The sequence below is a fragment of the Arvicola amphibius genome, chromosome 2 (genome assembly GCF_903992535.2).
Source record: "Arvicola amphibius chromosome 2, mArvAmp1.2, whole genome shotgun sequence".
Lineage (NCBI taxonomy): Eukaryota > Metazoa > Chordata > Mammalia > Rodentia > Cricetidae > Arvicola > Arvicola amphibius.
The window spans coordinates 35,780,213-35,841,160 of NC_052048.2; the positions used below are offsets into that span (position 1 = coordinate 35,780,213).

The following is a 60,948-nucleotide window of genomic DNA, read 5'->3' on the forward strand; positions in this document are numbered from 1 at the left end:
AGTTTGGAAGTACAGGTGCTAAAGAGACACGTACTTTCTGGGCAGGTGAGGAAAAGGGAGGTTCCAAGTTTGGCTTGCAGATGCACGAGGCTTTGAAGGATGGGAGCTTAGGCAAAGGAGGCCTGGAGAGAGGGAACAAAGTGCAGGCTCAAAGTGCAAAGGTGAAGGGTAAATTAAGTGATTAGTTCAGGAACACCGAAGCCAGGGACTCACGGCTAGCTGGTCTGGACAGTGTGTTCTGCCCCTTCTTGAAACACCCTTCATCCTCCCTGCCCTGCTCATTGGCCTGTTTCCATTGCTATCAGTGGGATGTTCAGTTAGAGAAGCTCTTGGGAAGGCTGGAAGAAGGGGATGTCAGGGTATTGACGGGTCAGAGCTGAGCTGTTTGTCATAGGACAGAAAGTTCCTGCTCCCTCCAGGGCCTGTTCTCCTGCTTTGTAATACATTCTTTTTCACCATTCAGAGCCAACAGCTCCATTGTAACTAGAAAGATAACCACACTGTGTTATGTTCCTTCACTCCCTGTGGATGACTGGCCCTATGAAAGCAGATACTTTCAAAAGATAATTAAGTTTTATTTATTTATTTGTGTGCGTGTATGCCCACACACACATAGGTGTTCCTATGCACACAGAGGCTAGAATAGGGAGTGGGATCCCTGAAAGCCAGACTTATAGTCAGTAGTTTTGGGTTGCCCAGTGTGGGTGCTGGGAAGCAGACTTCAGCCCACTGTTAAAGCAGTAAACACCCCTGAAACACTTCGTGACCCTGACTGGATGGCAGCTTTACTTGCAGCAGACACCTGACTGGCCGAGACCTGATGGAGATGAGGAGGAAAGGGAGTAAGCCAGACGTTCCGGGGCTGTCTTCAAGCCTGAAGACTGTTTCCTACTGTCACCTGTTAGCCTCCACTCTGCCATTAAAACCAAGTGCCACTGTCACCTCTCCTGGGATGATACCTATGACCCCAGTACCTTTTTCTTCCATATGGTTTATTGACGGTTGTAAAAATCACCCCCTTTTTTCTTGCCTCTCATGACATGAATCTGCTTTTTATATGACTCTTTTCTCTGGACACAATGTGATAATCCCATTGACCCCTTGAGGTAGAAATAACCTTGACTCAGTAGCCATGGTAACAAAATAAAAAGGGCAGTGGAGTGATAGCTAGGTCTATGGCAATGATAATGGGGCTGTCAAGACTCTCTAGAAAGAAGGAAGGAGAGAGTCACTGAACCCTCACTTGGGATTCCAGCTATGACTCCCTTGTACCTGACAGCCGCAAGTTATCTTGGGAGATTCTGGAGTATATAGGAAGGTGGAAAACTCACTAAAGATGAAGGGGTAGGCTTCGTGTTGCAGCTTCCATGAGGTCCATAGAGATCGAGGTTTGCAGTAATCCTTTAGGCTCACCCACCTTGCTCTAAGTAACCCCCCATCTGTGCTCTACAAGCAAGTCCAGTAAACTCATTGTTTTATCAGGTTGGACTTGGTCCATCATTGATGCCCCATTTGGAGTAAAGAGTTGTTTGTTCAAGTCTCCACAGGAAAAGTAGATGCAGCTTTTTGATCAACTTCTGTATCTCTTCACTGCAGAGAACTTGTGTGACAATGCAATATGCTGATGCATGTGTGCATAGCTCATGAGTAGAGAGATGTATCCTATGCCCAGGGTACGTGGAGCAGGAAAGCGCTATGAATGGACACACAGGAGCCTGAGCGCAGCCATTGTCTCAGGAAGCATCAGAACATCAAACTGAGGTGATACAGCACAGACATCCACATCTTTGTCCCACAGGGTCTCCTGTGTTAAGGTGTCCCATGTTCATGGACTCTGGATATGAAGGGAGGTTGGATAGGAGAGAACTACTCTACTTTGGACAAGGGGATATTGAGGAAAACTTGCTGAAGGAGGGATGTTGTTGGGGACCAGCCTCAACAAAAACACCTCCTGCCAGGGTAGGGGCATGGGGAACAGAAATAAGAGTATGAAGATGTGAAAATCATAAAACAGAAAACATAGAATAGTACTAGGAGAGAGTTCCAGTGAATACTGAAATCTCCCACATTTAATTTTCCTTATGCTTTTATACCGCAATACAAAAAGGGGAAGAAGGCAACAAAAGACTTGTTTAACCTGATACAAAAGATGACTTGAATTGCTTTAGCTTTGAGACATCAAGCCATTAGCATTCTGTTGTTTAGGCGGTGAAGCCACTTTAGACCAAATATCCTGAAGGCAGCCATTCCCAAGGTTACCTCATATTACAAAAGAAGGAGCAGAAATATGCTTGCATAGCCTGACCATCTGTCAGGGTGGAATGGATCTACTTGTATGAACCATCTTAATGTCAAAAAAACTAAGTAACCACATCCTGAGTCAGGATGTGTAGCTACACTTGTTGTCAACAATTCTGAGCATCCTCAAAACTCTCTGACTATCAGACAAGGTGGAAATAGGCTCACAGTTTTGGGCCTTCACAGGATGTATGGGTAGGGAGAGTTAGATGGGTAGAGAGGAGGTGGAAATGAAGGCTGAGGGGCCAATGGACCAGAGTAAGACCAGATAGAGAAGCCCAGCATGATGTACGGTATAAGGAGTTTGTCAGAGAGGAGTGATGAGCCTCTGAGGTAGGAATAGGGGCAGCAGGATGCCAGTGAAAATTTCTCAGAACAATTTGTTATTGTTATTGTTACTATGACGACCATGGCCTTTGTGTGTTTTGTTTTACTTGCAGGAATATGACATTTGAGTGTCGCGTTGTGGGCATTGTCATCAGGGATTGTGGGGGACGCGAGGACTGGTCAGCGTCAGATCTCTGTTCCCTTTCTTTTCTTTCTGGCCAGAGAGAATGAGATAGTGGGTTATTAATACCACCCTTTGGGGGCCTGAGGTTGGGGCTTGGCAGAGGCTTGTTTTTGCAGCCTAAAATAGCCCACCGTTTGCCTGTCCATTGGGCATGCTGCCAGTCCAGTGGGTGTGTATCCAAGACGAACAAAGAAAAGCTATTTTTACCCCAGGGAGCCCAAGAATGCGTCACAGAGTCTCAGAGCCTGCCCTACCCACTCCACACCCAGACTAGTGACTAGTCCCAGTGGACATGGGTCGCCTAGAGGCTTCAGTGGGTAGAGAGGCCACATATCCTCCTCCTTGTCTCCCAGCTGGAGACTCAGAGTGCATATAAACTGCTCAAGCAAGAAACAGTTTCGTTTGATTCCCTCATATAACAAGGATAAAAGCTAGCCTGTAATAGCGGTGGCTCCTGCTCATAGATTCCAAGCTCTGTGTTAACCAACTACTTTCTGTTCATTGCTTCTTATCCTGAAACGTCTCTATGTGGGACAATCCCAGTTTCCATTTGTGAAGCTAAAGCTCGGTGAGGTTAAGCGACTTATCCAGGGTTACTCAGCTAGGGAGTGGTTTGACCACTTACTGAAGAGTTCATACCCTTCTTGCTACTTGCAGTGCCTGCCCTGAAGGGGGATGGAAGCAAGGAGTAATTAGGAAGTCTCATAGCAAAGGCCTTGACCCTGGCTCTGACCTTGCCTCTTGAGGTTTCAGTGTGGCTAACTCATTATGGGGATATCTAGGTTCCTGGCCACCTCCTGTTGACAGCTGAGAAGAGACAAGTAGAGCCTCCACAGTGTGATGGTAACTGTAGGTAGTGTCAGTGTGCTCCAGGGTCAAGGGGTCACTGAACCCACTCTTTATGAGAAAGAGGAGCATAGGGTGCCAGGAACCTGCAGAGCAGAAGCATGGAGCCTGCCCGTCCCTTGGTGGGATACACCAGGAAGACCACGGTCTTTGCAGTTAATCTTTGACTTGCCACCCCCTGCTATGATTCAGTGCCTGCCCTAGACATAGCCCCTCTAGGCTGTCTCCCTACCTCTTCCCACCTATCACACAGGGCCATCCTTCCATCTGGCCTTTGTCATGACCTGTCTGGTACAAGTGATATTTCAGGGCTAGAGGTATTTGTATGCCCATGAAGTAACTTTCTGATTGGGTTGAGAGCTTCTTGAGGGTTGGTCTTAGTCTGTGCTTCTCTGTGCCACTCTGGGTCAGTCTCATCAGTGTCTTCTTACTGCCCATAGGGGTAATTATCCACCCATAGATTTGCCCACCCATCTGTCTGTCCATCTGTTCATCCATATATTCATTCATTCACCCACCCACTCACCCATCTATTCATCCTCCTAACTGTCTGTCCATTTGCCCATTGGTCTATCTATCCATCCACCTTTCCATTTGTCCATCTACATATATACATCTATCCAGCTATCTGTCTTCCTGGAAGTCCATTCATACATCCTCCCATGCACCCATATTACACAGACATTGAGAGTAGTGTGAGAGACGCAGAGGACCATTAGATACTTTCTTGGAGAATAGAGTCAAGCAAGGAAGAGATACTTTAAAAAGGATGTTGCTACGACTTGAAGATGGGGAATTCTGTAAAAGATGAACTGGAGAAGTTTGGGATGCCAAGAGGACACGTATTTTAATCATGGCTCTACCATGGTCCTACTGGAAGACCTGGGTATGGTCATTTCCCTCCTGTGCCTATGTCCTGACCTTTGAACTGAGCATGGTTTAAAGTCTCACCTCAGGATGTAATAGGAGTTGAGTGAGCTTTGTGTGAAGCTTGTGGCCCCTTCTCCTTCCTAACACAGTAAGGGCCACATCTTACTTGTTCTTCATGGCATCTCCCATTCTCAAGGACTATTGTAACAGGAATGGAATGGCCACCTCTCATCCTTCTTCAGCTAACCATGGCTTGGAGTCACCAAGGGGACCAAGAATGGAGAGACAGACTGCTGGACCAATGATCCCTGGCTCAAGCTTAGTAAGAACCAGAGTTGCATCTGTCTCCAGGCTCATTGTTTTTGGATTTTGGAAAGGGAGTTTCCAGAGGTCTCCCTTCCCTGTCCTGGCCTCAGCCTCATCGTATAAACAGGCAAACTGAAGCCTGGACAGAGTTTGAAATATCTGGAGCCATGCTTAAAGTTTAGATCCAAATGGTTCACTAGTTGCTTTCACCCCAACCCAGTTTCCCAAAGGATATTGAACCCCACCAGTGTCTGAACACAGTAGCTTATGGATCTCATTCCTATTCCTTGGGCAATTTGAAATTATGCTTGGCAAATAAAGGGAAGGGAAATAAATGCCTGTGGTCCTGGGGTCTAGGGGACATAGAGGACTCAGCTCAGGCCAGCAAGGAGACAGAGGGAACACTCAGGGGAAGTCTGCAGGTTGACTTTGGAAGGTCACGGGTCCTGGACAGCCCTCTTCTCAGGCTATCTTATTCCTGGGGAGACCAGATGGTTACAAATAAATGCAGCAGGGAGTGGGGACTGTGGGGCCACCCATCTCTAGAGGTTGAAGTCTTTTCATGTGAACTCAAGCCTGAGTCATTTTGTGGTGTGTGTTCTGGTTGAATATCGCACTAGCCTGCTAGTTCCCTCTTTCCTTGACTATTGTTAAAGTGGAGCACGTGGTGTTAAAAACCAGAACAATGCAGGTCCTTGTTTTCTAGCAGCACAGTCCTATGTTTAATTGGAATAATATTCTTCTGAAACACAATTTCCCCTGTGCCAAGGTGGCACATGGGAAAAGGAGAAAGAGCATGGGGTGGGGATGTTCTTGAAAATTCCCCAGCACCCTGTGCTCGGAAAAGAACGGTGTACAATTGTGAAATCATAGTCTGTGTCTGTCTGCCTAGGCAGTCCCTGTGAACCAGAGCTGGGGCCTCCTGCTTCAAACCCAGTGAGAGCTGTCTGGGGACTGAAGCTGAATGGTGAGGAGACCCAGTGATTAGGCGGCCTGGTTTTCTGTAAACAAGTGGAATGGAGTGGCCTTCGCAGAAGCCTGCAACTCCAAAGCCTGTTAGAAACCATCTGCATACATGCTTGGGGTCCCAAATGAAGACGTGCATTTAATTCTCGCATTTTCAACAGGATAGAACAGAGAAGGGTGTGTGCACCAGCCTGGCAGGGATGGAAATCAGGGTCCTGTCCTGCCAGTCCTGTGTGCTTGGTGTCTTTGAGGAGTCTGCCCACTTAGCTAATCATACCCCACCTCCTTGCTCCCCAGGCACCAGCATCTGTCTGTAAAATAAGCCAGTTGTTTCTAACTTGTCTGCCCTAAGGAAAGACATATATATGTTCACGGTTTATTAAAAATCATAACACCAATCAGAAATAATAGGAAACAAGGTGAATATCAATCAAGAAGGGAAGAGCTAAATACATCATGGCATGTTTCTAAGATAGGATACTATGGAGTCTTCAGAGGGAGTGGAAGCTGGGCATGGCTGCTCATGACTCCAATCTCAACACTTGGAAGGGTGGGTAGGAAGATGATCATGAATTCCATGTCAGTCAGGGCTACAGAGAGCACCAACTAACTAACTAGTGAAATCAACCAGCCAGCCATCCAGTCAACCAAGCAGCTAACCAACCAACCAACCAACCAACCAAATATACAACTAACTTGCCAGTAAGCCAACCAGCCAGTTAGCCAACCAACCAACCAACCAACCAACCAAATAATCAATTAATGAACCAACCAACTAACCAACCAACCAACTAACCAACCAACCAACTAACCAACCAACCAACCAACCAAACATACAACTAACTTGCCAGTAAGCCAACCAGCCAGTTAGCCAACCAACCAACCAACCAACCAAATAATCAATTAATGAACCAACCAACTAACCAACCAACCAACTAACCAACCAACCAACCAACCAACCAACCAAACATACAACTAACTTGCCAGTAAGCCAACCAGCCAGTTAGCCAACCAACCAACCAACCAAATAATCAATTAATGAACCAACCAACTAACCAACCAACCAACCAACCAACCAACCAACCAAACAAACAAACAAACAAACAAACAAGTAACCTACTCACCAACTAGCAAATCAACTAACCAACTAACCAAAACACGGAACAACAAAATGAAACAAATAAAAAGAAAATGAGGTAGAGACACGATGGAAGATTCTCACATCATATTAGGCCAAGGGAGTCCATCCAGAGCATCCTGTTAGAGCTGAGTCTGTCTCCCAGTTCAAGCAGTAAAGCCCTAACCCTCAAGGTATTTGGAAATAGAGTCTGTGGTAAAGGATCTTGGTGAGAAGAGGCCGTGAGGATGCTGCTTTTCTGCAGCTGTTTCTCTCTGTGTTTCTGACTTTGTCTCGGTGTGTTTCTATCTCTGCTTGACTGGCACACACAGCAGAAAGTTTCCTGCATGCCAGAACTTTGGTTCATACTCGGTCCATACTAGACCCCACCCACACTGGGCCTTAACTTCCACTGATTTTCAGAGTTATGAGAAAATCAGTTTCTATCTTAAAACTCCTGGTCTGAGGCCTGAGTAGACTGTGTGGATCTCTGCCCTGTGCCATCAACAGCATGAAAGTCAACAGCAGCCAGATGTGTGCTGTGCACTGGAGTCAGCTGAAAATGTCCTTGGGTAGGTTGCAAGGCAGGCTTTGGGAAGAGGCTGGAGCCTGACCATGTCCTTTTCTGCATCTAAGTATGAGTGTGAAGAGTCATCAAGTTGTATTCTTAGGGCATATGTTGTTTTCAGAGCCTGTATTATATTACAATAAAATTTTTAAAAATAAAAAGTCCCTTTATTTTAGGAAATGATACATGTAAGAACTTTTATTGGGATCTAACCCAGGACTTTATGGAAGTATGGGCTAAAGGTAATAACTCTACTACAAAACCAACAATAAAATCAACAGACCTGTATATAATGTAATACAATATGTATATTATTATATATTATTCACATTGACATAGAAACATGTTCATAATATATTTTGATCTTTCAACAAATGATTCTGAGCAATATTTCTTATATGGCCTCATTTGTGCTTTATAGAATTCTAATTTACATGCAAATCTGCACATGGATTTACATATGCATTGGAAGTGGGACCTCCAGAAGTAGTGAGAAGCAGATTTGAGTTGCAGGTCACTAACTCTTCATTGTGGCTCTTTGGTATGTGTTACACATGCATGTGGGTGTGTGTATGTGGAGGTTGAGCTAAAGGAATTCCTTAGTCCCTTCTCCACCTATTGTGTTTGAGGCACTGAATTTGAATTTGGAGCTACTCTTTGCTATTGTTTGAGGCAGAGTCTCACAAGGTAGCCTAGATCCTCCTGCTCCTGCTCCTGAGTGCTGTGATTGTAGAAGCTGAATATTGAGCTAGTTCCCGAAGTGAGGTGTCATAGACCAGCATAGCCATGCAAGTAGCTGGTCCTCAGGAGGAGGAGAAGGAGTTTTCATCATAACCAGAGCAGGGATATCCCCTCCTCTATCCCCAGGGGCATCAATCAGCCATATGCTCACATCTAAGGCTGCTTCACAGCCTTGTGAAGAGGAGCCCACAGACAAAGGATTCACTTGCATTGCTCATGGACATCAAAGAAAGCTTCTTAGAGAGGAGGGAACATTGAGAAGGTCCTGGGAAGATGAGTCTGACAGGGAGTGAACAAAGGAGACTGACACTCCAGGTGGGGAGACTGTATACTCAGGGCTTGGCTTGTGACTGAGACATGTCCGGGGCATGCAGGAGTGGAGTGTGACCAAGTACTTGGGGGTTGAGGAAAGTATAAAGGGTAAGGCTAGGAAAGATGACAGGAAGCCATCGAGGATTTGCAATTTACAATTTGAACTATTCAGATTCTAGTGCAGAAAGATGAAGACTTTGATCTTTATTATTTTCTTCTCTCTACTTTTCCTTTGTGTGTATGTGTATGTGTGTGTGTGCGTGTGCATACGTGTACATGGACATTTGTGTATGCATGTGCATTTGTTTGTGCACCCACACGCACATGCACATGCGTGCACACACACAGGTCTGTAGGAATAAAAGACAGAGTCTTGGAAGGTGAGTAGGCATTACAATCATCAGTGTTAGGCTGTGAGAAAAGTAGCTCATAAACGATCTGTGGTTGGCTCTGAAAGTTGGCAAATCATGTCCATTCTAGGTTCAGTGGGTTCCCTGACTCCCATAAAGTTTCTGATGCCCTGGAGTGCCAAGGTACCTTTATGGTGTCTGGCCTGGGACTCAGGACAGGAAGGAGAAATGGCTTTGAGGTATTCTCTGGTCTCTGAGTACAACTGTGATGGTTCAGTTGCTCGGATTCTCCTCTGGGATGGGCCACTTTTCTCCACCCTTTCCCGGCTTCTCCCTCACCAGGGAGTTTGGAGTGGCCCCTGCTGCTTAGAGAAACAGAGTGGTGGGATAAGGAGGGTGAGACCAAGGTGCAGTTGGCCATCTCCATGGAGACTGAGGATGCTGAAATGGTGTAGGGATCGCTGGAAATGTCTGGTTCTTGGTGAGCTCTGTCTCATTCTCTGACAAGATGGTAGGAAGATTCCTTTATGCCCCTTGTAGACTCCTGGGTTTGGGGTACCTTCATGGAACCCTAGCTGATGTTAGCTTACAGTTCCTGTCCCCACCAAGGTCCCTGAAAAGAAGAAATTCTTGTAACAATGAATGGAAACACATCCAACGCCTAGTCCCCAGGACCTTCTCACCTCTCCTGGTGGTCTTGAGTCCTTAACGTCTGGGACAACATGCTCAGGGCCAGGCATCTATGTCATGGAAGAAACTGAACTTCAGCTGGCTTCTCTCTGCCAGGTGACCAGGTAAAGTCCCTCCCTTTTCTTAATGCACAATAAGAAGGTAGGCTAGAGTTTTCTGATGTCCTCAGAGGCCATGGTGAGTTACTTTCACACGACCAATATAGTGATTTTGAGACAGGAGATTTATTTTAGCCCATGGCGACAGAGATTAAAGTCCATGATCTTTGGCTCTAGTGATTTGGGTCCCCATGGTGAGGAGAAAAAAAAGCGCAGTGGCAGGAGCATGTGGAGTGTGTGTTCATCCCATGGCAGACAGGAAGCACACAGAGGAAATACAAGAAGGTGCCAGGCAGGATGCAGTCCTCAAGGATGAACCCAGCCATTTGAGGCCCTCTTCCCAAAGATTCTACCATCATACAAAAATAGTGTCACCTTCTATGAGTGGGCAGACGTTCAGCCAAGCTTGTGGGAAGACACTTTATATTTCAACCATCCTGGTCCACAGCAGCAATGGTTCCCCAGGACAGACTTGAAGCTTTTATGCTGGAACCCTCCTGTGCAGACGCAAGACTGACGGGTGATGTCTGGGAAGGCTGATGGTGCCTTGCAAAGCAAATTGAATTTGAGTTTGGAAATTTCAGCAATCAAATAGACTGGCCTTTTAAAATTCTGAATTGGTTTTGGGGAAAAAATGGATCTGATTAGTAGGAAGGGAGAGAGAAATGGAGGGACAGGGAGACGTGGGTGGAATGACAGCCAGGCAGCCTTCTGCCTTATGTGATCAGCCATTCTGGCTTGCTGGTGACGAGCACTCTGTCCTCTTTGCCAGCCATGAACCTCCACACGAGACCCTGTCCCATTTTCTAGCCTAGAGAAAACAGGAGCCAGAGCTCTAGAAACTGGACTCAGTGGGTTTGGCCTGAAGTGCTCATGCTGGGCTTCTGCAGCGACCTGCTGGAAAGCGCCGTGAGAAATGGCTGTGAATGGAACCAGAGCCACCATGGCTGTGAATGGAACCAGAGCCACCATGGTTAGTTTCCAGACCACACAGGGCAGAGCTTGCACTATTCCCAGGTGAGCACTGGCCAAGCCTCACTTCCCCTGCCTCTCTGCACACAGTAACCCTGAGACCCCACTGCAGTGTTGAAAATGATAGTCTCTAGAGACAGCAACTTAGGGATGCTTAGCACGACTGGAGGTTTTTCTTCTTTACTTTGTTTATTGGAGGCACAAAGCTTGTCTTTGCAGAAGACAGCTCAGAAGTCCAGGATGCTGAGAAGATACGACCTCTGTATTATTATATTGAATATGTTCTTTGTTTGTTCACCAACGGATGTGTAGAGTGGCTGATGTTTGCTGGGTCCTGTTCAGGTTGCTGAATGTGCAGGAGGAAGCTAAGCGGATACGTACAAAATCTGGTTCCCTTTTATTGTTTGTTTTTGTAGTTGCATTCAGATCATAGGGTATGGAGAGGTACTAGACAAAACAGCAGAGAGATAGATAATCGTGTTCTGTGAACAAAGGAGAGATGAAAAGGGATGAGAGCTGGGGTACTGGATGTTCGATTTTAAACATGATGGAGGTTGAGGGCCTTCTGTGATGTGAAATAAGCTAGAAACGGAAATACTGCAAATGCTGTCATTATGCAGATGCTAAACACATCGACTTTCTCCCCCCCCCTCTCTCTTTGTGTGTGTGTGTGTGTGTGTGTGTGTGTGTGTGTGAATGGGGAGGGAAGGAGGGAAGGAGGAAGGGAGGGAGGGAAGGAGAGAAGTTCACGTAGTTGAGCTACGACTGGGACAGCAAGTACTGAAATACTATTAAATGGGGGAGGGGATATTCTGTCTCTATAGTTCACAATGATATGTGTATTTAATGGTGATCTAGAAGAGAGCAGTTCAAAGGCTTGAAACACAAAGATATAAATGAAGGGACACACTAGGATACAGCAGCTACATACAGGATACTGGACTGCACATACTGCACTGCACACATGTATAGAAATGTGTATACCATAAATAGCCCGTACCATATACACCTGTATATGTTGTATGCACTTCATAAATATGTACAAATGCTACCTATTGAGGTAAAATGAAACCACCGGGCTAAATGAAATTTCAGGGAAGGTAGGGACAGCCACACTGGGCAGGTGACATCTGAATAATGATTTGCCTGAGGTGAGGGAGTACATTCTGGGTAGAGGGGCTAGCGTATACTAAGGCCTGTGACTGCAGTGTGCTTGCTGTGGCCCAGGAGCAGGGTGGAGGCAATCAGGACTGAAGTAAAAAGTGGGAGAGAGATGAGGGCAGGGTTGCTGTAGGGGAAGATGCAGCTTGTCCTTGAGGCCCAGGACAAAAGATTGACTTCCTTTTCCCAGAGGTGGCAGTCAGGCTGGGAGCGGGGCAGAACACAGTCGCTGTGCCATTTCTAGTGCTAAAGTGCTCAGTGCGGGACTGTGTGGAGAATGCAGAGCGTGGGAGAACAGCGAGAAGACACCCCAGGGATCCAGGGGAGATGGGACACTGTTCCATTGTTACGAAGGGACACCCTGACCATGGCAATTATTATATAAGAAAGTATTTTGCCTACAGTTTCAGAAGGTCAGTCTATTGCCATCATGGCAGGGAACGAGGTAGCATGTACGGAACTGCAACGGGAGCTGAGAGCTACATCCTGATCTTCATCTCTAGAGAAAGCAATGTCTTCCTCACAGGTTGTTGTGAACGCTTAGATTAGAGCCACCTCTGGGGGACATCGCCCTTTAACTCTGTCCTGTGAGGGACATGGAGAGATCTCTGTCTCTTTTCCTCCTGTGTACTTAGGAGCCTACAACCTGGGCCTGCAGGATGTGCCCGGCTCCCTGGATCCAGACAGGAGGGTGTTTAGGTGCAGTGTGGCAGGAATACCCCACTTAGTCCCATTTCTTATTTGCGTCAAAATCATTTTCCTGCATGCCAGCCTTGGGTCTGCCCTGGGCACCATGGTCTCCATGCGCCAGCCTGCAGATAAGCCAACAACAATGTTATCGTGGATTCCAGGCCCAAGCAGAAATCATTTTCTGGGCATTGTTGGCTTCTGCCAGGCTCTGGGTGGATCTAGGTTTAGATATTTGCTGAAAGGGCATGGGGCAGTGCCTAGCACCGAGTAGGCACTCGGTGAATGCCCCTGGAATAAAACAGTGTGTGGAGAGATGAGAAGGGAGTGGCCCAGTTACACCAAATCCCGGTGGTTCCAGCTGGGCTTTTTGCTGTGTGATTGTTGGTAAGCCACCTGACCTCTCTGAACCTTTTATATGCCAAGAGGACTGAATGGGAATTTGTAAATTGCGAAGTACTATATAGACAGAAGGTAGTGAGGGATGGTGACCATGCAGAAGAGCTACTGTGCACTGATGGTGAGAGAGGGCAGTGTTGCAGCTGTTGGAGAAGATGGCATATGCAGAAAACTGACATGCTGTTAGCACGTGACCCCAGTTTCACTCCTGGGTACCTACCCCGCGGTATGGAAAGCAAGATCTTAGAGAGCTGTGCTGTGCTCATGAGCCTAGTAGATCGTTACAGTAGCCCAAAGACAGAAGCAATGGAAGTGTCCATCTGTAAGCAAAGGGGCAAATCACACAGCCCGTGCTCTCAGTGGAATATTACTTGGGCTTCAAAACAAAGAAGTTCTGATACATGGATGAACTTTGAGACACACACTAAGTGAACTAAGCCAGGCATAGAAGTTTAAATAGCAGACGATCCTATGCATGTGAGGTCCTCATAGTTCTCAAACGCATAGAGTCAGAAAGTGGGGCCAGAATGGTTAGGGTTGGGGTAGCGGGAGTTAGGGCTCATGGTTTATAATCTCTCTCTTTCTCTCTCTCTCTCTCTCTCTCTCTCTCTCTCTCTCTCTCTCTCTCTCTCTCTCTCTCTCTCTCTCTCTCTCTCTGTGTGTGTGTGTGTGTGTGTGTGTGTACCAGAGTTCTCAAACTCATAGAGTCAGAAAGTCGGGCCAGAATGGTTAGGGTTGGGGTAGCAGGAGTTAGATCTCATGGTCCATAATCTCAGTTGTGTGTGTGTGTGTACCCATGTGCATGCGTGTGTATGCATGCATGCGTGTATGTGTGTGAGCTCCCTGGTTGGCTAGACTGGCTGCTCATCAAGCTCTTCCTCTCTTTACTTCCCCAATGCTGGAATTAAAGGCATGCTCTGCCACGCACAACTTTCCCTTGGGTGTTGGGGACTTGAACTCAGCTCCTCAGGCTTGCACAGCATGCACTTTGCCTTCTGAGCCATCTCCCTACGCCCAGAGCATCAGTGTGATATTAGATTGTACTCTTAAAAAATGCCAAAGCGGGTTTTTTAATGACACTTTTAAGTCCACAGCCACTATCTTCCTGTATAGTTTATGGTTAACAAGAATTGAGCCCTTCCCCTGTCACAGCTGAACCCTGAATAATGGAAATTCTGGGTAAATCCTCAAGTAGTGATGGGGGTCACGATGGGGTCAGAAGAGGCGAGGCAGAAAACCACCTATCTTTGTTTGAAAAGTCCTGGAATTGCTCAGATTTCACCTGTCCCTGACTGACACAGCTCTGGGATTCTCCATGATTGCAAAATGACCCATTCTCAGCCCTGCTGTAAAGATGATTACATCTTGTTAGATCTGTGCCTTGGGGGTGGAAAGCGAGGCTGGGCCCTGGAGCTGGAAGCAGGGGACCTCATTAAGCTCCTAGCTTTCTGTGAGTTTTCATCTGAGCCAAAGAAAGTCCCACTCAGAGGGAGCAAACTTCAGGAAAAAGCTCGATTTCACTGACTCACTTTGTTTGTTTTGAGGCGAGGTTTTTGCTTTGAAGCCCTGACCTGTATAGAACTGTCCTCAGACTTGTAGTGATCCTCCTACTTCAGTTTCTGGAGCAGTTAGAGACACGTGTTTATTGATTATTGGTGCAATCCTTTTAAGGAGTGAAAGATCAGTGAGTGTATTATACCAGTCCGGCTGTCTGCATCTAGTAGTTTTTAGTATACACTGCTCAAGCTGGAATCAGTGGTGTCTTGTAAAACCATCTACACTCAGGGTTCTGCCTCATGTGGGCTTGGCCAGGACTCCCCAGGAGCCTGGATTCACATATCTGACACCTGTTTACCTACAGAGAAATAAGAGCCTGGAACCACCCCCAAGGAAGTGGATTAAGTGGGAATTCCAGGCAAATGTGATGGCCACCCTTTAAATGGAGAAAGACCAGTGCTACCTGGAGAGGTTTTAGTTTCAGGGAGGAAATGGACAGTCAGGGGGTGGGTGGGGTGGGGGCAACTGGCTAGCAAGCTCAGGCAGTAAGCAAAGTTGAATAGGCAAACCAGTGTTCACAATTGGGCTCTGAGCATGGTCTACGTGACCCTGAAGCCACATGCTGTGTTCTGCTACTGGATTAAGCCTTAAGCCTTAGTCAGCTGCTTTGCCATCACCCAAAAGCCTGGGGGGAGGAGACAACAGCCCCCTTCAGATTCTCTTCCACCAGCTTGTCTTGAGATTACTCTACTGCCTCTATCCCAGGATGGTCTTTAAAATACACAAAGACACCTTTAGATGCACACCCCCGTGCTTCTAGGCATCCCCCTTCCCATCGTATTAAAAATAGCCACATGAGATCTGCCATTCTAGAGCTCAGGCTGATCCTAATACTCCCTGCCACCATGGCATCCCATGAGATCCGTGGTCTGAGCAGAGGATAGATAGTACACAGAGTTGATTTCTGGGAGCAAGGTACGCAGATACCAGCCTGTGGGAGCAGGCAGCTCTTGAGGTTTGTTTCTCAGCGGCTCAGTGTGAGATGTCAGGAAGAGCTCAGCAGGGTCTGGGTACTTGACAACTGTGGTGCTGGACCAGTGGCGGGGCCTGGGTCGTGTGGAGGAGCTGCCTTAAACCGCAAGGGTGCAGAAGGATGCAGATTGCCTGGTATTATGCTGGAAGTGATCTCCCCACCCTGCCCACTCGGAGATGGTGGCAGGAGGTGGTACACCTTTAACCTTACACTGGTCTGAGTTCTCAAATGGGAAGTACTTGCCCTTGCTTGCAGCAGAAAGCAACTTGATAACAGATGTGATTGATCCCAGCTCACTCAGACATGCACACAGTATCTTCTGTTAACGCCTAAGCAAGATTAGAAGGTTCTATAGGCTCCCCCACCCATGGATGGTAGGCAAGAGCTCTACCACTGAGATATATTCCCATTTGTCCATGTATTTTAAGAGTTATTATGAATTCTTAAACTTGGTGGGGGTGGGGGATAGCAAAGGGCTTTCGCTGTCCAGTGCTTCCTGGTTCCCAAGAGACGGCAGCTGCCATCAGTTTTGCAGCCTTGAGATTTCTGTCACTCCTAATACTCAGCTCTACTTAATATTCTGTTCCTTCCTGCTTGCTGCTGAAACCACTCCCTATGGCTGCTTCTTTCAAATGCCAAAGGAGTTGCCGAATGAAACACCCCAGGTAAAACGGTGGGGCACTGTAACTGTGCTAGGGCTGTGCTCTCATTGATCTGTCTGTCATCTGCATTCTTGTCTGTTGATCTACCATTCGTCGGGTTTAAACTCAGATGTGCTTACACACATACACAGAGATATAAGCACACATAGCTCTGGTCATTATGTAGCCATTGATGGCACTTCCTCTGGCTTGGAATCATGCTCACTGGGTACCAAATCTGTATTCCTTCCGCAGGGAGCTGTTCTTACTCCTATATCTGCAGAGATACAACATTTAAAATTCCCACAGCGAGGAACTTCAACTCTCCTACCCATTAAAAACTGATCTATGAGGATTGAGTTGTCTGTATTTTTGTTCATTTGTTTTTGTTTTTCAAGACAGGGTTTCTCTTTGCAGCCCTTGTTGTCCTGGAACTAGCTCTATAGATCACGCCGGCCTTGAACTCAGAGATCTGCCTGCCTCTGCCTCCCCAGTACTGGGATTAAAGGTATATGCCACTACTGTCAGGTGAGTTGTCTGTTTTTTATGTAAAGTTTGTGTGGCATTTCTGCTGTGGATCCCTGGCATCCTCCCAAGGGTGCCAGTGAGTAAGGAGGGGAGGGCAGCAGAGAGAGTGAAGGCAGCTCACACAGCACAGGAGCTGCCTCTTATACACTGTGGCCACCCAAGGCAGGCTTTCCAGTGTGACCATGACCCTGGTAAGGAGTGGCATGGTACATCCCGTCTAGTACTGGTGGGCAAATCAGGTCCAACCAGAGCAGCATGACCTTGGTTAGGGACACTCCCAGGCCCAGAGGAAGCCTTGCCAAGACCACAGGGGAGAATGGGACCAACTTTCAAGCCCTCTACATTTATCAGTGGGAGACTAACTTTGGTGGTCAATATTTAGACACATCTGGAGGAGGGATGGCCTTCCACCAGTGAGCGATGAAAAAGTTTTGGGACTCACCTCCCTGCCAAAGACTTGTAAAGACCTTTCCAAGTCTACAGATGGCGCTAGAGAGATGGCGTACTCAGTAAAGCACTTTTGTGTAAAAAATGAAGTTTGATCCCCAGATGTTGTGGTGTGACCTTGTAACTCTAGTGATGGTGAGAGGGGAGGCAGAGAGAGCATCCCTGGGCAGCCAGCCTGGCCTGCATGGTGACATTCTAGGCCCATGACAGACTGTCTCAAAGAAAAAGTGGACAGTGTCTGAGGCTGTCTACCAGAGATGGTCCTTAGCCTTCACCACATTTGTGTATACGTGCACATACATACATACATACATACACCCACTCACCCACCCACAAACTTAAACAGACATATACAATTCAGACAGACCTGAGGCTCAGTTCAGTGGTAGGCTTTGCCTCAAATGCTTGTTGTCCTGGCATCTAACCACAGAACACCTCCCCAAACAACCCCACAGAGGGGGGTAGGTAAAGTGGTATCAGGATGACCCACACACCCTAGGTGGGAACCCGACTTTGACTGTGATGTGCTGTGTGTTCTCCTGCTCCAAGCTTTCAAGGACACAAGAGACTGCTGCCCAGACTTCAGGGATCCCAGCCAGTACACCTATGTGATCTCTCTGGTGATCGGTAGTCTCCTGTGGTTGCTAGCCAGCTCCCTGTGCTTTCTGGGAGGTAGAAGCCTGCCCCTGACAGGTGCATGGAGTGACCTACTTGGGTTTGTGTCAGGCAGAAGAGGGTTTGAATCCTATCTGGGAACAATGGCAGGATGTAAACTTCCTGCACAGAGTGCAGCAGGGACCCAGGTCTCTAACTTGGCAAATTAAATTGTGGGACACTCATGGAGCTGGGACATAGGGTGGGGCTCTGCTCTGACGGATGCGTGGCAGCTTTGCCTCTGCTGTGTGTAGAATGGTAACAATGGGCTGGGAGGGGCCAAGGGTAGTCCCTCAGATTGGAACTTCAGCCCTCAGGAATGCAGATTCTCACTTGGCTGGACGCTTTGACCATGGACAGGGATCTGAATGAGGATGACAGTGAGTAGAACCTTGGGTGGAATGGGTCACCTCTGCAGCCAGTACTGAACGAGATCTGGCTCCACATCACTTGCCTTCCCTTAGCATCTCGGTCTTGATATCTCTTCCTTCCTTTCTTCTTTGCTCGGGAAAGACAGCTGGTGGCAGCCAACAGCCTCTCTATTATAACCTCTAGAGCAATGGGCAGAATGCCACAGTTACCTCAAGGGCATCTCCCTTCCTACTATATGGCCTGTCTGTGTTTGTCTCTCTTTTCTCCAAGTGACAGTGACCCTCCCTCTCCCCCTAATCCATCCAAATAGAAGCCTGACCCTCAGGATCCTTCTGTCTCATTCCTAGATGCAGCTAACGTACAACATCACTGCCCAAATCTTCACACACACCCTCTTGCCTGTCACGGTCCTGGTCACCCCAGTCTGTCATTATCAGGATAGAAATACAATGGGACCGAAGGGCCGCTTAAAACCCAAGAAAGGAAACAGGTTTCAGAGGAAATAGACTATGTTTACATGAAAGAACGTTTGCTTCCAGACTTGGTAAGGCAATGCAGTGGTGGTTGTGGCAGCAGCATGTGGAGAATTAGGGCTATTGTTCAAATCCTGGCTCTGAGTTAGATTGACTGTGTGGTCTTGGGCCAAGACACCTAATGTCTCCAAACCTCCATTTCTCCATGTGTAAAAGGAAATTGGATCAGGAGGTCTGAGTGTGGGGACCACAGGGGTATGGGTACAGTGTCATTGAATTGCTTTCTAGGTAGGCAAGGAGGGGCTTGCCGCTTTTCTGGGAATCCTAGAGAGGTCTGTAAACCAAGCATATCTCCATGGACCCTGAGACTGAAAGTCTTCTCATACCCAGTGACAACTCTTTTCTTTAAGCTGTGGCTCCTTAGCAGACTTGGAATTTACAGGTGGCACTTCCCTTCCCACTTACAGGTGGCTAGCAAGTCGGGTCCGGATTCAGATCCAAGCTCTGCCTCCAGATTGCTGGGTGACTCAGCTCAGCCTACTCGAACTCTCTGGACTTCATTTTCCAAGGCTATATGGACTGAAAGAGAGAGCCGAGGGACCTAGGGGGCGGGCGGTGATAGGAGAACTGGAGGAAGAGAGGTCTGAATGTCTCTTTAAAGCTAAAGTGACAATCCAGTCACACACACACTCATGCACACATGGAGTGCTTTGCATACCTAACACTCGTATGTGCCTATTGAATGCCTGCTATTCTCAGTATTCTCGAGGAGCACCCATGCATGGAAGGGGGTGAGATGTGGCGTGTGATGTGATGGGCCGGTGTGCATTGAGATGCCGGTGCTCTGGAGAGGATACCATTGGGATCCTGTTAAGACAGAGAAGGTTCTGAGCCAGAGAGAATAGCATTGGGAAAGATAAAAGATGAGAGGCCTTCGCTGTTAACTGTGTTTTCCTCTACAAGAACAATTCTTTTCATGCAAAAGAAAATTAGTTTGTGACTGGCAAGCAGACTCCACCTCTCCATCTGTCTTTGCAAGGCAAATCTTGGCAGCAGATTACTTGGGGACTTGGAGACAGATGCTGAGGCCCTGGGGACAAGGAGGCAGGGATTGAGCTATGAGCACTTCTTTCTGCTCTGCCTGTGTGGACTGGTGGCCTCAGGTTGAACCTCTGGGCCTCATTTTGCTGTTGTACGAGTGGGAAAATGCAGCAGTTGCGGCGTGAAGAGGCCACTTCTGTGTGAGCTTAGACAGTGTCATGTGCAACAGGGTAAGGTGCTCAGCCAGACAGCTGCCCCCAAACTCACCCCAACACAGTGTGGCACAATGTTCTGCTGTGCCACTCCTGTGGTACAGGAAATGTGCCCTTCTGGGGGTCAGCCTGGAGTCCTTTCTTGTTTGGGTGGAATGGGGGTATAAATTTAGCACTGAAGTACCGGGACAGCCCAGAGGTCAGGGTGGCTCCAGGGTGATGGATAGGGCTTGAGTCACCCACCTTCCATTCTTCCCATCATCCTGTCCCTTTTTTTGGTCTCTAGGAGGTCACGGCAGCCACATGGCCTTTCTCTGTCTTCTCTTCAAGGGATGGAGATTGGTGCCCTAGTTGACCCAAGGCTGCCGGATAGCCAGGGCCATCCCAGGAGACAGAAGTGGCCTTTCTCTTTACAGTTGACATTTTACTTGTTGTTTTCTAGTTTAAAGGAACACACATCAAGATCAGCCCAGGGAGAGAATGGCTTTTATATGCCAGGTTCAGGGCAGGAGGCTGTCACACACGGTCCCATTATGTGGGCATCAGTTTCGATCTGTGTGGCACCTGGGAAGGCATGGCATGTTGGAGAGCCCAGGACCATAGCTATACACAGCCATGATGACCCTTGATCCCTTTGACTCTGGGACTGGCATATACTCAGTCCTGACTTTAATATTTACTGAGCTCTTGGGAACTACAATGGATGGGTACATGTGAATCCTGGCTCAGAAAAAACCCCATTCCAGCCTCCACCTTCCTGCCCCTCTGAGAGCCCTTCTCTGAAGGTGAATATTTCCATCAACTGTCTTGTGAGGATCCAAGGAAGGTGGCAAGATACAGCTTAGCAGCCAACCCGGATGCCTACTTCATTCCCTACAAAACATTGGAGTAGGACAAAGCCACACTTACTCGGCAAGGTGTGGCTGCTTTCATGCCAGGAGTGACACCCAGTAAGCGAGACAGGGATTTTTAAGCCTATGGAGTCCAAACACCTCTCACCTACCTCTTTACAGAAGACAGTGATTGACCCTGGCAGCTAAGCATTTTAAAACAGTGAACTCATTCAAAGCAAAACCTTTCGAAGAACTTGGGACCCTGCCACTTCGTATCACAGCCACCCCTCTTCCCACTGAGAAGGGCACTCCCTCTAGCTACAAACCTACCCCTGCATGTTTTCTACCTTGAAAAGAAGCCTTAGAGATACAGGTAGCTTGTCTCACTATTAGAGAAGAGCCTTGCTAACTTGGAGGGTGTCAGGGAGGAGTGTCAGTCTTTATGACACTCTTTTTCTCCAGCCACTGTCCCCAGCCGCATGTTGCAATCTTCAGCAACCCTAAGCCCCCCTTCCAGGAGAACCTGGCTGCTCTCCTGGAGAGCGATACTGTAGTCGGAGGCCGCTTGTTCCTTTCCTGGTCACCCAAACTTCCGAAACAATCACACATAAACTATATTATTTAAACCACTGCTTGGCCAATCACTTAAGCATATTTCTAGCTAGCTCTTATATCTTTGGTTAACCCATTACTATTATTTTATATTTTATCATGAGGCTCGTGGCCTACTGGCGAGGTTCCAGCGGGTAGCTCACATCTTTCTCCTCTGGTAGCTCCATGACTTCTCCTTACTCCATCTATTCTTTCTCTCTCTCCCTCCCCCCCTCCCTCCCTCCTCTCTCTCTCTCTCTCTCTCTCTCTCTCTCTCTCCCTCCCTCCCTCCCTCCCTCCCTCCCTCCTCCCTCTCTCTCTCTCTCTCTCTCTCTCTCTCTCCCTCCCTCTTTCTCTCTCCCTCCCTCTCTCTCTCTCTCTCTCTTCCAGCATGGCTATATTCTGTCAAACCACTGTCCGAAAGCAGCTTCTTTATTTATTAACCAATAAAAGCAACACATATGCAGAAGGACTTCCCACACCACGAGACCCGCTTAGCATTCTGCTCACCACTTATATTAGCCTAGAAGGAATGGGCCATACAATTTAATTTTGGTACAAGTAACAATCTAGAGGGTTCTCTGATGTTTGTCCTACAGTGGGGATCAAACTTGTGTGTGGTGGGGAAGCTCTCTATCACTAAGTCACACTCTCAGCCCAATCCAGGGTTTGGAAGAGGTGTCTTTCCCAAAGAATGGGGTGTTTTGTGTGTACCCACTCTCAGTTTTCAGCATCCCCTGAAGTCACTGCAGATTCTGCCCCATCTCCTTCGCTGCTACAAAGTTTGGCACTATCCCCTTGGTGTCTTTATGGCAGGTTTGGCTGACCTCAGTTTTGAGGCTGAGAGTCCTGTGGCGCCCCCTGATGAGCTCCTGGAAGGACTGCCCAGCTATGACTGGCTTCTTCAAGGGTGCGGTGAGTCAGAGCGGTCACGGTTCCTACAGCTTCATCCTGGGGCTCTTGTTGGTTGGGGGGTAGATAGGTCAGTGCTGAGAGAGCTTCCATTTCTCCTAGGGTCTTGAGAAGTATGGGGAGTGGGATTTGATAGAGAGTAGGCAGTGTTCTGTGATGCTGACCCTTCTGCTACCCAAATGATACTGGTTTTCAACTTCCTATTCTGTTTGCTGGAGCCAGACCTTTTTACTTTTCTTCTTTCTTTCTCCTCCTCCTCCTCTTCCTCCTTCTCCTCTTTTCTCTTTAATAGCACAAGCTGGCCTTAGAACTCACTCTGTAGCCTAGGCTAGCCTTGAACTAGCACCAGGCCAGCCTTTTCATTCACTGCACCAACACCTGTTCTTCTAAGCTGGGATGATGTCTTCCCTCCCTCTCCTCTAGGAGGACAGGTCTTCTTTCCATCCCTAGAGTCCCTGGGAAGGTCTCAGGAGCCTGCATCTTGGTCCTCAGTCCTGGAGCACAGGTGAGTCTCAGTGCATTTCCACATGCTCCTGTTTCTCCATGGGAACTCTCTTTGGGAATGCTCTGACCCTGCCTCCACCATTGAAAAACCCTCTGGCGATACCCGCTCCATCCCAGACCCACTGAACCAGATCTCCCTGGGGATATCGCTTGGGAATCTTCAGCGTGTTGGGTTCTTCAGCAGTAGAAACCACAGAAAGTATCAGGGCTTGGCAAACTCTGGCCTCTGGGTCAAACCCAGCCCCTAGGCTGTTTTCTGTGAGTCCTGTGATACTGGAATCCAGCCACAGTCATTTGTGTGTACATTGTCCTTGGCAGCCTTTGCCCTGCCACTGCAGAGCTCAGTAGACCCATGCCTGTCTGGCTCATGCTGCTCAAATGTTGACGGGTTCTCTGTTTCTGAAGTCCTCCACCCCACCCTCCCAATCTCTATATCAGGAGGGGGGGTTGTATCTATACCCCTTTTGTTTCAAGAAGACTGTCACAGAGCTCTGGGTTCCAGCCAGCTCTGTGCAGAAGGGATGTGGTGAGGGCCCCTCCCAAATGCACCTTGTGGCTCAGCATGTGGCCTGCCTAAAGATGTCTTTCGGAGTCCCTGTCACTCTGTGTGTGCACACTTCTGTTCTGTATCTGCCTCCTGGTCCTGGCATGAACCCATGTGACACTGCGTGGCTAGCTCTGTTGCTCATGTGGGACCCTATACCAGGCCTGGCTGTGCTGGGATCCGTGAGATTTAGGAATAGGGAGCAAATGGCTTTCCAGGCATCCGTGAGACTGTGCATGTGGGAAGGAGGGGGGAAAGGACAGAAGGCTCCTTACTAGGTGTTTTGGGGAAAGACATTAGGAAGGAGGTTCCTGGATCTCCGCGAGAAAGATTTTCCAGAGAAGGGGCTGGAGAGGACCCACTCCATCACACTCAAGCTGTGACCTCAGGACTAGCCCTCAGCTAGTTATCGTGCATGCTCACAGCTCTTCTGACAAAGATCCGGGTCCCTGAGGGAGGGGACCTTAGTAGACCTTAGTCTGTTTCTACCTCCTTAGGACAAAGTAGCATCATCTCTAGACCTCAGGTTCCCTTATCTGTAGAAGCAGGGCCATTCATCTGCTACAGTTTGGAGATGAGATAGTGTAGTAAGAGGAGTGGGCCGCATCCTGACATCAGGGTAGCTTAACCCCCGAAATAACCACAGAGAAATTGTATTAATTAAATTACTGCCTGGCCCATTAGTTTTAGCCTCTTATTGGCTAACTTTCACATAATAGTTTAACTCATCTCTATTAATATGTATCGCCACTTGACTGCGGCTTACTGGCATGAGTCTAACCAGAGAACACGGCGTCTGCCTGTCTCTGCTTTCTTTCTCCCAGAATTCTGTTCTGTCTTCTCCGCCCACCTAAGGGCTGCCCTGTCAAAAGGCCAAGGCAGTTTCTTTATTCAGCCAATGAAAGCAACACAAATACAGAAGGACCTGTTACACCAAGATAGCCTGGAGGCTCTTTGCCAGAGACTTCATCTCCCGCCTTCCCCTCACTGAAGGGCTTTGAGTAGTGATGGATCCTGAGGGCACCAACATTGTCGTTGGTTTCACCCCTTGCCAGCCACAGCTGCATGGACTTTTGGGAGACGGTGGAAACAGTTAAGGGTGGGTCTTATTGGAGGAAGCAGGTCCTGGCGCCTTCCTGTTCTCTCTGCTTCTTGTCCTCCAGGTCAGCTGCTGTACACCTCCACAGGTTCCCACCATGGCTCTCTGCCTCACCGTGAGCTCAGAAGCATGGAGCCAAGTGACCATGGAAACTGTCAGCCCTAACTCATTTGTGACCATGGAAACTGTCAGCCCTTACTCATCATCTTCCCTCCCTTTAAGTTGGTTTTCTCAGGAGATTTTTTTTTAAATTAACAACTTAGCCTCTTTCTTAAGCCCCATACTTGGGCTAATGTGGGTTTTAGGCCTTCAAGAATGTCCTGCCTACCCTGAGCACCCTGTCACGTGGTCCCCTTGCCTAGATGTCTCCTGCACTGACTCCTTAGCACAGTCAGGCCTTGGATTCTTTGCTCTTCTGGCTTGAGTGTTCCCCTACACACTAAGGGACTAGTTTTGGTGAGCCCACAGACCCCTCCCAGAACTCTGCTCCTTTGTCCTCTTTCCAGCAGAGTCCCTGTGGTGACTGAGGAGGTGGCCCGGGAGGCCTTGGTCAGCTTCGTGAACTCTCAGTGTTGCTACAGCAGTGTGGCTGCTGGCAACATCATCATCCAGGAGCTGAGACAGCAAACCCTCTGCAGGGTAGGGAGGCCATACCTGGGGGCCTGGGGACACTGAGCCATGGGGGTATTGGTCCTGGGAGTGCATGCAAACAGTCTCTTCCACAACTTCCCTATTTTGTATCTAATAATCAGAACATAGGAATCTCATCATGATGGACAAGTTCATGTGTACTAGGTATTGTTGAAAGCAGATAAGACCATGTCAGACCCTCCCCCGCCCCCGAACTGTCCATCACAATTCAGGGTTGTCCACAGTGTCTGGAGCCAGTACCGGGGATTAGGAGAGGCTGAGATGCTTGGCCAAACACCTATGGTTAGATGTGGTAGATCTAGGGTTTAAAGTCAGAAGCCTAGGCCTCCTTGAACACTTCCCTGAGGCACAGACTGACAAGGGACCCTCTACTCCCCTGACCCTGGCTAGACTCTGTGTCTTCCAAGTCACGCCTGTGCCTTGGAACTGGAGAAATCTCACCTCTGACATTCAGACCATAGATGGTGCTTCGCTCTCCTGCACACGCAGGGCCCTGGGACAGAATCTCAGGACATACTTGCTAGTGTCAAACTTTTACTCCAACAAGACACAATTAAGTAGAAGTCAGCCCATGAGAGTGGATAGGTCCTGGATGTAGAAAAAGACCAGCTTGCAGCCCTATGACCTAGGCAAAGAGATGACCTCTCTAAGTTTGAGAGAGAGAGAGAGAGAGAGAGAGAGAGAGAGAGAGAGAGAGGGAGGGAGGGAGAGGGAGAGGGAGAGGGAGAGGGAGAGGGAGAGGGAGAGACCCAGGTGAGGCCCAAGGTCCCTTCTCACCCTAGGTCTGTGCATAAGGATTAAGGAGAAGGACCTTGTCATGAGTCAGGGAGTGCTTAGAGCAGGGAACCTGGGGCCTCCCTGGACCATGGGCTCCTATTGCCCTGTGCAGGATTTGTCCTGTAGATGGATCCCATGTGGAACTTCATGGGGAGCTGCGATTGCACTGGGTCCTGGCAGGGGTAGTCACACTTTTGTTACCGGCAACCCCTGCCGGTGGAAGCGTCATCCTGTTGCAGCACAGTGCTATCGCCACGAACGGCCAGTGCGGCTCGTGATGCTCTGGTGTTCTCCTCTCTAGTATCGCCTGGAGACCTTCAGCGAATCCCGAGTCAGCGAGTGGACATTTCAGCCCGTCACCAGTGAGTGAACTGTCTCGACTCAGTTTGCTTGGAAGGGACAAGGCTGGCCCTGGGGGGAGAAGGGGGCATCTCAGGACTTGGCTCAATCACTAAAGCTAAATCTGATGCTTGTCTTTGTTGTGGGGTCCTGGTTTCCCCACTTACTATAAAACAGTGGGATGCCTTTCATCGTAGAGACTCCCCAGTGCTGACCCTGGGAGGTGATTCTGCCTGGGAAGTAGTTTGCAAGAGGCTGAAGAAAGCCTAGCATTTGACTTTGACTGCGAAGACAGCATTGGGCTTGGACATCCATCTAACACCCCTAAATTTCTAGACCCTCAAGTTCTGCAGTGCTCTAGAGGCTTCTCTCTTTTTTTTCCTGGGAATAGTTTTGTTCTCTGCTGTCCATCTCTAGTTCATTCTTCAAACCCCAACCTGGTGTCACCTTCTCTAGGAAGACTTCCAGGATTTCTTTTTCCTCTTCTCTCCCAAGCAGAATGCACGAGCCTTTTTATTTTCCCAGCCCCTTTATGTATGCTTTCAGTGAGAGAGCATGCTGTCTGGAAGGGGAAGATGGGAACAGGGTAGCGGGTACGGCGGCCATGGTTCCTGCTCATTGGTCCTTCAGTGTTCCCATCCTGTGCGGACATCTTATACACAAGCTTCAGTTTAATCGTCACCGTAATCCTAAATGCTAGGTGCCCATTATTTATCCCCATGCCAGAAATAGGAAGACTAAATTCCAGAGAGGTTAAATCACTTTCCTAGGCTTACACAGCTGGGAAGTAGAGGAGCCAGGATTCAAACCCAGATCCAAAGTGCTTAACCTCGGAGGGCAGGGGGGGGGGAGGGCCCTGTACCCACTCCTCTGCAGCCCGAACTCATGATGTGCACACCAAGGAGGGGAAGTCATGCTGTTGGGTAGAAACACAAAGGTTTATGCCTGGTGCCTTTTGCGGTCCTCACAATGGCCCCTTCTGTGTCAGACCACTCGGTGGATGGACCGCAGAGAGGTGCCTCTCCCAGGCTCTGGGACATGAAGGTTCAGGTGCCTCCGATGTTTCAGGAAGACACCAGAAAGTTTCAAGTGCCTCACTCCTCTCTGGTCAAGGTAACAGCTGATTGGGTCATCCCGTATTGCTCGCTAAGTCTGTTTCTCACTTTCTCCGTGCTTCACCAGACTTGCTCCCAAGGCCAGCCTAGTAGGCCATGCCTGTGGTAAAAATAAAACCCAACTTAAGAACAGCATGTATCTTCGGGAGGCACCATTCACACAGTGAGAGGGCCGTCACCAGCTGGAAATAGCAAGTGACAGCATTCCTAGGGCAACCGTGTGCATGCATGCTGCATGCATGCTTCCTTGCTTGGTTTTTGCTTGAGAGTGAGGTAAGTAGCGGAGGGCTCAATGAAACCGACACGAGCTCAGATCGGAAATGCAGCGGGTAAATGGCTTGCTGAGCAAGCATTGGGCCTGGGTTTTTATTCCTAGCACATATGTAAAAGCTGGGTGTGGGGGCTTGCACCTGTAACCCCATCATCATTGGGAAACAGAGACAGGAGGACCCCTGAGGTTCCCTGGCAATCCAGTCCAGCCAGAGTAGTGAGCTGGAGGCTCCGAGAGAGACCTTGTCTCAAAAAGTAAGGAGGGCAGTGACCGAAGCAGACACTTAAAAGACTTCTGGCCTCCATGTGAGCTGTGCAGACACAAGCGTGCAATCCACCCCCACCCCCACTTCACCGAGCTTTTCCTTGGATGTCAGTAAAAGAACAGTTTTGATGTCTGCTGTATAGGAATCTGTCTTAGCAGGAGGTGTGGAAACCTGGTGGTTGACTGACACCCCCACTCTCTTCTTATCTGACAGTTGGCTGTTTTCTCATTAACACTTGATTTAAGAATGTAATTTGACTCCTTGAGTCCTCAAAGTAACCAGACACAGAGGAGCTGAAGGGGGTCACGGAAGCATTTTGCTCGTTTCTGGACAACACAGAAACTATTTCCATCTAGCGACAGAGTCTAGCAGCTAGCTTCTTGCCTTTCACAAGAGTGTTGTCTGTTTCATGTGTTCTCAAGATCCACGTGAGTGGGTGACTCAGGCAAGTCAGCCTTTGTGGTTTAGTTTGACAGGAAGCTAGAGTGTGAGCTAGCTGAGGGCTCTCAGCATCCGCATCTTAGCACGCAGGGAAGCCTGGGCTGGGCGGGGATGTTCTAACTTGAGACCTTGGGTTGGCCTTCAAGGCCGCTTTGTGTCTCCAGCTACTTGGAAGGGTCTTTCCCCCTTATATTTCCCATCGTAGTCTAGGGTTGGGAGAACAAGGCCGTCCAGGATTTCCTGTCCTCCTTTCTCCCGAGCAGAATGCATGAGCCCTTTGAGTTTTCCAGGCCCTTTGTGCTTACGTTCAGTGTGAGAACATGCTGTCTGGTCCTGTTTAGGGACCTCCACCCAAGGAGCACTCTTCCCTTTCAGGAATGTCACAAATGCCACGGGCGTGGCCGCTATAAGTGCAGCGGCTGCCACGGGGCCGGCATGGTGAGTCATGGGTGGGCATAAGAGTAAGCGATTCTGTGTGGGTGTTGGGGTGGACTTAGGGATGGCGGGGCAGGGAAAGGGTCTAGAGGCTCCCTGCATCAAGTGGCACCTCAGTGAATCATCTTCCCTTTCTAAGTCTCCAGTTTCCCATCTGTGACTGGGATAGTCAGAACAGGTGGTTGCGGGAATCTTCACTCACGCTTTGATGGTGCAGTTTAGGAGACTCTCCTCTTCCTCGTCACACGCATTGAGGATCTGCAGAGGGCTGGGCCCTGTCAAAGAATGGGTTCTAGGACCATGCTAAAATGCCTTCCCAAGAAAAGATGAAAACAACATCTGTCCCTTTTCCCAAGGTCCCAACTACAGACTCAGGCACAATTCCATCTAAGCTTATTCTGGAGAGCCAATGAGTGTATTGGTGTTCTGAGGGCTGCTTATAAGGGTGTGGATGCTCCTCCCTCAGCATGCTGGATCTGAAATACCTTAGCTAGCAGGTGGTTAACTGTCTGCATAGATGGAGTCCCCCTTCCCAGACCTAGATACTCTAGCGCCTCCCTGAGGCAGAATTGCGTATAACAGACAGTGGAGAGTGACATGAACAGAGGTGAGAATCTTGTGACCCTCCCCACCCCTCTGTGAGGGGGTGTAAACTGTCAACAATCTCAGTTTGGATGAACTTTTGCAAAGGGGGTACAACTGAACACCCCAACATGGTGGGTGGTTGCTTGACTGTGAGGCCACTCACTCGCAACAGAGCCCTCTGTGGAGGATAGCCATGAGCTCTGGGAAGTGGACACAGAGAGGTGAAGTTCAGAAGGCTTGGAAGGTGAGGTAGAAGGGCTAGGGCTATCTTCCCAGTCTGCTGCAGCACACCAAGACATCCTGGGTTCACAGAGGCCAGACCGCTGGCTCTGGAGGCTAGAAGTTCATGCCAAGGCTCCCTATTTGGGTCTGCTCATTGGACACACATTGATCACCTGCTGTCCCACCATGCCTCTCTCTCCATCCAGGGGCCTGCTGGGCCCTCATCTCTCACCTGCTCATGACGGGTCCCAGTGGGCTGTCCCTGGCTTTTTTTCCCTCTCTGTATGTCCTCCTGCCATTTGCCGCCTGTGGCCTCTGCAGTCCACCCCCGACTCCAACCCCACCTCCTTGTGATCTTTTTGTTCTTTCTTCCCGGGTGCCTCCTTTCCTCCTCTCTCTTCTCCCCGAACTTGCTTTGAACGTCAGGAGTCCACCCCTGGGTGCTTTCCTAACATTGACCTGCCATCACCCTTGTCTTCAGTCACTATGATGCTGGCTCCTTCCAGACACTTGGTTGGAGGCAGGTCTTGGGGCTTTGGAGTAGGGTCAAATCAGAGAGAAGAAGCAGGGATCTATGGACATGAAGTCTTGGAACCCTGTGCCTGGCATGGTGTAAAGTCACCAATACTCAAGATACAAACCACAAACCCAGGGGAGGAAGAGACCTGGGTCAGGGTCACAGGGCTGGGCACTGCTTCTGAGAGAGACTTCTGCTGGGTCTGGGCGTGCCCACAGGTGAGGTGTTCGTCCTGCAGTGGTACCAAGCGAAAGGCCAGGCAGCCCCGGAGATGCCATATGTGTTCGGGATCCGGCAGGCGCAGGTAGGAGTGTGTTTGCACTGGGTGGGGGGAGGCTCTCTGTTTTTAGGTTTCTTTCTGGTCATGGGTCACTGGTCCTCTCACCACTCTACCACCAGAGTCCGTGCCTACTGCGTGCTCTTGGACTTCGTGTGTGGGTGAGCTTGTTTCAGGGCCTGGCATTTCAGGAAGTGCATCAAAAGTATGCACGTGTGAGGAGATGGGGCGTGGAGAGGCACTCTAAGGAACACCAGCGGGAAGGGCCAGTTTAAACTCCGAGCCAAGGCTCTGGGTGAAGCATTCTTTATATAACTCAGAGAAGGGCCTAGGTGGAGGAGCTGCTTAGCAAGTTGGTGGACCAACTAAACAACCCAGAACATTCCATCTCTGCCCTTGGGGCTTTGCATACAGTGGGCTGTGATGTCTTGGAACTCATGTCCTCTCAAACTATATAGGCCGTGGAAGGGAAACAGAAAACTACAAGGAGTGAAAATGTCTAAAATTATATTAGTCACTGGCCAAGGGTTACTGTACCTTCTACCATGACTAGTGAAGAATGTATTTGGGTTAGAACATTCATTTATTTCATTTTTCAAGTATAGAAACCCAGTTCAAATTGGCTGTGGCAAAAGGGTACATTTATAGGCCCCAACAACTGTACAGTCTAAGAAGATATTTATGTCATGGTATCAGGTCTGGCTAGATCCAGGTGCTTAAAGAGTGTCACCAAGCTGGAGTGGTGAAGGGACCAGGTTAAGCAGCCTGGTGGGAAGGGACACTCTTCTGAAGAGTTCCCAAAACATTCCAAGGTGGTTCTTGTACTGACTTGGGTCCATGTTTGTGTTGGCTTGGTTGCCAGACAAATGGAATGGGGTAACCAGCCAGGCTGAGATCCCAAGCTGGCCACAGAGGGTGGGAACAAAAAGCCATGGAACCAAGTGGCCTGGGCATGGGGAGGATAGACTCCTAAGGGGCTACCCCACTCCAGCTGTCAGAGGAGGAAGAGGGTGACGGTGGGCAGGTATTTGTCTTCTATTGGAGAGGGTTGGGGCAGGGACCTCTGGATACACAGGAATACTGCTCACTGTGACCACAGGTGCAGTACCTGCTCTGGGAGGGGGAACAAGACATGTGCCACCTGCAAGGGGGAGAGGAAGCTGGAGCACTTTGTCCAACTGGTCATCATGTGGTAAGTGACACCCAAGGGCCTGATTTGGAGGAGGGGGGTTTGATGCTGGTACAGAGAACTTCCTCCTTCTGGGGGCTTCTACCTGGTCCAGGAGGGAGCAGCTGTGGTGGGAGAGAATGCAGGATGGCTTTGGCTCTGAGCTTACTTTTATTCTCATTTTCCAAGTTACTACTCCTACGACTTTGTGTGAGTGTGAGCATGCTCAGATGTGGAAGTGCATGTGTACATGTGAAGGCACTTGGGTACCGTGGCCCTCTTGTAGAAGTCAGGGAACAACCTGTAGTAGTCGCTTCTCTTTCCACCATATTAGATCCTGATATTGAACTCAGTTTGCCAGGCTGGACAGCAAGCGCCTTCACCCCCTGAGCTATGGCCCCGGCTCTAGCTTTGAGTTTATATTGTCATCATCACCTGCTGGGACAGCAGCCACAGGGCCTGTGAATGCTGATGTCTGGGATAAAACCATGTATACGTATCCCCAAGGTCAGCCATGGATGTGCTCCTATTACGAAGTCCATGTCCTGTCCCTGGCCAGGATAAATGCTAGGCAAACAAAGGCACATGGGGATTGGCTCCTTGCAGGCCAGGGTCCTGAGCTTAGAGAGGCTGTGCGCTAGCTCCAGCTGCCAGTCCCAGCCCCCATTCACCACCCCGCTTAGGTGTGATGATTAATGATTTGAAGCTGGGGCCGAGACCCTTTTGTTCCATCCTCCAGGAAGAACAGCCTGTTTGAGTTTGTGTCCCCACACCACCTCCACTGCCCCGGGGAGCTGCTTGCCAAAGCCAGAGGGGAAAACCTCTTCAGGGATGAGAATGCCATGGTAAGAAGGTGTCTTAATACACAGGTGGCAATGAAGTTGGCATCCTGAAGATCTGGCCCTCTGCGGGGTTTAGGGCAGATGTGTATGGTGGGGATAGAGCTGCCCAGACAGAGATGAGGCCCTGTGACTCTGAATGGAGTCTGGTGTTAGGGCCACAAGGTCATCGGCTCCTTGCCCAGGCGGGTGGGATGTTGAGAGGACGTGGAAAAGAGCACCGGGTTGCCCGTGTTATGAGCTAAAAAGCTGTAAGGGAGGTAGGGCTTGTCTCCACGTGGGAGAAGATCTCATATGGGATATTCCAGGGTCTGAGTCAGTGCTGTATGAAGCTGCTAACCTGCTGCTTGGGGTTCTGCGCCGTTCATTTTGTGTCCACCAGACACACGGTGGGAAGTTTCAATATTGGTGTGATACATGACCCATGTGCTTTTTAGTCCCAGCTTTATATCAGAACTTAGCCTGACGGTCAGCACACAGTAGGACCCCAGAAAGGGTCTTCTGGAAAACACCAGCTGCAGGTGGGAATGTAGGATCTCTGCACCCCTCCCTTTTGTCCTGGATTCCCCGAGCCAATAAACTGGTGAATGATGTCTACAGAGTTTCCCTCAGCTTGCTGTGTGGCCTGGGAGCCTTTCCCCCATCACTCTCTGGGCCTACTCTTCTGCCTAGTGGAGTTGGCCCTAGGATCTTCCATAGCTTATGTGGGGGTGCTCTGGGAGAGAAAGTGAGGTGCCCTGTTTGTCTCTCCCCAGGTGTACCCCATTGTGGACTTCCCCCTGCGGGATATCTCCCTGGCCTCCCAGAGGGGCATTGAGGAGCATAATACCACTCTGGCCTCCCGGAGGGCGCGCATCCTTCAGCAGGTGAGGCAGGGAGAACTGAGGATTGAGGACGAGGGCTTGGCTTGGGGCTGCTTCTCTGGTCACAGAAAAGAGAGGGGGATGAGGCTTTACCTGAAGGAGTGAGGGTGCAGGAGATCAAGGGCTTGGGAAATGTACAGCCCAAAAAACTTCAGGGTTGAGGCAGTGTGCTGGAGTTGGGGGCCAGCATATCACACTGAAGAGGCAGGAGGAACCATCAGTCACTGGGAGAGAGGACTGGAAATTTATTCACAGGAAATGAGTCCTAGTGTGATTCTAAGTCCCTCATAATCAGAGAGCGGGAAGGAAACCCAGTCAGTACCCAGATCTTAGGCCGGTGCACTGGTGCATTTGGGAAGTTCCGATGGTGGCCACCAGGTGGCAGTGGAATCACCATCTCTGCAGCATGGCATAGCCATACACTAGAGTTCTTGGGGTCTGCAGAGATTGCTCAGTGAGTAAAGTGCTTGTTGCTCGAGCATGAGGACTTGAATTCAGATCTCAAGGTCCCACATAAATATTCTTCTGTAGTGACACTATCTCCGGGGGCCCAGGATCTGTGAGGCTCGCTGCCCAGCTTATCTGGTTCAGTGTGGGTCTGTGTCTCAAAGAAAAGATTTCCCGTGCTGACCTCAGGGAACACCCTGTGCTTGAGGTTGGTGATGGGGAACCTGGGCATTTCAGGCAGGGCTTAGATTCTGGGTCTCATGCATCCTCATGCGATCCTGGGGCAGCTGGGGCATGCTGGGCAGATAGGAATCCTGGGCAGCTGGCATCCTGGGCAGCTGGGGCATTCTGAGGAAGCTGGGGCATCCTGGGGCATCTGGGGAATCCTGGGGAAGCTGGAGCATCCTGGGGCAGCTAGGGCATCCTGGGGCAGCTGGGGCATCCTGGGCAACTGGGGCATCCTGGGGTATCTGGGGCATCCTGGTTCAGTTGGGGCATCCTGGGGCAGTCGCTTCATATGCCTTCATGGCTGGTTTCTTCCCTGACTGCTGCTGTGGGCTAAGGGTTTCAGGTGCTACCCTGTGGCATAACCTGCTTTCGTTTCTGTCTTTCCCAATGAGCCCCACATCCCGTTCTCTGCACATCTCTCCTGCTGGAAGGAGAGAGAAAGCAAACATGCACGCTTTAAAATGAACTGAGACCACTTGGGATCTGGAAGGGGACTTAAGTGAGCTTCGGGCACTGCAAACTCCATTGCCTCCCAGGGCCAGGCAGTCTCCACTCAGCTCTGTGTCTGCACATGGCAGGGAGCTCTCAGACTGTCTAGCATCCAGGCATTTACATGGAACCTTCTAGCTTTTCAACATCATAACAAGAATCTGAGCCAATAGTCTCTGTGGTGTCCCCTGGTCCAGTCTGAGCCCCTGGGTTATTCTTATAAATGCAGGCCCAGAGACTGGAAGGAATTTCTTAGGAGCAGCAGTTCCTTTGTTAGCCATTCTGGAAGTTAGTATAGACTTCTGGGGATCTGGGGTGGGGGACTTGGGACCTTGTCCGTAATCCAGACACTGCAGGACACACCCAGTGGGCACCTGCTTCTCAGTTCTGGCACTCTCTGGAGGTTTGAACTAAATCCTCCTCCACTGACCCTCAGTGTCTGAAAAGTCATGGGGTTGGTTCTTATCTCAGGTTGGGCTCTTCAGAGCAGCCCTAAGAAATGCCTATATGAGTGTCATTTACTGAGGAAGGGGTGTTTGAAGGATCAGGGAAGAGCTGAGAGGGAAACCAAGTCAGTTATAAGGCAGCTTCAGTCTGACCTCAGTCTGACCTCAGTCTGACCTCAGTCTGACCTCAGTCTGACCTCAGTCTGATCCCAGTCTGATCCCAGCGTGGCTCTGAGCTGCAGTCATGCCCCAATGCCAGGAGGCTGGGCTGCTGCCTTCTTGGCACCATCTGCCCTGGACATGGAAGGTAGGCTCTACAGCCCTCAGAGTTCTCTGCAGAGAGCTGGGCTATGGGGATTGGAGGATCTGGGGCGGGTGCAGCAGCTGGTTGTCAGGAAATGGGACTGGGCAGGGACAGATCACCCACTGGTCTCCCGGGGCTTTGGCATTGGGTGGAGTGTCATGGTGGTTATCCGATAACCCACAGTCTGGGCTTGGCCACCTCCCAATATCTAAATTAACGAAATGAGGAATAGGCAAAAGCAGTGAAAGATTTACTCAATGCAGCACACTGGGAAGAGGCATACATAAAGAAATCTAGTGACTCCCTACCTCCAGGTTTGTCTTTGGAATCCCGACAGGCTTAGGTCCTGGTCAAGGTGTGGCCCCACCCATCACCAACCCATCAGATTCCAGGCTCTCCCCTCTTCTGCAAGGTGCCTGACCCCTGTGTGACTCCTTGGGATCCACTGTGTCAATAGTCTGCCAGGGAGGGACACGAGTGCCAGTCAACATAGCTCGACTCCTGCTGTGACAGTCTGGCTTGAGTAAAGGAGGAGTCCCAGATGGGACATTACCTTCAGCATGTGGGACAACATGACTCGAGCAGCTTGCACACACTGGTCACTGTGGCCAATGCGAGTCCTTTCACAACATGCTGACCTAAATGATACGGTACATGAGTGACTGGTGCAGTCTCTAAAGCCTTCCTCCCATGACAAGCTAACCTCAAGCAACATAATCTACCGTGGAAAATCCTGGAGCTGGAAAGAGAAAGGCAGGAGATGTGCACATTAAAAAACATATTTTTACTTTTGAGGGGACAGAATGAGTGAGGTCACATCTGGGATTCTCTTTTCTAACTGGCCTTTGGTCCTGATTTGATCCTGATTGAGCCAGAGCCAATGCTCTGTGACAGTGCTTTATTCTTGTTATAGAAGATGGGGAGTAGAATCTAGTCATGAGGAGGTGGCAGCCACCACAGTGAGCACAGTTCCAGCTGCTGCAAGTGGATAGTTAGAATCCTCTCCGTTGTGGAGTACAGCCAAGAAGCAAATACACAAGCAGTCAATTACGAGAGGACCGTCTTCTGAAGGGCTGAGGGCTTGGGTGGTTTGTGGGCTTAAATCCAGATCTTGTGAACACACAGTGGATAGAGGCGGGGATGCTGCTGCTTCTTGTAGAAGAGTCTAGAAGCCAAAGTGTTCCTGATCTTCTTTCTGCCCAGGCCTCTGAGCAGCAGCCTTGGCTCCTATTTTTGTGTGTCTGTTAGTCCTTATTTATGAAGTTTTGCATATCAATTTTGGTGGGAGTGTTTCGGCTTTTGCCTTTGCTTTCCAAAATGACCATTTGTGCCATTGTTTTTAGCTGATGAATATGAGTTAGTTTTATGATCTCATTTGTCACCCCAACTTTGAAAAGGTTTTGACCACATTCCATATATAAGAAAATCAAGGTCTGAGAAATGGAGCTCAGCACCACACAGGAGGGGTCCTGGAAGTTTCTAACCCTGTTCCTGGGCAATGTCCTATGTTCCTAGGTCCTCCTCAAGGGCTCTGCTCTGTCCCAGTATGCCTTGGGGACTCATGGGCAGTTAGAAGAGAAATCTGAGCAACCATCTGATGGTTTCTGATGGGGAGGGCTTTCAGCGAGTGAGGAAGGTTTGGCCCCTAGCTGTCACACCATTTTCTTGGGTTTGGGATCCTATGTCCGAGAGTGGGGTGTGGAAGCAACATGAGCCAAAGGCACAGGGCAGACCACAGAAATGACCCAGCGACATGCTACTTTAACATCTGAAGGAGCCACAACTGTAATACCAGCTGTGGGTTGCCCTTGCCAACAGCCAAATAGTACTAGGAACTAAAGGTGACAGGCACCCCCTCCCTTCACCTCATAAGCTCTTCTTCAGCAGAGCTGAAGGTTTTGAACTAACTACTCAGAGAAGGGGCTAGAAATGAGGTTCTGAGGCCGACTCTGTGAAAGATAGAGAATTCTGCTCCCTCTTCTGGGTGTGGGTGGTGGGGAGCTGTTTAGGAAGAGGTGGGTGATGGGAGAAGATCTGAGCTTGACGCGGGGACTGCTAAGGTGAGGGGCCCAGGCTTGTAGTGTTTGATGTTTAGGACCCAAAGTCTCAAATGCCTCTTGTTTTTCTATCTGCAAAAAGGAGAGCATTTGAGAAAGACTGCTCTGAGGCTATGCTGACACACAACTGTGGAGGTGGCGGAGGGACATCTGGCCAGATAAGCCTCACAGAATCCACCAAATGCTGGCATTTCTCTGACATTTTATCTTAAAACCAAAATCAAAATCAATAAGCCACTCGAGACATCTCTCTGCTGGTTTGGATATGAAAGTATCGAAAACAACTTTGTTCTTTACCCCCATCCAGTACCTCATGGAGACATTTATGCTTCTGGAAATGTCTTAGGGCTTCCTTGAGGTCCCCTGGGGATACCCATGCCTCACTTCTAATATCAGACAGTGACTGAAGATAAATCAGTTTTCCCAGGACGTAGACCATGGGAAGGAACATGGATGGGCAGTTAGCTGTGAACTTGGCACATCTAGGATCACCTGGGAAGAGTCTCTCCCAGTGAGATTTTGTTTAGATCAGGTTGTCCCATGGGGGATTGTCTTGGATTGTGTCCTTTGAGATGGTAAGACCCATCCACTGTGGGCAGCGCCATTCTGTAGGATCAAGTCCTGGGCTGTGTGAATGCGGAAATGGATGATGAACAGGAAAAGGCAAGCATTCCTTAGTTATTTCAAGTTCCTGCATCAGCTCCCTTCTGAGATGAGACGGAGAGTAACATGGAGTTAGGAGCCCAAATAAACCCTTTCTCCCCTGAGTTGCTTTTGGTCTGGATATTTTATCACAGTGTCAGAAATGGGACTAGCATAGGAGTGCAGCAGGAGGTCCATCTAGATGGTCAGCTCCGGACATCCTGTGCACCCAGCTCTGCACGTTACCCGGCAAGCCTGGGGAAGCTGATGCTGCTTCGTAAACCAATGGGTGACTTGACTTTGACTCTGTGCTTGGCCGTTTGTTTCCTTAGCGCCAGACCATCGAGCTGATCCCCGTCACAGAAGTTCATTACTGGTACCAAGGAAAGACTTCGGTCTACTACATCTATGGCACCGACCACCAGGTGTATGTGGCTGACTACCCCAAGAGATACTGCTGTGGATGCACGATCCTCTGATGGACAGAGCTGTCCCCAGAGTCCACCGGTTACATTTGACAAGGGGACAGCAGTGTCCTTTAAGTTTAGTTATGTTGGTGGATGTTGGACCACCCCTTGCAAAGTCCAGAAGTCTTCCTGAACAATTGGTTAATCATCTGTCCAGACTCCACCCCTGATGGGGCTCATCTGGTGGGACCCATGTTTAACTTATAAGAATTCTCCTAAGCAAGTTCCTGTAGAATAACGAAGAGAAGTAACATAAATGGTGGGGGCTCTGCCTCCCTCTAATCTAATACCCCAGTTGTATGTGGGGTCTTGTATTGCTGATCCCTATTTTAGTGTGGATTCTGCTATGAGCCTTGGAGCGTGCTCAATGGTATAGAAGTGTTGAAATGTAATTACAGGTTGACTTCTTCCCAGCACCTTTGCTTTCTGTCCTCTGGACTGGAAACACTGCTTTAGCCACTGCTGAAATAGTTCCGTTGTATCGTGCTAGGTCTGAGGCTTCCCTTCAAGGTTAGAAGGCTGTGGCGGTTCAAAGATGTTCGCTCTAGTCATCCGAAGGCCACTTCCATCTGGAGCTGCCCACTAGGCTACCTCCATCCAGTCTGGATTTCCTCACAACACAGAAGCTATGTGGTGGCTGTCGTTCATGGGTACCGTGATGGCTGATGTTGACTGTGAACTTGCCAGGATCTAGAATCACCCAACAGCCAAACCTTTGGGCCTGTCTATGAGAGAGTTTCTAGATTAGATAAACTGAGGTGACAATGTTGCCCGTCTTGACTGTGAATAGCTTCATTTTATGGAGTGGGGTCTTTGACTGAATTAAGAAGGAGAAAGTGAGCTGAGCAGCAGCATTTATCTCCTTCTGGAGCACAGACGCAATGTAACCAGCTGCCTCATGCTCCTACTGCTGTGCCTTCCTCCCCGTGACAGACTGCACCCTTGAACTGCAAGGAAAAATACAACAAACTCTTCCTTCCTTAGGTTGTGTTTGTTTGCCAGGCATTTTGTTGCAGAGGACATGAAAAGTCATCAGTATGTGTGCTCAATTGAAAAACAGAGGTCTCTCTCCAAAGTTCAGAAAAACAAAACAAAACTCACCTGTGTTGCAAGGGTGGGGTCCCTGTGGTGAGCTCACGGGACGGATTTCATGGAATGTTTTCTTTTCGAGTAGATGTAGTTTGGGATCAGAAGATATGAACTGGGTCCTACTGTTGGAGCTGGGCAGGCAGAGGGAGCTCCCCGTAGTCCCAAATGCTGGGTCAGCTTTGGAAAGATGGATCACGAAGGCCACCATGATCCTGACTGTGAGGAACCAGAAGATTGTCATCTTATGATACCTGTCCTTGAGTTAGAACAGGTGCTTAACAGAAGCAGTGGCCTCTGCACGTGTTTCCCTATGGGCCGTCTGGAACTCCCACTTGAAGTCTATCTTACCTGTACCATTTGTCTTGGCCCTACCCTTCAAGGATAGTGCCCTGGGAGGCTGGATTGGGAAGGGCATGGGGGAGACAAAGATGCAGAATGTTTGTGCCATCTCTGCTACTGTTTGAGCCCTGGATTCCCCCATGCCTGTTTGGCTATTTCTTTATTTCCTGGACCGGGCAAGTCATACCTCGCGAGGTCTGGATGGGCATCCTGGTAATGTTGATGAGAGAAACACAGTTCATGTGGGCTAGGTAAAGTGTCTCTAGCTCTCTCAGGATTGGGACTGCGGAGCCAAGCAGGAACTGGGCTGGGTAGTCAAGGCGATAGGAGCCCAGTGGCTGAGCTGAGCCTGAACCAAGTGCTTTCCACGTCCAGACTTTGGCTCCTGCTCTGGCTGCCTGCTGCCAAGTCCGTGAGCTCTACAAGGCTGGAGGGACACACTCTTATGCCGAAGTGCATTAGGACACCGGCAGCAACTGCTCTCTAGGGACAGAGTCTTGTGGTGGCATGGGAAAGAGAGAAGTCTCCAGCACAGATCTCTCCTTTTCTGCAGTACCACCGTATTCTAGTGTGGCAAGCTATTGGCATTTGGTGGGTGAAGGGCAGGCAAGCAAAACTTCAGTTGCTAATCCCTTGGCAAAGTCAGCCATACATGTCATACAGCTTTACAGTATATGTATCCCACTGGTGTTGAAGTTCAATATAAGCAAACACAGAAAGCTATTTCTACAAAGAATACTCATTTTCATATAGTGTTCAGCTCTGTTCTCTCGAGTTGCCCCTTACCTTGTTTGAAATACCAGATCTTTCACCTCATTTCAAATATGTGCACATATATGGGCACAGCTGTGCTTATTCCTGCACCCTCTGTTATGCCTGAGCACCTGCATGCTGAAATGCATGTATTTTTATAAAGGGAGTTCTTCTAGTCTCTCTGTTGTGTTCAACATTGGATGTAAGTGGGCTATTGTGTTTAGGATGTTTGACACCCAAACCATACTGGCTTTGGGGGCTGGTTGTTTGGGAGTGAGAAGGAAACATCAGTTGTTTGAGATTCATACCTAGTGACTCAGCTATGCTATTGGTGTGAGAAGTCACTAAGAACATTTCAGCTGGAAGAAAGTGATTTCAGAGGGACACTCAATAGTTGAGCAGGAGAGAGAAAGACAGAGACAGAGACAGACAGAGACTACACAAAACATATACGTGCAGACACACAGAGAGAAACAGAGACAGACACACAAACACTACACTACACACACACACACACACACACACACACACACACGGGAGGAGAGAGAGAGACACAGAGAAGGGGTTTAGCTTGTTTTCTAGGTCTGGGTCCCCAGTGCATGGTGTGGTCAGTAGATGTTTCCAACTCAGACACCTTTGGAAAACCCTCAGAAAAAGCTCCTAGAAGCCTCTCCTTGATGATTCCAAATCTGCCCCAGTTGACAATGAGGAACAACCTTCACAAATAAGCACACACAGGTTGAATAAAACAAATCCCATGGGTAGGGCACATCCTGTCTTCCATTGCCCTTGAACCTTCAGGTCCAGGAGCCCAACTGAACGCATCTTGGCTGGAGTCCCTCGGGACCTCACTGTTTCCAGGACAGCCCTGTGAATCAGGAAGATGGACTGTGACTAAATCCACCACAAGGCCCTCCTGCACGGTCTTTTGTGGTTGTTCTGTTTTGAGAGAATCCAGCTGTTGGCACAGGCTCATTTTCGGCTTGTGACAAATGTGGAGAGCCTGACTGCGGGGTCTCTGGAGGGCTGATGGCTTCGCTGTACTCTGTCTGGAGCAGAGAGCCCGGTGCATCCAGATGTGGGTCCTCTAGCAGGTTCTCCAGCTGGGCGCTTTACGTGTTTCCACAAGTTCAGTCCCTTTCCCATATCACCTGACAGGACTGAATCCTCCAGCTGAAAGAAAGATTGATTTGGGGATGGGAAAGGCCGGCTAAACTTTGTGGCCAAACTTAATCTCTGTGCTTTTGGCTACTTTAGTTTCTATATCATGATCAGAAAGTAAGACAAGAAGTTGTGGTGGTTGGGAGGCAGCATATAGTGTGGCCTTCTGACCATGTGCCCCTCTGTGACCTTATACTGCTCTGCTTACCTGCTCTGTCTGTTCTTGGTGGTCCCCCATAACTACTGGGACTGGGGGGGATGGAGTTGAGGCCATTGTGTGCGTGATGCTGATGCACACTCAGACTCCTAGATGTTCTCTCAGCCCTGGAGAGCGGCACGTGGGGTCAGAACTGAAGGGAGAGGTCATCAAGCACACGGTGTCTAGGCACAGACTGAGGTTTCTAAAAGACTATCAAAATACTGGGACCTCTGTGGGTGGGTGTCAAGCAGTTTGTCATAGTGAAGCACTGTCGCCCCCTGGTGGATCTTATTTCTAGATATTTGTGGTGACAGCTGCTGAAATTCTGTAGAGTCCTCATTTATTTTTAGTTTGCAATTAGACCAGGAGATTAGTTAAATTTTTTGAGCTTTTAAACATACATTCTTTGAATTTATTTCTTGACAATTTCATATATGTATGCATTGTATGTTTGATCTTAATATATTCACCCCAACCCCTACTCCCAATCTCTGCAGATACCCCCAACACACCCATGCCACTTTTGGATCCTCTCTTCTTTGTGTGTGTGAGAGTGTACGTGTGTGTGTGTGTATGCAAGCATATGTGTGTGTGTGTGTGTGTGTGTGTGTGTGTGTGTGTGATTTGCTGAGTTCAGTTAGTGCTGCTTGCTGGGATGTTGGCTTGCTCCTGTGAATTTGAGATTCCAATGGCCTTGTCACGTCCAGAAGACAGCATTTTAGTCCAGGCTGACCTTGAACTTGTACTGCCTCTACCTCTTCAGCGTACCCTACCAGCATGCAGCACCACAACTGTCTTCGTAGGTATCAAAATATCAACTCTCAGCTTGGCAGGGCTTTGTGTGACTGTGTAACAAAACACTGGAGGCAACTAACTTTGGAAAGAGATAAGGTTTATTTATATTTCAGTTGGGAGATTCAAAGTTCAAGACTGGGTAGGAGGTGAGTGTTGTGTTGATTTGGAATATGGGGGAGGAAGTAGACTTATGGCTTCAAAATGAGCAGAAGGAAGAAGAAAGCAATGTCCCACAATCCCCTTCAAGGAAATACGTCTAATGACTTGAGAACCTCTCATTAGGGCCTATCTCCTGAGGTCCTCATCCTCTGTGTAGCGTCACCCTGGGGGCCAAACTTTCGGAGCTGGCCTTATGTAGCAATTGCACAGTGTTAAGCCTCAGTGCGGGCTTCCCACGGGCAGGCCTCTCTAAGCCTTTGTTTTTCCTTTCTCTTTCCTTCCTCGACAGTTCCGTAAGCGCCTACAGTGAACGCCAATTGTTTTCACTTCCAGTCTCACCCCGCCTCTTCCACAGAAGCCACTCTTCCCCTTTCTACTTTCATCTCGGTCTTGTGTGTGACCCACTGAGTTTAGCTAGAATTTCTTGCCAGAGTTTGGGTGGAACCTTGCTGATTGACTGGCAGCTTAAACAAGTGGCTGCTCCGCTGAGACAGATGAGTCTTCCTCCTCCAGCAACTATCAACTATTAAGAGTCCCTAGGGAGGGACAGGGTCTCATGATCCCCCTTCCTATCCATGAAGATATGGCCAGTTATATGCAGGTTTTCTGTGATAACTATGGAAGTAGTGAGCTCCTGAGTGCCACGGCTGTGCCATGGCCAGAAGACGCAGCTTTTGCCCACCAGGGGGCAGCAGATGCACACACATGAACACTGCCTAGGGCTTGTCTTCTTTTCTGATCCCAGTTATTAAACAAGGCAAGTTTACTGTACCCCCAGTTTCTGCAGCTGCCAAGTACCCCTGGGACCGTTTTGTAAAGGCGACGCCTCATGCTTTGCGATGCCACATGACTTCAGGGACTGTGTCATCCCCATTTCACACAACAGAAGGAGGTTGAAGCCTAGAGAGTTTGAACAACTTCAACCCAATGCTTGGTGATGAAGCTTGGGCAGGAGACCAGTGTGTCTGCCTTGGGGTCACCAGGAACAGGAGCAGTGGCGATTGTTAGGAGACCTTGGCTGGCAGCTACTGACTGGAAGTGGACTGGTCTTAACAGAAGGAAGTTCTGGGTTTGCTGTACCTTGTCAAAGTTGACTTTTCCTCTTGACAACATAGACTCGACCCACACAAGGGTAGAATTCTAACTCTGACTTTCTGTTTCTGTAATTGCCTAGACAAAATAAGAGGACTAACGACATCCTGTGTGGAGGTTCTTGTCTGCCATCCATGGAACACACTTACAGTATCATGTAGTATGTAGAGTGCTTGCATACAACAGTCTTGGTCCCCAGCTGGTGGATCTATTCTGGAAGGTTATAAAAACTTTGAAAAGTATTACCCGGTCAGCAGAAGTGTGTAGGTCTTCAAATGCTACACTGGACCCCTGGTTCCCCTTTCCCATCTCTCTCTCTCTCTCTCTCTCTCTCTCGCTCTCTCTCTCTCTCTCTCTCTCTCCCTCCTGGTCTGCAGTGATGGGAACAATCTCTGCCACACGCTCCCACCACCATGGCCTGAAATGCTTTGCAATGCCTTCCTTGCCATGGTGGACTGACACCCTCTCAACAGTGAGCTTCAATTCCTTCTTTCAGGTGCTGTATGTGGCAGCAATGCAAAACCAACTTGCATAGTTAGTTCTTTTGGGAAAATGTATTATGTCATGCAAGAGAGAGGGGACACAGACAGCTAACAACCAGATGACCAGGCCAGCATTTGTGTACTTTAGAGTCTGGGTGTACTATCTTTCACCAGAAGGCAGTAAGTCTGCATTGGTTCAAGGTCACAGATGAACTTGGTAAGACACCACCAGGCTGGGGGAGTCTACGGGCCAGAGACATTTTGTCTACACTGGCTGGAATCCTGCCTGAAGCTGGTCAGGAATATCAGGGTCTCAGCTTCCCTACCTTACCAAGGTCTATACCATCTGCCCTTGATCAGCATGTGCCTAGAAGGAGGATACCGAGAAAGATAAACACCAATGTTTGTAAGGGATAGAGTGTTTTCTTCCTAGGTACAGAATGTAGTGTGTGTATGCTTGTATGCGTGTGCACACACGTGTGCATGTGTGGCACCAAAGGTCAATATTGTGTGTCTTCTCTGGTCTTATTTTTTTGAGACAGTCTCTCACTGTGCTCATAACTCACTGGTTGATTAGATGGGCTGCCTAGAGAGCTTGTGGATCTGCCTGCCCCTGCTTCCCCTAGTGTTGAGTTTCTAGGTTCTCAGCCATGTTGGACTTCTTACATGGATGTTGGAAATAGGACTTATATCCTCATGCTTATGTGGCACACACTTGACCAACTAAGCCCTTTCTTCAGCGCCAGAATACACTCGAGGGCAGCCAGGCTGTGGAAGCCAGTGTGACCTCCCCTAAGTCATTGGTGTATAGATGTGGGCAGGTGGCTTGGAGTCTGTGGCTGCTTGTGGACATGAGGGAATCCAAACTCTCACTGGGAAACAGATCCCATCTGATTATAGAAACATGAAAATCCTCCTGGCTCCAAGCATCTGCTTATTTTTCTCATTCCTGCAGCTTGGCTCAGAGAGCATTCTCTCAAAGGAAGATCTGCTCAGTGGCTGCCCCTCACAGTGACAGAAAAGCCACCTTGGCTCTGCCCTGGAGCTCCACTCTGTAAACGGAGCAAATGATCCACAAAGAGATGGGATTTGTAATGACAGACACATGTCTGTTCAGGCCAATTAGGGAAAATTATCATTGCGACACTCCCCAGCAGGGGTTTGCAGATAATAAGGGTTTTAAGCAGTACAATATGAATGACAGACATGTAAAACGAGACGAGAAAGCTGCTTACCAGATGGCCTCCTGGGAGGGCATTGCACAGTCAAGAGAGATGTTGGGGCGACCCCTTGGAATAGAGGGCAGGATGTTTTCTAAATGGCTCTGCATAATTAGGTAAGGAGAAGCTCAAAGTAAGAAGGGAGCTGACTTAAGGAAAAGGGAATGCTTCCAGGAAGGAGGCTGAGGAGGAATCAGATGGTGTCCTTGAGGACAACTCAGGGTGCTGGGTGCTGGGAACTGTCAGCAGAAACTCTCGAGGAATTCTCACAAGCATGGGGGACTGGATCTGTTCTGGTTATACCTCCCCATCAGCCCTTTCATTCTTGTTTTGCTTTGTTTTTCAGTTTTCTGTGTACACTGAAGATATCCTACTTGGGCGTCATTTTCTTTTGACTTCCTCTAGGTTTGGCCAATGAACAGAGTCTTTTGGGGTTAGCCAATAAACAGCTTCCTTTGGGTTTAACCAATGGGAAGTTTTCTTTGGGGCTTGATCAAGAAGAAACTTCCTTTGCATTCGACCAATGAGGTACTTTCTTTGCCTTTGATTCAAATACTTCATTTGAGTTTGGTTGGCAAAGCACTTTGTCTGGCAAGCAAGATGGCTGCACATTGAAATTTTGTATCTCTTCCGCCAAATTCAGAGCTGACGCCCTAACCTTGAATATGGTGGATTAAGGTATCAGGAGGTGACATCTATGAGAAGTAACTAAGGAGGATGAGGATGTGTGCCCTGTATGGAATTTGTCAGTGACTCTCTTCGTGGTCTTGGCTCTACTCCAGGTCCTGGCTCCACCTCTGGCTCCTGCTCCCACCTAAAAAACCGTTCTTCCATTAGTCTCCAAGACAAAGCCAATGTTTGTTAGTAATCATGTACAATGTGGGAGAGTTTCTCTGGCTCAAAGTGTGGTATATGCTTGCTTTCTGCTTTCCAGATGTTTTCCCCCTCTGGGGCCCATTTCACCATTCTTGGGAAAGTGAGATGATGACCTTGGACTTGAGGCCCAATAAGTGCTGGAGAGTTTTGTCAGCTTGATGGCGTGTTGGTGCCAAGCACTTAGCAACACCACTGCGCCTTGAGTTCATACATCTGCTCCACACTTCCTCCAAGTGATGTCTGAGCACCTGGCTCCCTTTGGCGGAGAATGTACAAAATATTTAGGGAGGGTTTTGTGATGTGTAGATAAAATAAAAAGTGGGCACACACTAGGTGGGTATCATATAAACAAGAACCCAGTCTTTCTGAGTCTCAGTGTTCTCCTGCATGTTGGTTAATTTTGAGAAAGTTTCTAGGAACTTTTCTCACTGAGTAGAGATTGAATGAATACTCATATGTTCTAGTGGGTACAAATATATCCCAATAGATGTCCACAGCACTGTATATGTGCTATGTGGTGAATTCCAGTTCTTACCTGTTTAATTTTCAACTTTCTTCTGTTTATATCAGGGCTTAGAACATACTTAATAAATCATCAGTGGTAGCTGCTGAAACCCAGCAAGAAGCTGGGAACATGGCTCAGTGGCTAAGTACCTGCCTGTTATGCTCACATGCAGGGTTCTGGGTTCTCTCGAGAAAGTTTTCTTTCTGTCATGGCCCTGGCATCTCATCATCTATTACAGTTAGGTGTAGCTCATTTTGATATTAAATCCAGCCTGTGGTTATGACCTGAAGGAGTTTATTTTGGTATTATACAGTGTTTGCTGAGCATGGTTCCTTGATGTGTGTAGTGTGGCGAGCAGCGGGCAGGCCTGTTTTTCGTCCCGCCCAGCTCCCACATGCTTAGCTTTACACCCAAAATAATTACACGGAAACTGTATTCTTTTAAATATTGCCTGGCCCATTATTTTCAGCCTCTTACTCACATCTTGATTAACCCATATCTAATAATCTGTGTAGCACCACGAAGTGGTGCCTTACCGTTTAGTTTCTAGCATATGTCCATCTTGGGCTGGAGCTTCATCGCATCTGGCATCTCTCTCTGAGGAGAGGCACGGCAGTCTGCCTAACTTAGGAGAGGCGTGGCATCTTACTGATCCTTCTACCTCACTTCCTCTTCCTGTTCTGTCTACTCCACCCACCTAAGGGGCGGTCTATCAAATGGGCCAGGCAGCTTCTTTATTAGCCAATGAAATCAACTCAAACAGAAGACTCTCCCACATCATTTCCCCTTTTTCTGTTTAAACAAAAAAAGAAGGCTTTAACTTTAACATAGCAAAATTACATGTAACAAGTTATCAAGTAAGAATTACAGTTACAATATTTATATCTACTTTATCTTTTATCATAACAAAGGAAAACAACTATAACTATCTATCTATTCTTCAACTCCATCAGAGACTCCAGAAGGACACAATATTACCTAGGTGAACAAGAAGTAAGCTACTTCCAAAACTCTAGAAATGACAGAGACATCTCGCTGCCTGGACAGTCACCCAAAGTTCTTTTGTACTGTTGGGGCATCCATCTTCAGCCTACAGGCCCATAGTTTCCAGCAGACATTTCCATGATCAGGAAATTTCAAAGGTAGTTCAGTCACTATCTGCTGTGTCCTTCAGAATGTCTCGCAGACTCTTTCTTAAATTAGGAACCCCAAAGAATCATCTCACATTTAGGCAAGTTCAGCAGTCCTCTCTCGTTGGGTTCTTTGTGTCCAGTTTCTGCAACAGTCCAGGCAAGAGCAGTTTCTTGCCCAAATGGCTATCAAACTCCATAAGGAGCCTCTTTGATGCCCATCTTCCTCTTGAAGTAGATTGGTACTGCCAGGAGCAGACATGTCTCATTGTCATGAACAGTCCTAACTTATTAAAACATTTAAAATGCAATATTCTGTAGTCTTTGAAAGATATGAAGAATGCCTTTTTAACTTAAATATATCTCTATATATCTAGAAAATCTAACTAACATGACTATAAGCTTTATTATTATCAATGATTATCCATTAGCAACCTATATTTCCTAATTATACATTATATTCTTAAAATGAACTACACAATCACAATACCTTAATCAAGATTAGAAATACATATACATATAACAAAATTGACCTTAAAATCCATACCAATACAAATTATTCATATCTATATCATATCCCCCTTTAAATGTAAAAGAACATTTATAAACAATATTTGGGAAAATGGGCGCAGTTATTTCTCTCCAAACTGCTTCCTGCTGAATGGGGACGCTGTTAATCAGATCTTTCATGGTGTAACCTGTGTGCCAGGTTCATCTCAGTTATCAGTTGGGTGAAGTAATTTTCTGAAGGTGTTCACAGCAACCTTTCAGGAGGGCGTGGTCTATCATACCATATTGGGATAGAAGCAATCCAACGGGTCTCATTTTCTGTAAAAATAAAAGAAGAATCTCTTTTCCAATGTATCATATCCTTAGATCCAAATTCTAAAGTCAAGGTATTTTCAAGATATCTTTCTTGGATTAGTTCAGCAGCATTTGTAAACAAATATCTTTTAGCAGCTGTTGCTCCTTCCTCAGCATTCAAACAATTCAAGGAGAGCATAATAGTATACAGTACCAAGATTCTCTGTGTATTTTCCATCTTTGTGCGGCTTTATTTTAACCTCTATTTCGTTTATTTTATACTTTTATTTTTTGAGACAGGTTCTCTGTATATCTTTGTCCTGGAATAACTCTGTAGACCAGGCTGTCCTTGAACTCTCAGAAATCCGTCTGTCTCTGCCTCCCCAGTGCTGGGATTAAAGGTGTGTGCTACAACACCTTGAACTCACAGAGATCTTTCCATATCTGCCTCCCAGGCATTCGGATTAAAGGTGTGTCCTGCCACACCTTGAAGTCACAGAGGTCAATCTACCTCTGCCTCCCAAGTGTTGGGATTAAAGGTGTATACCACCACAACAAACTACTTCCTTTTTCTTTCTTTCTTTCTCTTTTTTTTTAACTGTAAGAACTTTAACTTTTAGCCTGCATGTATTTTAAACTCACTGCAAACCATTTAGAGGTTTTCTTTGTCTTTGAATCTCTCTTTACTGTATATCTCTCTTTTTCTGACCACACGAGTCTTTAATTTACCAAGCAATATAGGTAGGATTAAAGCCGTGGCTTTGACAGCTAGATCCAGCCCATTCCTTAGCTTTCCAGCCTCATGGCAGAGGTACCGGCTATAGCCTTGTTTATCACCACAACTCTGTGGCGGTTCAAGGTCCCTGCCAGCAAGCAAGCTGCAACAGTGTTAAACACTCAAAAGCTCCATAGTCAGGACCGCCTGCTTGAAAGAGTCAGAGTTTGCCCTGGTGGGACTGCCCAGAAAGCTGGCATTTTAAAACGGCACAGCTTTTTTCCTGCTACGGCTGAAAACTGAAAAACAAACGTTCAGCTTTTCATCAACACCATTTAAGTGTTTGGTGGCAGGACCTCTTAAAAGAGCTGCAAGACTTTGCAGCTAAAGCTGAGTCAAGAAGCCTCTCTTAGATGAGAGTGCTTTCTTACCTCTAGCAAGCAAAGCCAAACCTGAGAAATAGCTGCTACCAAGAAAACATGCTTTACTCTATTCTTTCCCAAGCTTTCTCAGGCTTTCTGTGGATTCAATTATCCACGTGGGCGCCATTCTGTAGTGAGGAGCTGACGGGCTGTGTTCCTGCCCGGCTCCTGGCCACCCAGCTAGCTTTACCCGAAATAACATCACACAAATTGTATTCTTTTAAATACTGCCTGGCCCATTATTTTCAGCCTCTTACTCACATCTTGACTAACCCATATCTAATAATCTGTGTAGCACCACAAAGTGGTGCCTTACCAGGTAGATTCTAGCGTACGTCCATCTTGGGCTGGAGCTTCATCTCGTCTGGCATCTCTCTCTGAGGAGAGGCACGGCAGTCTGCCTAACTTAGGAGAGGCGTGGCATCTTACTGATCCTTCTACCTCACTTCCTCTTCCTGTTCTGTCTACTCCACCCACCTAAGGGGCGGTCTATCAAATGGGCCAGGCAGCTTCTTTATTAGCCAATGAAATCAACTCAAACAGAAGACTCTCCCACATCAGATGTGACCATCCTACAGGAAAGCCGGAGGGAGAAGAAGGCTGCTGTGTCTTATACTTGGTGATTGTGGAACCAGAAGTAAAGAGATTTGGACCCCGGGTGATGCATTCCTTATTTTATCTATGGTTTGAAAGCAGAGAAAGCCTTTGGAAATGAGCGTTCTGGGAATTCTTTCCATTGACAAGTAGAGGGGTAGAGAGTATGCATGATCCTGACCTCATGCACTTGGGGCATCTGAAGCACCTGCTAGGATGTTGAAGGGCTGCCCAGAACTACTGATGTCCTCTGAGTATGACTATTCGTTCCCTCACTTTCACATTTATTTGCCATTCTTCTGCCCAGAAAATGAGTCAGGAGTTCTTCTACTATGCCCCCATGGTATCACTGTGCCCCCACACTTCAACTCAAGGGTACTCCAAAGGGTCCTTCTGTTGAATTGTCTGCATTTGGACTTCTTCATCAGCTCACTCAGAATCGTCTCTGTTGATGTCTATAGAAGAATCCCACAGGTGCAAGGAGTTTATATATATCTTTTGGATGGTGGGGTACCTTTAAAAATTTTTGGTAGACAAGTAAAGTGCCAGGACATATTAAGGCACTGTGCAGACAATGCTGGTGGCTTAGAGATGATGGCTTTGTTTCCATGGGAATAAAGGGAGGTACGCAGGTTGGTTAGGTAGTATTGAGGCCCAGAGAAGAAAGGCTAAGCTGAGTCACTGGTTGTCGGGCACCAGCCTCGGCAAAAATACCACTTGCCAGGGTAGGGGTGTGGGGAACAGGAAGTAAAGAGTATGAAGACGTGACAATAACAAACCAGAAAAAGAGACTAGTACTGGGAGGGAGTTCCAGTGAATACTGAAATCACCCGAGGTTAATTTTCTGTATGCTTTTATACCCCAATACAAAAGGGGAAAGAAGGCAACAAAAGACTTCTTTAACATGATACAAAGGACAACCTGAACAGTTAATTGCATTAACATTTTGAGATATCAAGTCATTAGCATTCTGTTGTTTAGGCAGTGGAACCACTCTAGACCAAGTATCCTAAAGGAAGTCATTCCCCAGGTAACCTCATAATACAAAAGAAGGAGCAGAAGTATGCTTGCATGTCCTGACCATGTGCCAGGATGGAATGATCTGCTTGTATGAGCCATCTTAATGTCAAAAGAACCAAGAAACCACATCCTGAGTCAGGATGTGTAGCTCTGATTGTTGTCAACAATTTGGAGCAACCTCCAAATTCTCTGACTATTAGACAAGCCTATTAATAGGCTCACTTTTGGGCCTCCACAATTGGCTAAACCAATAACAAGGAAGTGCAATAGATGAAGAACTTAAGATACAGCCATAGGCCTGGCTCCACTGCTTACTTCACTTGGCCAAGTGGCTGAACCTAAGGCTGCATCATCATCTGTGGCTGGAAGACAGACCCTCTGCCTGAATGGTGTCCACTGAAATGACTGGAGAGATGTCAAGCACAGCATCTGACTCTTGGTGATGGGTAAATATGACTAACTATTGGTGGTCATAGTAAGGAAAATAAAAATATATTGTTGGTGGTGATGGAGCTGACAGTTATGATCATGATGATAGCGACTATGACGATGATGAAAACGTGATGGTGATGATGATTAGAGGTGATGGTGATGATAGTGACAATGGATTATGATGATGGTGATAAGTTGATGGTAAATGTGGTAATGTAGACACGACGGATAATAATGACGGTGTTGATGATAATGATAAGGCAACAGTGATAATGCTATAGTGAGAGTCGTATTGAGGGCTGTCGTAGGATGGTAATGATGACAGTGAGAATGGTGCCACTGATAGTAATGGTGGCGGTGATGGTGAGGATGGTGATGGAGGTGTTGGGAGTATGTTAGTGAGGGTGGTGATAGCAAGAATGGAGATGAGGCTGATGCTGATGCTGATGGCGGTTTTGGAGGTCTGAATAAGGATTGCCTCAATAGACTCATATATTTGAATGGTTGATCACCAGAGAGTGGCTCTATTAGAAGCTATGGCCTTGTTGCAGTAGGTGTGGCTTTGTTGGAGGAAGTATATCTCTGGGGGTTGACTTTGAGGTTTTCAGAAACTCAAGCCAGGTCCAGTGGCTTTCTCTCTTCCTTACGCCTGTGGATCAGGATATAGAATTCTCAAGTTCCCTCTTTGGCACCATGTCTGCCTTCATGCCACCATGCTGATTATGGATCAAACCTATGAAAGTGGAAGAAAGCCCCAATTAAATATACTCCCTTATAAGAGTTGTTGCACAAGCCATGAACATCAACATGGCCTCTGGCCAGCCACCTATTTTTAATTAGCCAATTAAAAGTGGACAGTACAAAGAGGAGATTTATTCAATGCAGTCACATTGGAAAGAGGGACAAAGAGATTCAGTGAACTGAAGTTCTTCTTAAGGATTCTGAAGTGAGAATAGAGTCTAAAGAGAGGATGTGCCTATTTAGGCTGTCTCAGGAAAGCTGTGTTCCAGTCACCATCCTTGAACCTGTTCTTGTCAGAGCTTCAGTCTCATTCTCTAAGGTTGAGACAAGCTGCTAGAACTCTAAAATTTCTTCCAGGGAGACAAGCTCCCTTCCTGGTTGGTGCCCTTTCCTTCTTCTAGCATGAGACTCCAGAGAAATCTTCATTTCTTTTGGGTCCCTTGTTTCAGCAGTCTGATAGTCAGACTGAGAGACAATTGAGGGTGTCTCTTTGGAATATCTTCATTGCTGCCAGGCTGGCTTGATCTCTATGGTTGTTACTATGAGGAGTGGGCATGATCAACGAGATCTGGAGGAAACTGTAAAGGATGACTCCTAGAGGTTTGATGGCTAAGGAAGGCCTTTAAACAGTTAACATTATGTTCATACAGCCTTAGGCTTTGGCAGAGCTTAGGAAGCTGGACAGACTCTCCCCCATGGGCTCTTTCTACCTGTGTGGCTGCCTCCCCCCACCCCCGTGTGCCATCTCTGTGTTGAGTGGTGCTAAGCAGCTTCAAGCAGGAGCCACAGCCGTGTCAGTAGCTCTGCCTTTAACCCGTCTCCGGTCCTTCAAAAGTTGCTTAATACTTGAGTTGTCAGTAGGTGACATTTTATTCCATTGTCTTATCGTGTATGTGAGAAATCCCATCAACAGGAGGCAATTGCAGACCCAGAAATGATAATGGGCAATCTGAATGATTTCATATTAGCTGGGCCTGTTGTCTGTAGATTCGCCGAGACTCAGGCTGCCTCTCTTTTAGTTAACTCATACTAGATAGGCATTAAACACAGGCTGTGTTAAAGTGAGACCCTGACACAGCCATGAGGATCTGGAGAGAACAGAAGATGCAATGTGGTAGATTTGTCTAATGCTCAGATATTAGACCCTTCAGCCCCATTTCCCAGGGGCCAGTGATTCTTACCACGCTCACTGGACAGTCTGCTGCAAAGACAGACTATGGTATCATCCGCCATGGCTCTGCACTACTCAAGACCCATGGGAACTGACATTGACAGGTGGACCCAGGTAAAAATTAGCCTGTAACTCATCAGCTTGGACTCTTCTGCCTGGCTTCTGCAGGCAACTGAAGGGCAGACACTTGTCAGACAAGGCTTCTATTTAGAGAAGGCATGCATGTGAGCGGCTGGGTGTATACTGGGCCAGGTTCTGTCCAGAGCCATCTCAGTCCCCCAAGCAGGCTTGCTGTGGATGTCACTGTAGCCTGGGCATAGTAACCATGCGCAGGGATCATCAAAAGATGAGAAACCTCTCTCATTTCTAGAGGCTTCCAGGTTCTTCCTACCAAGGAGGCTAATGAGGCAGCTGGTCTCCAGGAAGGGATGGCAAGGATCAGCGTTCTGTATGTGGGGTGTGTGTGTGTGTGTGTGTATGTGCTTTGTATGTGTGTGTGTGTGTGTGTGTGTGTGTGGTGTACGCATGCATATATGGGGGTTCATGTATGTTACTTGTATAAGAGGCCATAGAACAGCCCGGAGTGTTCTTACTCAGGACACTGTCCATCTTGACTTTGCACTAGGGTCTCTCTCACTGGCCTGGAGCTCATTGATTTGGCTCAGCTGCCTGACCAGTGAGCCCTAGGGATCTGCCTGTCTTTGCCTCCCCAGTGCTGGGGTCACAAGCATGCCTCACTTTTTTTGTTGTTTATGTTTGTTTTTAAGGAACAACTTTTTTTTACCACATCTGTTAATGAGCAGTGTCCCCACTTCCTGTCCTGCTCAGTAGCAATTTTCCCAGATGCTTGCAAGGAAGACTCAGAAGCATGTGTAATTATGAATGCCAACATTTACCTTTACTTAAAAAAAAAATCAAACCTTTTCTATCCTCTTCAAGTTTGCATTAGGGGTGATGCTCCGAATACCCACAGCATGTCCTCTTTCCATCTGGAGCTATAGACAGTTCCAAACACACAGCAGTATGGGTTTTCAGTACAGTGCAGCTCTTGGCTCCGGGGCTATACCCCATCGGTCGCTATTAAGTTGTTTCAGCTCTTACAACGTGCCTGCTTGACACTTTGTTTACTTATTCCGCAGAGCTGCATCATTTAATTGCAAGTACTTCAGAACAAATGAAGTTGAAGCCCAATATTCTGATCCACTAATCCATCTCAAGTTGTTTTATTTATTTGAGGATCTGGACATAGTCCACTCATTTTATTTCTCCCCCACCCCATGTTTTCATCTTTTTGTTCTCATATTCCCTCTGTGTACATTTCCCCCAGAAAGGGACATTTGGAGAGGAGGCAACAGTGTTATTCCTACTCGCCTCCTTTAAGACCCTATAGGAGTTTTCGTTCTTATCATATTGTAACATGTAAAAAAGAGGTCCCAGAGATGAGGGGGCAGAGAATGAAGGGTTCGGGGGACGACTTGGTGCTTCTGGGCCCACAGGGTGACATTGCTAAGAACAGTGAGTGTGGAAGGAGACCTGGTTCTCAGCTTTAGCTTTGCTGTGACACTTTTCTGTGGGGAGACATAAGCAAATGTCTGTTCACCTCAGAGAGGGAGTGGAAGGCCAACCAAAGCAACAATATCACCAAGGTCCAGCCTGGTGAACCAGTCCGTTTATTGAGATTAATTTTAGGAGTATGAATGAGGGTTTTTTTCAGGAGAGCATATAGCTCAAAGGTAGCCACATCACAAAAAACCCATCCCAGTATGGGGACACTCACAGAAGCTGGAAACCTGGAGCACATTGCAGGATTTGCAGACAGCTATGCAGGCTGAGGAGGTTCTTTTTCATAGTCCTTAAATAACTTTGAATGAGGAACCTGGTGAATTTCAGGGACTTCTTGAGATTTGTAAGTTTTTCTTTTTTATTCCTGAGTCTTAAGGAGCTTTTCCTTTAGAATTTTCTGAATCTTATCAGCCTTCCATTCAGGATGGAAGACTTCAGTTCAGAGGAAATTGCCATTTAGCACTGCTGCTCCATGACCCCAGCCAAGCCACACAACTTCTCTGGGCTCTGATGTCCTCAGACACGACAGGAGGCGAGGTTGTTAGTCCTTTTCTCCTACCTGTCATAATGGAGACTACTGCCTCTAGAAGTCCTTGTGCTATGAGGTCCTGCTGCTCAACCTTGTTCAAGACTCAGGCACAGACCTGCCCGCCTCTATTTTGTGTTCTGCCTCCTATTCAGGTTTGGTTTGGCTGCCATCCCCAACTTTGCAGGACTCCTTGAAGAGGCAGTTCCTACAGCTTTTAACAGAGAGGGAAATGGGCAGGGATGGCGCAGGCCACTGACCCGCATCTTAACTAAGTGTCCCTTTGTGGATCCTAGTGCTCAGTTCTAGTTTGGTTATAATTCGGCATAAAATACCTTGCTGGAGCACAGGACCATGGAGACAAAAGCCCATAATCTGCCATAAGAATGGTAATTTCGAGGAATATAGCCCTTCATGGAGGTTATCATGTAGGTGGCATGGCCTTAATTATTTTGAGGACTGCCTCAAGCTGTTGTCCCTGGGCTCCAGCTGATGTGAGGCCCTGAGGACCAAGTGGAGGAAAAGGAGACTGTGGACATCAGGCCTTGAAAGTGTGTGGCCTCCCTTCTTTAGCCAGAGAATCGAGACAAGGGTGCTTTTAGTCAACTGCTCCAGAGGCAGACGCATCTCAGGGCTCTAAGGAAAAGACTCAGTTCCTGAGGTCAGAGGCCCTGGGAAGTTGGTCTTTGCTGGCTTAGACCTACTGGAGGGCTCATTAGAGATAGTTAACTGCCTATCTTGATTCCTCACAGGGCAGCTCAGTCTCTCGGAGGAAAACCTGTCATCAGGAGATATTGGCTACCTGTTAGCATTAGTCTTTCTTCCCCAGAGGCCAGATCTGCCTCCATGTCACCTGCACAGCTCTGGTTTCACCCTGTGGCACTAGGCAGAATGAGTTCCAATCCCTCTTCTTTTCTGACAGTGTTTCAGATGGATGAAGGTAGCTCTGCTGCCCTGCTGAGCAGTTTCCCAGGTTAAACATAACTCTTTCCACTGTCACTCCTATGGCATGGCTCCAGTTCCCTTTCTCCCACTGTTCTCAGAATTTTCTGATCCTTAAAGCTCCAGGGTTTCCAACCTATAATCCACAGTCCCAGAGAGGCTAGATAACAAGGAGGGTCCAAAGAGGGATGCATTGATTTCCCTGGGAAGGAGAAGAAATAGAAGCGATCTCCTGGGTAAACTGGGGGCACGGGTGGGAAAATGGAAACTTGACGGAGCAGGTTGGGTGGGCTGGGTATGGGAGGTGGGTTGGGGAAGGATGGAGGGGAGAGTAATGAAAGAGACGTCTTGATGAGGTGCTCATTTTGGGGTTAGGGAGAAACCTGGTACCAGGGAATCCTCCAGGAATCCACAAGGATGACCTCCTAGCAATAGTGGGGAGGGTGCCTGAACTTGCCATCTACTGGAATCAGATTGGTGACCACCCTAATTGTCATCAGAGAGCTTTTATCCAGTAACTGACTGAAACAGATGCAGAGAGCCACAGCCAAGCACTGGCCCGAGCTTTGGGTATCCTGATGAAGAAAGGGAGGAGGGATTGCACAAGTCAGGGGAGGTCAAGGTCATGACAGGGGAACCCACAGAGACAGCTGACCTGAGCTTGTGGGAGCACACCAACTCTGGACCAACAGTTAGGGAGCCTGCATAGGACTGATCTAGGTAGGCCCTCTGCACATGAGTGACAGTTGTATAGCTTGGACTCTTTGTGGGACTCCTAACAGTGGGATCAGGACCTGTCTCTGACACTTGAACTGGCTGTTGGGAACCCAATCACCAAGGCGGGTTGCCTTATCCAACGTTGATGCAGGGGGAGGAGCTTGGTATTGCCTCAACTGACTTGCCATGCTGAGTTGATTTCCATGGGAGCCCTGCCCCTTTCTGAATGGAGATGGAGGAGGAGTGGATGGGGGTAGAAGGGAGTTAGGGGGAGGGAATAGGAGGAGAGGAAAGATGGGAAACTGTGGTCACTATGTAAAATAAATGAAAAAATTAATAAAAAATAGCTCGAGGGCTTCTGCTGCAAACATAGGAGACCAGCGTGACCACACCATTCTTATGTTCCCTTATCTCCTATCCTAGCCCTGCCTGCCAGGCATTTCATATCCTGTATGCACTCCAAACCTTCCTGTCCCCCTGTCTTCTCTCACATATGCTGTTATTAAGTTGTGCCACCAAGCCTCAGACAGGCAGCTATGACCCAAGCACAGAACTTGCCATTACCTGTCCCACTGGTATTTTTTGGGGGGTCCTAATTCTCTCATTCAGTGTTTGGTAGCTCCTCTCCACAACCATCTACCATCTCTGTCCAATGTCACCCTGTGTCATTGATGGTCTGCTGTGTGGTGCTGAGTGTATGTGCCTCTTTCATGCGGAGCCATCCTGGAGCATATGTGGGAACAGTTGTCATCCAGCATGCTGTAGTCTGAAATGCCAGTCTCATTTCATCACCCTATCACTGATAGCAAATGTAGTCATCTGTCCAGGAAACCGGAGTGTGGTACCTTGTGGTGCTGCTGACTAGTCTGTGTGCATTTGTAACCCCTGCCACCTCCTAGTGTGTGCATCTGTAACCCCTGCCACCTCCTAGTGTGTGCATCTGTAACCCCTGCCACCTCCTAGTGTGTGCATCTGTAACCCCTGCCACCTCCTAGTGTGTGCATCTGTAACCCCTGCCACCTCCTAGTGTGTGCATCTGTAACTCCTGCCACCTCCTACTGTGTGCATCTGTAACCCCTGCCACCTCCTACTGTGTGCATCTGTAACCCCTGCCACCTCCTAGTGTGTGCATCTATAACCCCTGCCACCTCCTAGTGTGTGCATCTGTAACCCCTGCACCTTCTAGTGTGTGCATCTCTAACTTCTCCCATCTCCTTGTTCAACAGATCTCCAGCTCTCCCCAGAGGCAGAAAAGAGTCATCTCCAGTAATCAATTCTGGGCCAGGCAATTGCCCAAGATGTAAAAGGAGCAGTGGGCTGTATCTGCCACCCAGCTCTCGCATGGCTAGCTTTACACCCGAACTAACAACACACAAATTGTATTCATTTAAACGTTGTTTGGCCCATTAGTTTTAGCCTCTTATTGGCTAATATTTATATCTTGACTAACCCATTTTTAATAATCTGTGTACCACCATAAAGTGGTGGCTTACTGGGAAGATTCTAGCCATCCTCCGTCTTGGGTAGGAGAAGCATGACGACTGCCTGAGGCATTTGCCTCATTGTCTTCTTTCTCCCAGCATTTTGTTTTGTCTACTCCGCCTACCTAATTTTCTGTCCTATTAAAGGGCCAAGGCAGTTTCTTTATTAACCAATGAAAGTAACACATAGACAGATGACCCTCCTCCATCACCAAGATGTCCTGGAGACTCAATGACAGGTATTAGAGATTCTTGGCTGAGGTACCCTGAAGGTGGAGTCTAGTGTGACAGGTGTTGGGAAAGGGGAAGGTCATCATTCTTCACCTTATAGAGACTGAGCTCACAGGTTTACAGCTAAAAGGACAACAGGACCCTTTTGTGCCTTTCTTTCCTTTGCTTTTCTTTCTTTCTCTTCCTCCTCTTGACAGATATTTTCTTTTCTGTCTCTGTGCTCATCATGGCTCTGGTACTTGGGGTCCCTGTCCCATGATCTTGTCCCTATTCTTGGCAATCACCAGTGAAGCCAGTGTCAATCAGCATTCTCTGTGCCCATGTTAAGAGCTGGGTCCAAAGTGCACTCAGGGTCCCATGGAAGCATGATGCTCTGAGCATTACCCCATGTTGTTCAAGACCCATTGGGCTGTGCCTAGAGTGGATACATGTTGTAGCCAAATGTCAATTTCTCAACTTGATGTTCACACTTGAAATAGAGTGAAATTCCTCTTGGAAGACTCAGTTTCTTTTACTGTTCAGGAAATAAAAATCCATGATAGGTGACCTTGGAGTCATTCTGAGGTTCAAGATGCTATTGAATTGGAGAACAAATTGGAGCCTGTGAGGGCTCTACCAAATACATCTTGATGGAACACAGAGGGGCCAAGGGCAAGCTGAAGACTGAGCCACAGGTTATGGCTCGGACTGACCAGAGTGTAGACTAAGACATCGTAGCATGTGGTCTTCCCTGGATGTGTTTGCTTGTTTTCTTTGTTTGCCATTTTTTCTTAAGAGAAATTCTGAGTGGAGGGAGACTGTGACTGTATTTCTCAAGTCAAAACTGCCAGACCTTACTGTTTTTGGAGTGCTGGGCCCCGCAAAATCAGGGTCAAGAGATGCATTTTCTTGGGTGGGTAGTTGTGGACAGATGGGCCTGTTCTGTCCATTTTGGTAGGGGATTATCAAGAAGCTATGGGGTGCTGAGATGGTAGGTTGCTCAGTTGGCTTGCACAAGAGGACAGATCAATACTATAGTGACCTTGCCACTGGCTTCTATTGGCTCCTGGTCAGAGGCCTGGGCATAGGAACCCCCAAACAGGGAAGAAACAAAGTCCTTCCTACTCCTCTGATTCCTCTTTCCTTTCCTTGTTTTCTAGGCCAAGGTCCACCATCTCTACCTGGTCACTGTCCCTGCTAACCTTCTTCTAGAACTCAGGACAACCTTGCTTGCTCATTCAAGGTTAACCTGCTTCTATGCTGATGATTGCTTCTCTCTTGTACAGGTCTCCCTTCTCTTTGCTTGCCCCCCCACTGTTGTGGTTTCATTGGGATTTCCTAACTCTAGATTCCTGTGATACAGCCAGCCCATGCCATTCCACACCAAGGTGAGTCAGCAGATCCCATCCTATTTATAGTCTCCTGTGTCCCTCAGACCTGGTGTCACATCGACTGGCCTGGCAGTCTCAATAGACTTTGCTCCTTCTTGTCCTTTATTCTCTGCATACTTAAAGACAATTATTCTCATCAACAGTATGAAGATATGGTGTCATTAGCAAATAACAGAGAAGTATAGAAAGGGTGTGTTTATTCTTCTTCATTCAATGCTGACTGCTATTAATTTAGTTTGATTTATTCCATTTTTATTGTAGATTTAATTTTTAAAAGCTTTATTATATTGATTTATTTATT

At 48.0% G+C, this 60,948-nt stretch overlaps 1 protein-coding gene across 2 annotated transcripts; it reads left to right on the forward strand.

Annotated features, from left to right (window-relative positions):
- Positions 1–18,044: 18,044 nt before the first annotated feature.
- Positions 18,045–38,130, forward strand: Ssuh2 (ssu-2 homolog). 2 transcript variants are annotated; one of them, XM_038320857.1, is made up of 12 exons: positions 18,045–18,072; positions 22,031–22,129; positions 22,550–22,631; positions 24,780–24,912; positions 26,003–26,063; positions 27,029–27,153; positions 28,508–28,570; positions 30,110–30,195; positions 31,268–31,360; positions 32,076–32,181; positions 32,931–33,041; positions 37,984–38,130. In XM_038320857.1, exons 1-12 carry the CDS (start codon positions 18,045–18,047, stop codon positions 38,128–38,130), a joined length of 1,134 nt encoding a protein of 377 aa, XP_038176785.1. The 2 variants fall into 2 exon arrangements, with proteins under 2 accessions (XP_038176785.1, XP_038176784.1); XM_038320856.1 differs by having other exon boundaries at positions 24,783–24,912.
- Positions 38,131–60,948: the final 22,818 nt, after the last annotated feature.

Bases quoted from the DNA above. Each gene is read 5' to 3' on its own strand.
- Ssuh2 (XM_038320857.1), top strand. From the start codon at position 18,045: ATGGACAGGGATCTGAATGAGGATGACA. The intron at 22,130-22,549 runs GTGAGTCAGAGC...CCTCTCCTCTAG, and splicing joins CTGGCTTCTTCAAGGGTGCG to GAGGACAGGTCTTCTTTCCA. The intron at 32,182-32,930 runs GTAAGAAGGTGT...GTCTCTCCCCAG, and splicing joins TCAGGGATGAGAATGCCATG to GTGTACCCCATTGTGGACTT.